This window comes from Pleurodeles waltl, chromosome 4_1 (genome assembly GCF_031143425.1).
Source record: "Pleurodeles waltl isolate 20211129_DDA chromosome 4_1, aPleWal1.hap1.20221129, whole genome shotgun sequence".
NCBI lineage: Eukaryota > Metazoa > Chordata > Amphibia > Caudata > Salamandridae > Pleurodeles > Pleurodeles waltl.
In genome coordinates this window covers 553765915-553838003 of record NC_090442.1, presented here as the reverse complement: position 1 = coordinate 553838003, position 72089 = coordinate 553765915, and positions in this window count along the sequence as shown.

Sequence of the window (72089 nt, the reverse complement as noted above, 5' to 3'; positions counted from 1 at the left end):
TCTTAGTAGCTTAATGTCATTCTTTACACCATAAGCAAGAGTGCGTCCCATCATTTACAACTATCTCATAGGTCAGACCTCTACCTGGTGCTGGGGATTGTGTTTTTGATTGCAACTTATATTTAGACCTGCACACACTCCACCCTTTGTAAATTCCAACAGTTTTCACTATACACCACACACAGTATAACTACAGCCTAATATGTCTTCAAACAAATTGATACATATACAAAACAATAACATTCACATGTGTCTGTGTACTGGGAAATGAAATGAAATCAAATTCAACACAAGAGCGGTGGCACTTCAATGCACTACAGAATCACACAAACACAATGGCTTTGACCAACGAAGACCTACCCTTGAACATGGAATAGTTACTTTTGTGCACAATAAACCACAAATATTCCCCTCCAAATGAGTTCATTAACAACTAGGCTATTAAGAAATCACAAACTAAGCTTAAACCTGGTGCCACACCTTTCGACTTCCAGAGATGCTATAACTGACTTTTGAGTTTACCAAACTCTTCTCCTAAAATACATGAAGTCACGACAAATGAATCACAACAATATTTCATCAAGCACCCCCAACAATGACCAATAATATTCCACACACTAAACATGATACCCAAAACACAATACCATAACAGAGTATGCACGCAATCACAAATAGCAAACACCATCTTAAAACATGCTGCTAGACTCACCACATCACCATGAACTTAGACCAGCAAATCCACCTTTCAGACTGTACTGACAGATTACCTTTCTACCTGACTCCAATACAGGACCGTTTCACCATAGGACAGTTCACCTGTCCATGGATCACCAACTCCTCATAAAATAGCATATCTTTTATAACATATCAGACAATGAAAGAGTACATTTTCATAGCAGGACATTTGGTAAAAAAACAGCAGTAAAACATTACTTGCACTGCAAACTAATCAAACTACTAGTTCGCAAAATACCTGCTTGCACATGATTTTCATTGCACACAAAAATGTGAAATGCAGCTTAATGCAGTGGACTGTTCAGCACTATGTACATAGCAGCAAAGGTCCATGAAAGCCACAGGTGTATTTCATAATGACACTGGCAGCTAAGATAATTTTCCTTCCTGATGCCTTTCGGAATTGCTACCTTGTAAACAGGTGATTGTGAGGCACATAGGGTGCTTAAATCTCTTTCAGTCATGTGCCATTAGTGTATAGCACTTCACTAACCATAATGCATTCTAATAGCTCCAAAGTCTTTGGAACAATGGTGTAGTCTTTTAATATTGCTCAATAGCGCAGTTTCACCACCGTTTTTTAATTTCATATTAAAAGGTGCATAATGTTTCAGAACATAAAGTGGCCACGTGCAGCAAATACCTCAGGAAGGAAAATTATCTTTGCTGCCAGTGTCATTGAGAAATAAACATGTGGCTTTCATGGAATGGGGGATCCAAAGTTGTATGGATTCATTTCATGGGATTCTCTGTTCCCGTGTGTTGGAGCCGCCATGCAGGGTTGGAGGCACTCTTTGATGGATATTACAGTGTGGATATATCTATATATAGAGAGAATGAGATACAGATATATATATTTAATCTTTTGGCAGTCACCACTAGGTACTTATAGTTAGGACCTAGTTTCTATTTAAAAAGTTTTTTTTTACTTGCCTATATCTTTGGTGCCACGTGACGAATCTTCACAAAACCTTCTAAAAAAATTTGCAAGTCTCGTCAGCTGCTGCCTGACAAGTTTCAGGATTATCCATCCAGGGGAGGTCAAGAAAAAGGAGGAAGTTCCAAAATGCCGTTTCTCCATTCATTTTTCCATGGAGATTTTGAACAGCGATAGCACAAAAACTACTGGACGGAATTACATAAAATTTGGCAGCATGGTAGTCTTGGTCCAAAAAGTGACCTTTTTTGTTTTGGTTACATCCATTCAGTAGTTTTAGAGAAATGTTTAAAAATCCAAATTTGTTTATATAGGGACGCAAAGCATTCGCAACCCCTCCCGATCTCGTGTAGATGTCTGATTGGCTGATAATGCTTCAAAAACAGAAGGCATTGAAGTGTTGTCAGCCATCTTGGGACTCCATTGAAGCTGAGTCCCAAAACAAAAGTAAGAAAAAGAAAAGGGGCTAGAGCTAAAAAGCTTTTTATTTTATTTTACGAGTGGAGTCGCAGTGGATCTGCGGTAAAATATATTTTAAAAAAACAAGCGCAGTCTTCCAGGTTTCGTAATTATAATGCACCTGGCTGGGCCAAGTTTCCAGGGGCTTTTGTGTAAAAAAGCAGGAGGGCCTCCTGGCCCTCTCCCGCTGCCCTGGATGCTGCCACCCACAGGGCAAAATGCAATTTATTTGGGGGGAACCGCAAGGGCCCCCCCACTGCCCTGGGAAACACCGCCTCTCTAGGCAAAATGCAATTTATTTGTGGGGACTGCATGCTCCCCGTTGCCCCAGGGACTACCACCCCCAGATATTTAAATTAAGAAAGAAGGCCCATTTTGGGGCCTCGGGTACCACCACCCCTAGAGCTATATCCTAGTTGGAGGGGGCTGCACGGCACCCCTCTTGGAGCCATAGGTGGCCCTGGAGACCTCCACCCCCAGGGCTAGCTCCTACTATTCCTGGTGACCGCACCTCCAGAACATAGCTGTTTACTGTGGCTTGGCTGCAGCTCTGCAGCTACAGCCAAGACACATCAAAAACTTCAGGTTTTGACAGTGGGACCTGTCAAACAGGTCCCACTGTCGAAATCGGAAACTTTCATCACTGACCCCTGCATGCATGTTAAAGCAGCTCCTAGCTTGCTGAAGCAATGGTACTGTGGGGAAGGCCCTAAGGTTTTCCCCACAGTGACAATTAGCCCATAAGGACTTTTTTTATTAAAACAAATATTTTGTTTTTAAATATGTATATATGAAGAGACAAATTGAGACTGCTTGGGATCCCTTGAGGGCTCCCTCGAGGTCTCAGAAAGCCCATAAAGGGCAAAATAAATAATAAATAAACATTAAAAAACCATACCTCAGTGTAAAGATTGAAGACCTTCACAGTAAACTTTGGGGTTCGCGTCATTTCCCTATAAAATATTACATTTTTTGTTATAATAATAAATACATTTTTTATTTTTGAAATCTAAAATAGATATCTATATCTAAGTATATGAGATACTAAAGTGTAGAAAACTGTGTATCTTTCCCTCTCACTTTCTCTTTCAGTCTCTCTTTCAATCATTTTTTCCCACTCACACACCCACTCAGACACTTACGCATCCACTCACATTCTGACTCACTCACGCACCCACTCACAGACCCACTCAGACACTCATACAACCACTCACAGACCTGTGCACACACTGTTGAACCCAATATAACACTGATGTATGCATTCTCACACAGACAGACAATCTGACAGCCACTCTCACCCTGAGACACACCCTCTCCTACCTATTCTCACACCCAGAGAAGCCACAGCCAATTTCCACTGAGCACGGCCCATGAACTGTGGACAGCATGTTTTTGGGTGGTTAGAGGATGTTGGCCGCAGGGTCTGGCTGCACGCCAGGTCTTGCAGACAACTTCCTTTGTGCACAGGTGAAGGCCGTGCACAGTGCAAGGTTGGATGATTATAGGGGGTTGGCCTCAGGGCCTGGCAGTGGTTGGATTAACATAAAGTAATTAAAACATAGAAATTCACTGAAAAAACACAAAGGTTAGAGGGATGTTATAGTTAGGCAATAGAATTTAAAAACAAAACATAGAAATTCACTTAGCAAGCCAAACGTCACAGCAAAGTTATAGTTAGACTTACAATTTAAATGCACGAAACCATAGAAATTAATCAGTTATAGTTAGAGTTACCTCAAGTAACTATAACTCGTGCCCTAAGGTAACTATAACTCATGCCCTCGCCATGCACTGCAAATTACCCCACAAATTACTGTACTCATGCAATCTTTCATACCGTCATTGATAATTTCAGTGTAATATTTGCAGTGACATTTTTGGCAAACAACAGTGCATGGCGAGGGCGCGAGTTAAAGTTACATTAGGGCACGAGTTGTAGTAACTTGCAAGAACTCTAACTACAACAGGTGAATTTCAATGGTTAAGTTTAAAATGAGAGCCTTACTATAACGTCCCTGTAACCTTTCTTTTTTTAAGTGAATTTCTATGTTTTTCAAAACTCTTTTTCCTAACTATAACGTTCCTGTATCATTTGTCTTTTTCAGGAAGGCCCTGTGGGCAATCCCCACCATGCATGATCTTCAGACGTGTGCAATGGTGGTCGCATTAATATAAAGTAATTAAAATTACTTAATGTTAAAAAAGCATAGAAAGTCACTGAAAAAACAAAGGTTGCAGGGGCATCATAGTTATGAAAGAGAATTAAAAACAATATAGAAATTTACTTAAAAAACAAAGGTTACAGGGGCGATAAAATTAGGTTCTGAATTTACCAACACAAAACCTTATATAATATATATATATATATATATATATATATATATATATATATATATATATATATATATATATATATATATATATATATATGAGAAAAAGAGGAGTGAAAAAAGTTGCATTTCCCATGTTAATTCCCATAGGACTTTTAGACACATCTGCAGCCTGAACGGCTGGAGGGAATTACACTAGATGTGGGAGAAATCTAGGTTTCAGATTGCAGATCACACTTTTGCTTATTTGGTGTGAATCTGTTAAGTAGTTTTTTAGATATTGAAGGGAAAATAAATGTGTACATCTCAGGCTGCGATGACTTTGAGAATATTTCATGAATAATGTGCAAACTTTGTGATTTTTTAATGAATACACATGCAAAAAGATATGTTTCAATTGGCTGACTGCAACCTGACTAGAAAGTTGTGGCTGAAATTTTATTTCATGGGACACGGTCCCCAGGGGAGAAAATCCAAATTGAAAGTGGCATAAGTGGTCAGGGTGAAGGTACCCTCACCCCAAAGGTGTGATATAGGTGTGTTATAGGGGCAAATTATGGGTTTAAAGTAATTTTGCATCACCATTCGTGATAGTCACCAACATTTCTGGAGATTAACAAAGAGGTATAAAACTACAATCGCTTTAGAATTTTGCTTCTTACTTTTTAGTATAATCTAACCCAGTGATACTCAAGATACGGCCCGGGGGCCGCATGTGGCCCTCCTGACCTTTACATGCGGCCCCCTGCTCAACAGCAGGACTGGGCTGCTGTTTACTCAGCTCTGCATAATGATTAAAAATATGTTAAATAAAAGGCAAGCCTTTATTTAAATGTTAATCAGAGGCAAAGAAAGTAAGTAACTGCGTTGTCCAGCACCTGTAGGAACACCTTCATTTTTAAAGACATGCTACACCAAAATTGTAAAAAATATAACAATGGGTCTTCAAAAATCAAAAACTGTTTATCATTAACATGCAGAGTCGTTTCAACATAGTATATCAGATGATATCAGTGCACGGAGAAGCATTTTCTTTTTAAGTGATGGTTTTCAAACATAAATCTAGAAACATTCATTCCCCACTCTTGAAAACAATGCCAACACTGAACTAAGAGGCATATTGGTTTTCATATTCACTCTTTGGGTGGCCTGGATTCCTATAACACATGAGCATTATTATAGTTTATTAAATCAAACACAGCAGAAGGTTTTGTAAAGCACACATCCTGAAGTCATGTATTTTTAGATTCCCTTATATGCACTAAGGAAGAAAAAGGAGGGAAAGTGAAATTAAACAATTGTCTAGAATCACACATTCTGGTAAAGGGGGGAAGCCAGGATTCATAGCAGCTTTTCTGGTTTCACATTATGCATTTCAGCCACTAGATGTAGATGCTTAGCTTCTCCTACACCACCATACTGCACACCCCTTCCTGCACCACACCCCCCCAACCTCTGCGCCGCCTACCACCCTGCTAGCATCAATGCGGCCCTCGGTCACATCACAAACCAAACTTTGTGGCCCCTGGGAAAATGTTTGCGAGTACCCATGATCTAAGCAATAGAGGCCCAATTCGATTGTCATATATAAACACAGATATCCCTCTTCTTCATACCGTATTATAAAGAAAATCTAAGCGAAATACCAATTCCTTACAGCCCTCAATGTTTCATTTTGTTATTAAATGCAGATACAAAAAACTTTTCCTTAGTTTCTCCAATTACTATTCAGTATTTTGAGCGAAAAAGAGGAAGAAAAGCGATTCCCACATATTCAGTCATTTCAACCACTTTTCTTATAGATGCCAGACTCGGATGTCAAAAAGCCAGTATTATAAAAGAGAATATTCAAAGATATGCATAGAGTTTGGCATCTATATTCAGACCCCATGGTATTTCTGTTGAAATCATGATGATCCATTTTGACTCTCCTCAGGGCTGTCTCCCGATCTCCACCTCTCAGCTTGGCCTTGACATGATGGACCACAGATTAGCTTAGACCACTGTTTTACGCTTTCTGTTGCTCCCATATGTGTCCTGCTATTACATAAGAGTAATCCCTGTTCGACACTGCTCATAAATGCTGCAGTATGTGCAATTTGAGTTTATTGACAGTAATCCCAATGCAATTTTTGCCACACTTGCATTCAAGAACGTAGACTACAAATGAAGTCTCACACAATATTCATTCTATAATTTTCCTCATTGATCCATTAAAACATACAAATTCTGCCATATTTTTGCCATATCTACAGGCCTTGCATTTTAGACATTTAAAGAAACCACTTTTCTTGTGCCAGTTACTGGTGCCCTAGTACTGGTATTGTGAAGGTAAACATCTTTGTACCAGGATATCACTCAATGAGGATGTTTTTCTATAGGTAACCTTCAGATGTTCTGCTACCCGGTCTTTTAAATCCTCACCTTTTCTAATAATGTTCCAATTTTTTCTCAGAGTTTTTTTTATTTCCTTATCAGAGCAATTGTAGTCCATAATATATCTTTTTATATCTATTGATCTCTTCTTCCCCCTCTTGGGTTCTTTCTCTGCATCTGTGTTAATAGCATCCTTCAACACCAAGATTAGATAGCCTTGTTTTATACATCTATGTAATAGTTCTTGCCTTGGCTTTTAAAATCATGTGGCTCTGAGGAGTTCCACTTAACCCTCAAACATTCTCCAAAAGGCACGCTCCACTTGAGGGCCTTAGGATGTGCTCTGTTTGCAAACAGAATACTATTGTAACTTGCAGGTTTTCGATACAGCTTTGTGCAGATATTTTCATTGTCTATGTAAACTTCTGTATCCAGATAGCTGAAAGTTTCCTTACTCAGTCCATAAGTGAACTGTAAGCCTAAAAGGTTGTGATGTACAGATTATAGCAATATCTCCAATTCATCTTGCTCTCCTCCCAGGTTAAGAACAAGTCATCAATAAAACAGATCCAAAAAGATTACCTTTTTGAGGATTTTGCTTTTCCCTTCCATCCATACATGTTCAGAATCATAATGCCCCATTTAGGTTTGCATATGATGGGGAAAAGGGCATATCCATAGTTGTTCCCTTCTTTTAAATAAAGAATTTTGCTCAAAGATAAAGATGTTGGTTGTGAGGCAAAACTTCATAATCTCCAGCAACATATGTGTGTGTTCCATTAGTTTCAATGATTGTGTAAAAAATATTCACATGGCTTCAATCTATCATCATGTTCTATGAAAGTATAAAGAGATACAACATCCACTATTGCCATGATGTATTCTCTTTTCCAAGGTATGCCATTTATCCTACTAAAAAATCCATAGAGTCTCTGATATAAGATGGAAGTGCCACACATATGGAAATAAAAAGATATCTACAAATCTTGAAGCATTCTCTAACAAGGCACCACAATAACGTACTGTTGGATGTCCTAGGGGATTGCTCATATTTTTTTGTATACCTGCCCCCAGAAGAGAGAGGAGGAACATGTGCAGCAGAGTCACACAGCCAACCACACATTCTGCAAGGTTCATTCTGTTCAATGTAGGGACAGAGTACTTAGACAGATTTCTCCACCACCAGGCATCCCTCGTAACAATAACATCACACTTTCAAAAAACAATGACACTGAAGTTATTCCTGAAGAGGATTGACCTCCTAATATAGAAGAGTGACATGCCCATGAAGTCCATGGCAGCTGCAGCAGAGCGAGGAGCAGAGCAAGGAGTGAGTTGAGCTGGGGCCGGAGGGCTCTAACCTCTGGTGGTAGGCCGAAGGTGGGAGCCAGAACAACGAGGGTGGCCAGAGCTAGGGAGCCCACGGAGACCGTAAATTTTAAGTTGGCCCTTTAATCCTCCCTGACCCCCCCGACATCTGGATCACCACCAGGAATGCCTGAACCACAAGTAACGCACATTTTCAGCAGTATGCCTCAGTGATAAATACCCGCCCACAGTGGCCTTCCAGACGTGTCTTTTCCCATTTCACAGCGCAGTGTGGCTGACAGCTGGAAACGGTGACAGCAATGGCGAGTGCCTGGCTACCACTGAGTGTGCATCCCAGACACACCAGAAGCAGCCCAGTTAGGACTAGGTGTAGCTTGTGGTTAGTCAAGTGAGATCTGCTTGCCCGGTCATGGTCTGTCATGCTACACAGCTCTCCTATGGTCCCTGATGCGCTTTGTAGTGCAGATAAGCACCCACAAGCATCAATAAGCATCAACAAACCTCCAGACAAGTTGAAAGTAAAAAGATATATACTCCAGGCAGCAAGTAGCATTAAGTACTAATACATTCAAAATGCATTGACTTTACAGGGTCAACTGAGGGCACTCTTGCAATTTCATTCAGACCCAAACTTGGCCTTACACCAAGGAATACGATCACAAAGCACCACATGGGCCATTTCTCAGATCAATTAAAGACCCCATAGATCTGCAAAGCACTACAAGGAGAAACTGCACTCTAACATACAAGAAACCAGAAGCCTCCTGGAATTGAACAAAGAGGGCACGGCTCACACCCTGGATACACACAAGGGAGATGTTTCACAGATTAATAAGGCAATGGGGGCCAAGGCTCAGCCTCCACTGAGCATGGGACTGTCAAACACTGACATTAGGGGGTACTTTGTGCAAGACTCCAAATTGAACTTAAAATCAGAAACATCAACCCTTTCACAGGAGCCTAAAGTGGGCCCCGGTGGTACTGACACAGGTCCAATAAATGACTCCATGGAAGAATGGGCAATCCCTAAAAAACCCAAAATGTCCGGGTTGTTAAGTTTGCCATGACATCGCAAGGCAGTTAATGACTCAATGGCCATTGTCACATCACCAAATTGGAATCCATCCGGTCCAATGGGAGAGCGCATAGTCGAGGACCTTCTCCACCTTTCCATCTCTAAAGAAGGTCCAGAGAAGTGAAGCTCAATCCCTCTTGGAGATAATACCGGAGATGGCCTCAATTAACCAGGTGACAGGCAGAGCGATACCACTAAGTCCTGAGATTCTGTTGTCCAAAGGCAAGCCCATGATGGACAATTAAATAAGGGACCTTGAAGAGGTCAGGGACATTTATTCTATTGAGGAGAGCCCAAGGGTATCTCTTAAGTTACTTCAATCATCAGACTTGACACCTTTGCATCCTTAAAATGAGACAGAGGGCACAAAAACCAGCAGCAACTCCAATGCCACAGGAGGGTAGGCATCCCAACATACGCATCCACATCAATTAAAGGAGCCAATGACCATAGGAGTTAGAACCAACAACAGTGCCACTAAATAAGATGGCGCACCAAGGGAAGATCTGTGCTACTTAATTGAAACTGTCCCAGTAGCAACAAGGACATCGTTAACAGCAACAGGAAGGCACTCCCTATCTACCTGGTGCTCTGAATTTTCAAGCACATGCCTCACTTATCCTCAGGACATTGAGCAAGAAGACAGCCAGGGTGGCCAGGAGCTAGATACAACACCGGAATTGTCAGCAATGGCTAATATCAATAACACGTGTGAAGAAGTGACCCAGGTGCACAGCTACACACAGACAACCCGGAAGTACAGATCTCCATCCTACAAATGATCACTACATCCATTGTAAAGATTGATGGCAAACTTGACACACTAATCACATTAATTATAGGAGCACAAGATTCAGCTAGATAAGAACCAAAGCAAGACGTATGTGCCTGTGGGCCAATAATAGAAAAAATATCATATTTTCCATCAGTAATGGCCTCGGTAATTGATGACTTCAAAAGGGCATGTATCTCTCCAGCTAATATCAATGCTTCAGACAGCCATCAAACACATGGGGCCTGAAATTGATCTAGCAGAAATAGATCCAGCAGAAACTCAACCAGTAAGAGTCCCAAGTCAGCCTGTAGGCAAATGCAGGCAGAATTCCTATTTCAAGGAATTGGAGAAGCAGACAGGACAAGTGCCTGTATATCCCTGGGGGCCACTTAAGGGGAGAAAATGTGCCACCCCAGCCCGCCAGCACTGTGAATCAGATCAGCTCCGTGCAGGGGTCCCACAAATAAAAAACAGTAATGGAAAGAATGAAACAATGTCATTAGAGGGAAGGTCACCTCCACCCCCCTGCCCAGGAAAAAACAAGAAAAGACTAAAGAAACTAAATCAAAATAAGAACAAAACAAGATCATCCCTACTTCAATGGTTAGGAGCAGGACTCACAGAGGCGCCAAAGGGTAAGGTGGAAAGTAAACCCCCACAGGAGGTAGATACAATGGATGTAAGGGGTTCAGCTACAAAGAAAACACAAAAATAACTCTCAGAAAAACATCTACTGTACCAGAAACAGTATATTTGGGGTAAAGATGGAGTCACGGGGGGGCGTGGCCTGACCACCGGGCAAGATGGCCGTCACTGCGTGAGGCTCTGCCTGGCCAGGGGCTGTTTCTCCATTTTACTTCTCCGTTGGACGGTGCTGGCGGGAGCGGACCTAACGCGCTCCCCGAGAGGAACCCCTGGGTCGTCGGCGGCGACCCAGGAGCGAGAGAGGCCGGAGCTGATGCAAAGGAGCACGGGTGGGCCTGTGGATGGTCTAGCCCGCGCGCGCAAGGTACCGGGTGGGTGGACGAGGAGGCCCATGGGCGCTTCCTGAGGCGCGCGGCCAGGGGCGGCGGTATAATTGGGGTCCGTTCGGCGACTTGGTTTTGCGGCGCCGCTGCCGCGGAGACACTGCTGGACCTCGCGGTCCATGTGTGATTCAGCCGTTGCGGCCCGGTGAGGAATTGGGCCCGGTCGAAAACGGGCTGACGAGGTGACGCCCCTCCTGGGGTGGCCTCGGAGGCTTGTCGTTGCTCTCCCTGGTTTCCGGGGGAGAGCTACCTGGAGCGCCTGAGTAGGTCCTCAGGCTGTTTGCTGGAGACACGTGGCAGTGCCCAGTCGAAGGCGGTGTCGGCTGAGGCGGTGTCGGCCCGCTGAGGGCGAAGTGCGAAGATTAACCTGCTTGGTGGTGTGGACTGCGAGAACCTGCACAGACTGGCTGGCACCCTGGGGCTCTGCTGTTTGCTGGACTCTGTTGCCGGCTCAGGGTCCTATAGTGAGATCTGCGCTGCCAGGAAAGAGACATTGGATTTGGGGTTTTCGATTGGCCCGTTCAGGTCACTTGGGCCTGATTAGAGCTGTTGGTGTGGAGTGGAACAATGGGCAAAGCTGAACAGCGCCAGGCAAAACTCACCTTTGAGGGTGGGAAAAAAAAGAATGCTGCTGTTGCCCCGCAGCCCTGCGATGAGGCGAATGGAGAGGATAGCCCTGGGGTGTCGGTGAAGTCCATGTTTTTGGAACTTAAGTCCAGCCTGGCTGGCATTGACGCCAAGCTGGACCATGTAACTGAGCAGCTCGATCGCATCATTGCCCGTGTGGACGATCACGATTCCAGGTTTGAGGCTCTGGAGTCACGCACATCCGAAATAGAAGATGCACGCCAGGGTGACAGAGACCAGTTTGCACGAATGGAGCGAATTCTTGAAGTTATACGTAATAAGAACGAGGACTTAGAGGCGAGATCCCGCAGTAATAACATTCATATCGTGGGGCTGCCGGAGGCGACCGATATGGGTCGAATGGAAGACTTTGTGGAGCGGATGTTATCAGACCTGTTCACTGGTGAGCTCTCTCAGATGTTGGTGGTTGAGAGAGCGCACAGGTCCTTGGTGCCCCGGCCCCCGCCGGGCACCCCTCCACGTCCAATTATTGCGCGCCTATTGAACTACCGCGACCGAGACACTGTACTCCGTTTAGCAAGGGAGAGATGTCCACTGTTATATAAGAACTCGGAAATACATTGTTTTCCAGATTATACCCTTGGTGTGCTTTTCTGCCAGTTAAACGACTGTTGAATCAAGCAGGAGTAAGTTTTGCCCAACTATATCCTGCCAAGTTGAGAGTGCGACATGAGGGCAAGACGCTCTACTTCACGGATCAGAAACAGGCGGCTAGATTTGCTAGACGTTTGCCTAAGGTGCGGGAGGCCGCGGAGCACCGGGGTTGAGGTGCTGACGACGCCGCCTTGAGTGACAATGACTAGCTGGCTTCGGTCGGCCTAGCACCCATTGCTGGAGCTGCTAGGGCGCGCTGGTTTGCTTCTTGCCTGGTCCCGTCTACTAAGTAATCCGCAGTTGGCCCATGGGCCCCTCTTCCCCGGTGATAGCTGGGCGGAGAGGTATCAGGCTGGTTACAGCCCCCGGGATGAGTCCTGACATTCTCGGTTTTTGTACTTGGGGAGGGGTTGGGGGCCTGTATGGGTGGTAGGGTCCGTTTGGGGGGCCTGAGTGGGTGGGGGGTGGTGGGGATTTCCCATGCTCGTGGGGAATTGTTTTTCTTTTTCTCTATGGATGTTCTGTTTGATCTTATGTTATGTCTCTGGCAGGTGGCGGTTTGCTTTCGTGTGCAATGCTGGATGACTACCGATAGGGCTGAGGGGTGAGGAAGTCTCTGTGGTTAGGTGTTTGACTTGGAATGTACGAGGGCTTAAAGATAGGCGGAAAGCTCGTCTGGTGGCTGCATATATCAAACGGCATGAAATTGATATTTGCATGCTTCAAGAGACACACTTGATGAGGGCCACAGTGTGAAGACTGAAGACTGGGTGGGTTGGTGAGATGCACTGCTCCACGTACTCCGGTTACTCTCGCGGAGTTGCAATCTTACTCCGCAAGGGTTTGCAGTGGCGCACGAGAGAGGTCTTGGTGGATCCAAATGGCAGATACGTACTGCTGAGTAGTATGTTGCTAGACAAAGCCTATCACCTTGTTGCTGTGTATGGGGCAAATGTCGATGATCCAGAATTCTTCCTGGAGCTGTGGCGTCTGGTTGAGTCACTGGGGCCGGGTGCAGTGCTCTGGGGGGGAGACTTTAACGTAGTACTGGATGCCAGGATGGATAGAGAGAGCTTGGCCAGGATGCAGCATGTCGCGGTGGCTAAATCCTTGGAGGCAGTGATGCGAGATGGCACGCTGGTGGATTTATGGCGGAAGCGACACAGAGAGGTGAGGGAGGGAACATGTCTGAATTATGTGCATGGTAGCTGGTCTCGAATTGATCGCTGGCTGGGAACCAGAGACGTGTCGGTCTGGACTAGAGCGGTTGATCATCTCCCTCGCACGCTATCAGATCACTCGCCGGTCTGTCTGGAATTGGAGATACCAACTGAATTGCGCCGGTCAGCTATGTGGCGGCTACCTCGGGGGCGCTTCGGGATGTGGCCTTTCGAGAGGAATTGCGCGAGGCGATTAGACTGTACTTTGCTGAGAATCAGGGGTCGGTGAGGTCCCCAGGCACTCTTTGGGAGGCATTTAAGGTTGTTGTCAGAGGAGTCTGCCTTTCGAAACAACACGGTATAGTTAAGGCTTTGAGGCGAGAGATGGCTGAAATTGAGGGTCGGCTTGCTGAATTAGAGAGGCGACTAGCTTCCCATTGGTCTAGTGATGTCCTTGCGGAGATTCGCCGTGAGGTATCGCTGTATGAAGAGGCCTCCCTTAGGGAAATTTGCTTTGTTGGGAGAGAGGCTCGTGCCCGCCAGTATGGGGAAGGCGATAGGGCCGGGCGTACGTTAGCGGCTTTGCTTTGCAGGCCTTGGGCCAGCAACTACGTTTCCGTGGTCATAGATGCTGAGGGCGGGAGGGTGTCGGGATCAGGTGGAGTTATGCAAATGTTTACAGAATTTTACACGAGGCTTTATGCGGCCCCAGCGGGCCTTAGCACGGCTGATGCACAGGTGTTTTTTGAGGACATCGCGCTAGTATGGGTTGATGAGGCGCATAGGAAATATTTGGACGAACCGTTCTCGGTAGAGGAGGTGGCTGCGGCCATTCGTGGTCTCCCTGGAGATAAGTCCCCTGGTGTGGACGGTCTGTCCCCAGCGTTCTATAAAGAATATGTGGATATTTTAGCTCCTCGCCTGTTGGAGGTATATGCGGAAGCCTTGGAGACTGGGTCGCTGCCGGCCTCGCTCCGGGAGGCTTTGATAGTGACGATCCTAAAACCTGGAAAGGACCTGACCCGATGCGATTCGTATTGTCCGCTCTCCATGATTAATATTGACAACAAAATCTTAGCTAAAATGATCGCGGCGCGATTGCAGCCCCTCCTCCCCAGATTGGTGCTACTGGATCGTTCGGGTTTCGTCCCGGGAAGGTCTACATGCTTTAACTTGTGCACCTTTTTCGCGGTTGCGGGTACACTGGTGGAGGATGATAATGCAGTGGCAGTCTTCCTGGATGCGGCTAAGGCATTTGATTCCTTGGCCTGGGATTATATGTTTGCTCTTTTGGGTCGGGTGGGACTCAGCGCGCGTTTTTTAAATTGGATCAAACTGTTGTATACATTGCCTACTGCTAGGCTGCGCCTTAACGGAAGTGTGTCGGCTCCATTTCCGGTTGCGCGAGGCACACGTCAGGGGTGCCCATTGTCTCCTCTCCTTTTCATGCGGCGATGGAGCCTTTGGCGGCTGGGCTTCGACAGAAATATAACGATAGAGGATTACAGTTACGGCAGCGTCCAATCCTGATATCTCTGTATGCTGATGACATTGCACTATATGTACGGAATCCAGACCAGAATCTGGACAGGTTATTAGATGAAATTGTGCGTTTTGGCACCTTTTCAGGTATTACTATCAATTGGTCTAAATCAATGGTTCTGCCTTTGACTCCTAAGGCGTCGCGGTTTGATTCTCGGTACCCCCTGGTATGGGCGGAGGGGCCGGTGTGGTACTTGGGTATTCAGCTGAGTTGTGATGCGGAGGCGTTGTGGCTGGCTAACTACAGTTCTGCCTTGGCATGTCTGGAGGGGAAAGTCGAGACCTGGCGAGCCCTCCCACTGTCGTTGATAGGGCCTATTGCTATTGCGAAGATGGTGGTCCTTCCGAAGTTCCTGTACCTGTTTGTGAATCTTCCCCTTCCGCTCTCGAGAGGCTATTTAAAACGCCTGCGCTCTGCACTGATTCGTCTGGTATGGGCGGGGCGACGTGCGCGCATTTCTTGGGAGAGGTTGACGTTACCGTTTGAATTTGGTGGGCTCGCTGCGCCAGACATGGAGTTATACTATCTCTGTGCTCAGGCGCATTTTGCATATTACTGGCTGAATCCTATCCGATATCTACCGCACTTGGCGCCTGAGAGTGACTCTGTGTGGCCAGATGGCCTGTTGCGGGCATTTGGTGGGCGTGTTCCGTCCCGAGTGAGGGGGATCGATACGGTGGCATGCACGTTGCGAGCGTGGGGTGTGTTGATGCAGCATTCTGGGGTCACTGTCCCTTATGCTCCCTCTCTGCCTGTCATGGCGATGGCTGATGGACAGATGTATCGCGATGTTGGGGTGCGTGGGTTCCTCCGAGAGGCTGGCCTGACTGAGTTGAGAGATTGGATGGCGGACGGCCGCTTGCTTGATGTCTCTGAGGTGCTGGCTTGTTGTGAGGGCACGGCGTTACAGCGCATGTATGTTATTCGAGTCCGCTCCTTCCTGCGGACCCGCTTGTGTGACTCGACTGAGGCCCCCCTGGAGTTCCGTGCACTGGAGGCCCTCTGTAGTGCGCAGTCGCCTAGCAGGCTGGTCACTAAATTTTATAACTGTATGCAAGAGCAGAGGAGTGGCTTTCGGGAATGGTCTAGGCTCGTATGGGAGGGAGATTTAGGGGAGCCCATCTCGGAGGCCCTGTGGCGTGACTGCTGTGCACATATGAGGGCGTTGTCACCGAATTATAGGTTCAGACTGTTGCACTTTAAATTTTTGCACAGACTATACTATACACCAGCGTGGTTGCATTCTTTGGGGCTACGTGAAGATGCGTGCTGTGTTCGTTGTCGGGCGCCGGAGGCGGGTTTTCTGCATTTGGCATGGGAGTGTGCGGATGTTTATGTTTTCTGGGTGGCAGTTTTTAAAGCAATTTCTGAAATGGTTGAACTAGAGATATCTGCTTCTCCTAGAAGTGCTCTGCTTGGGTGCGTGGAGGATATCCGGGTGACGCACAGGCGCTTCGTGGGTCTGCTTTTGCTGCTGGCTAAGCGTAGAGTTGCCATGTGCTGGGGTGGGACGAGAGTGCTGCGTTGTTCTGAATGGTTGAGTGATGCTGCTTTTTGACATGATCAGCTGATGGTTTTCTGGAGCTTGTTGCCTGAAGGGTCCAGACCCAAAGATATTTGGGCCCCGTTGAATAAATTTTTAGCAGCCCGAAACGAGTAATGTGATATAATAGAAGAAGTCCAGGTTGTAGTCTCCCTACCTCTGCCCGTTGGTCTATAAGTAGGGAAATGTGACTGGCTGCTGTTGTCTAGCTGTGTGCCTTCACCTGCCTTTTTTGTTTGTTCTCGTTGATGCCCCCCTTTTTTTTTATTCTATACGTCACTGTCAATCCACTGCTGCCAGAAGTATGCCTCGTGGTTTATTGGTACGGACTTTGCCACTCGATAATTGATGGGGAAATTTAAAAAGTGAGCTTTTGATTGTATTGTTTAATGTGAGCCTGTTTGTTCATTCCCCATATGAGATGTATATTGGTATAGTTGATGATGACTATTTCTGTACTTTTTGCTGTGACGATGCGGGGGGCTGTTTGTGTTATTGTATGTTTATTATGATAAAATCAATAAAAATATAAATACATTTTTTTTTTAAATGGAGTCACATTAAATCTACCAAAGCAAGCGTCGAAATATCATCTGCAGCAATTAAATCAAGCAATGCAGCTGTGGGAGGCAAGCCTGGTCTCCACCACAAAGCTTCCAGCAGGGTCCCAAACAATCCAGTCTATGCCAATCAGTGAAGGCCAGGGACCTTCAGGAAGCCCAAATGAGTTAGCCACTCACCATCCGACCCAACAAGATGTATTGTCAAATGGAAGAATGAAACAGTAGGTAATAAGAAGTGGGGGGAAGGTATACCCTCCATTGAGCGGGCCACCCCTCAGCTAGGGTGATAAGGTGGACAGGAACCCTCATATCCTAGATATAGAGAAAAAAACTAGAACTGGAGGAGAACAAACAATAATCCTCTGTCCAGAATATGTCTTGAAGGGATCATTAGGCACTATCAATAGGGGAATCTTTCTGAAACTAAGTACAAACATAACAGATCTGGCACAAATTTGCTCCTCAGATATCAACATGGTAGCCTTCCTTCCCCCAGGATAGGGTGAGACCAATGAGTGCACTGAATCACAAGTATTGTCAAGGCACTGTGGGAAAGAAAGAGCACTGGGGCCTAAAACTGAATGAGCTCGCAGCAAACAGGTACCCAGCATGCTTCCTGGAGACGGTTGCCAATTTAAACATAGTGGTAGGCCAGGAGTACAATCAAAAACCCAGGAACACGCAAGTCACCAGTTCAGTTCTTCTGTGCCCGCATAGGAAACCTGCAAGAGGGAATACATAGATAAGAGGCTAAAAATCACCACAAGGAGCTCAGATGCTGTATCGCCATTTATATCACAGAGGGGGGCCCTAATAGAGTGGGCATGGCTATCAATTGCATTACATTCCAATGTTTAACATCAGGCCTCAAAATAATAAAAGATCCCTAAGAGCGAATGGCCTGAAAATAAGCTCACGAAACACGAGGGCTAACCGATTGCACAATCAAAGATAAAATGATTGAACAATTGAGGAAATCTATATTATTGCCGTTCAAGAAACATGGGCAATAAATACCTCCCCCTAGCCTAATTTTACTGTATACGAATCTCCCACAATAGCGTCTCAAGTAGGAGGCCACACCTCCAGGGGGTTGTCAATTTATTTCTAAAACGGGCTGGCAGCAACAACCAAGGTACTAAAAGCAGGGAAAGGGGACTACAACATTGTGGAAATAACCCTCACCAGTAATAGGCACATGAGTTTAAGTAAAACCCTTATTGTAGGCAGTATGTAACCACACCCCTCTAGGCTGAGAAGAGATGCAACCCTGACACTGCTACTTCCAATCATCTGGGACCTTAGCACTTCTCACATTGATGAGATATGGTTAACCATGGGTGACGTCAACTGCAATTTAATGCAAGATGACTTGAATAGCAGCCTTGTTGATCTTACCAACACGTTCTGGGATATTTGACCACCAATGGCGCAATATCAAATAAGCGGCAAACAAGGAAGAGAGATGGCTGCACAATTATTCCAACTGGGCCTTCACTCTCTAAATGGCAGAGTAGCACTGGATATTCCAGTGGCCTACACCCATTCCTCTGTTTTTAGAATGGCTTTCCTTGAATATATCTGGGTGCCCATGGCCCACTTCCACCTAATAGACAGATTCGAAGTATGCATGACATTGGCAAGTGATCATGCCATGCTTAGTTGGGAAGTTTTAATTTCATGATTGTGCCACCCAAATGTGATCTCATCGGTAAACACGATGAGCTGGAACCAATCAAAAGGATTAAGTGGAACACAGACAACCAAGAGGAGAAAGGAAGAGGCATGGATAAGTTTCTGGAGAGGACCTGGAACGAGGAGGAGACTCACCCTCACTTAAATCTCTTGGGGCATATTGTACTCTCCCTAAAAGAAATAGATGCCCCACTCACCAGAAGCACAGGCTGTAAGGAACCACCCCAGCCCACCTAGACAAGATCCCGCCAAAGCCAAATACGGGCTTTGAAACAGCACCTAAATAAAGTTCTGAAAAATAAAAGCCACAGCAAAGGGGAGAATAAGTGGCTGCACTCCCTGAAAGGCCCAATACACTCAATGAAAGGCCAAAGAAAGAAGGAAATAGGTAGACTCACATCAAATCATAAAAGCAAAGGATCAAATACATTTTTTGGCGATGGATTAAAAAAAAACATTACCACAAAGCCTCAGCCGATTGGCAGCAACATCACCCCTTGTAATTGGGAATCACATGTATCAAGTCTATTCAGGGAACAGACAAAAGCCACCTCCACCTTAGATGACAGAGGAACGGACCTTGATAGGCATTTGTCTCCCAGACTGTCAAGGACAGCGGACAGGGATATAACAACAATTAGTGTGGCACAAGTCATGAAGACGTTCAAAGTAATTCACACAGGCGGAGCCCTCAGTAGAAGCTGCATCCCGACTGCAGTATATAAATGAGCCCCAAGAAGATGGGCCAAAGTCATGGCCCCCCTTTTCCAACAGTACCTGCTGAGGTCAGCCATTCCTGAGACATTGAGGGGCTCATTACAGGTACCCATACACAAAAAGGGGCCCAGGTCAGCCCCTGAAAATTACAGGTTAATCAGCTTCTTGGACACAGAAGAGAAAAGATTTGCTATTGTTCTAAACTCGCAGCTTCAAGCTTGGGCAGAAAGTATCAATATAATTCCATCAAGCCAAACGGGCTTTCAAAAGGGAAGCCATATTGAGGACAACCTTATCTGCCTGGCCCACCTGAGTGAATCAACTATGTCCATGAAGGCAAAGGCCCTATAAGTAGGCTTTATTGACTCCCAAACAGCCTTTGATAGCATTTCAAGATCAAGGTTTTGGCAAAAACTCAAGATTTGGCAATTCCAACCAATTTACTGAATGCCATCATTGCATTATATACAGACACATGGGTAAAAATAAAGGTCAGCACTATATGGTCCACCACAGAAAAAGTCATTACTGACAAAGGCCTAAACCAAGGATGCATATAGGCACCACTATTATTCAACCTGTATCTCGCGGACCTCTCTACCCATCTTGAGAGGGCAAGGGTATGCCCTCCAAAAATATCAGGCACCGGAATACAATCTCTACAGTATTCATACGATACAGTGCTTTTGAACCAGGCACCAATCAGACAACAGAGACTTGTAAATGCACTTGTGGCTGCACTTGTGGCTTATTGCCGGGAAAATAATTATCAGAAAAATAAAAGTTGTGGTAATTTCATCAAAATTGAAGAAGCATGGGGTTCATGGACGGGAGCCCTGCGGAAGTAGTGGAAGCCTCTAAGTACCTAGGGGTCTGGCTGGACCACAAGTGGTGTACTTTATCACATATTCAGGCCCAACAACATTTACAAACTCCTTGGAGTGGGCCTTTCCTAAGCTGAGGAAGTCATTGACGTATCCGGACTTAAAACCTCTGTTGAAAGTGATGGACTATAAATTATTGCCTATTTTAACACATGGTGTTAATATATACAGACAGAAGATGGCTAATTGGCAGGACAGGACTTAATCAATCTTTTAACACAGAGTATTTGGTCTACCAAATTGAACAGAACATGCCCATTTCACTGAAAACATATGGAAACCATATGGATATGATCAGAAACCCCAGCCCAGGGCCCAGCCCAGGATAGTTAGTGCAGATTGTTTGCAAGGCCAAAGGAACCTTTAACCCACATCCTGTGCATATGTGAGAAGAAGCTGTCTATTAGAGTATTTTGGTTTGACCAATATGGTGTGCTCTGCACATCCGTATCTGCAGGGCTACAGTGGAAGCATGTCTGGAAGGTAAGTGCTCACAACTGGCAGGAAGATTCATAAAGTTCCTGAGAGCAGTCTGGGAACTCCCATCAAATCCATTAGTCACCACGCCATGCATCTTAGATTAGCCCATTTGCTGGCATTGCAGATCCCAGAGGGGCCCTGAGCCTAGTTAGAGATCTGACTAGATTTTGGATTCTCCTGTTTTTATCTCCATGTTTTATTTTGATAATTATTTTAAAGACACTTGCACTTGAAGATCATAATTAGGAGATTCATCCAAGAAAATTATTATTTTACAATGTTGAAATATGAACAAACTCTACCAAGGTTTGACTATTGTGATAATTTTAAATAATTGTGCAATAAAGTATTATCTATCTATCTATCTATCTATCTATCTATCTATCTATCTATCTATCTATCTATCTATCTATCTATCTATCTATCTATCTATCTATCCATCAATCCATCAATCTATCTATCTATCTATCTATCTATCTATCTATCTATCTATCTATATATTTGTATGTCTATCTGTCTATCTATCTATCAATCTATCTATATACTTTGGTTGAAGTTTTTGGATTATCCTTCTTCAAAAATACCAACTCCTCATCCTCCATTAAACCTCTTTCATGCCACGTTTTCAATGCCTAGAATTTTCTTTCTAGGATCCTCGTTAATTTCTCATAAATTTCTGGATCCATTAATTGCCTCATGATTTCTTGACGATATTTGCTCCAATCCATCACAACTATGTTGCCCCCTTTATCGGAGGGCTTAATGACAATATTGCTGTCTTTCTGAAAATCCTTCAATGCCCACCAATCTTCTTTTGTCATGATACTTGACTGAAAATGATGATTCTGTATCACCTTTTTAATAATATCCCTTAGTTCTTCCACCAGTAATTCCTGAAACAAATGCACCTTGTTTCCTGTACAATAAATAAAAACCCATAACAAATACCTTAACAAAATTAAAAAAACTATACATTTCTAGGAATAATATAATAATATTCCCACTCCACTCTACACAACAGTAGGGAAAACATTGGACTCAGGAGGGTAAAATTTACTACTTCCACTCCATTCATTGCAACACTAGGGAAAGCATTGGACTCAAAAAGAATAAAATGTACTATTCCCACTCCAGTCGGTGAAACAGTAAGGACAGTGTTAGACTCTAGAATGGTAAGATTTACTATTCTCACTCCAGCCAGTGCAACAGTGGGGAAGGTGTTGGACTCAGGAGGGGTAACATTTACTATTCCCACTTCCAGTGTGTACAACATTAGGGAAAGCATTGGACTCAGGATGGATAATATTTACTATTCCCACTCCAGTCGGTGCAATCTTTTGGAAAATGTTGGACTCAGGAGTAGTAAAATGTACTATTCCCACTTCAGTCTGTACAACAGTATTGAGAGTGTTGGACATTAGGAGGGGTAAAATGTGCAATTCCAACTCCTGTCAATGTAACAGTAGGGAAAGCATTGGACTCAGGAGGAGGAAGATGTATTATTCCCACTCCAGTCAGCACAACAGTAGGAAAAGAGTTGGACTCATGAACGGTAAAAATATTGATTCTCACTAAAGTCTGTGCAAAAGTAGGGAAAGTACTTCACTTCAAACACATATCTTATTTTAATACCAGTATTCATTTCATAAAATTATATATATTTAGAGCAAAGCAATAAAAAAATAAAAATAATTATATTTTGTATGCAATTAATATAAGAACAAATTATTTAATAATTATGTAATAAAATTCACAGACTATAGTCACATATTAAAAATATATCTAAATGAAATAATTATAATATTTACACAATTTACATATTAGACTAACAATTAATTAATTATAAATTGATAATGTACAATTATTTAATTTATTTAAATGACTTTAAATAACAACCTGCACCCAATTATTAATAATTAAGTAGTATTTAATTAATTTCCCACCCTATACCCTCTACAAAACAACTAACCCACACCTTAAATATAACTTACAAAATATTATTTACATAATTTACATACTTAATATTCAAATAAATAATTGATATTAATTTCAAAAAATATTAATTATCATACTTAATTAACTTCCCACCCTATACACCTACAAACCTATAAATTACTATTTCACAACTGAATTAAAAAAATGTGCATAGCTTACAATTCCAAACTATATTTAAAAACATTAACAACAATTACACAAACAATATAAAACACTGAAAATTTAAATATTATTTAAACACATAGACAAACTTTAAAAACTATATTTCATACCTTAAAGCATTGATATTTCTGTCAAATATATTTTTGCATGCAATATTTCTGTGTCACGGCATTAAATACTTGATATTTCTGTACCTCATTTGTACAGCCCACCATTTGAAAAACAAAGGTTCTGATTATAGTAAAAATGTCAATATTATGGAATAAAGTTCAGCAGATGTGAGGGTTTAAACTGCAGTTTGTTTTTATAACTGAAAATACTCATCAGGGTTATGCATTTGTGTTTCACTTCAAACTAAAATGTGTATGGAAAAACTAGAAAAGTGACTTCTATGTCAACTAGCGCCCTCTACTCGGGGGCATCTTAAGAGGAACCCAGTACGTCAGGTACAGTAGGGGTCTGGGTTTATTTTGCAGGTCTCTTTAATAATAATAGCCCTGTGAACCAATTTCTATAATGTGCTTTTTCTTTCACTTATTAATAGTGAAAGCTTTCTAACAGCAAAACAGAGATGCATGTTCGCATGCTGCACTGGGGTCTTTAGTTGAAAATACAGATTAAGAAATTGAAAAGAAAGATTAAATAGGCCCTTTACTTTACCCTCTGCCGACAATAGTGATCCTACCTTATCCACACTGTCCATGAGTAGCTCATCCATACCGGTTTTATTCTTCATGTCATGAGACTTGTAGTTATGCAGTTCTTATTGGAAACATAAAACAACAGGTAATACATCACAAATAATAAATACAGGACTGAATTAGCTACTCTAAGAAGACATGGGAGCCATGCTCAAAAAGTTAATAATGGCGGGTAGGTTATGAAGGAGTTTGACGATTGTCAACTGGTATGTGTGGTCTGTTGAGATGCTTTGTCCCAGGTGCATGATAGCTCAAGGAACAGTGCAACAACCAGCAAGCAGTGCAAACCCAAGTGGTTCTGTCTTGAAGTCACTAAAGAATAGAATATAATCCAGTGGCATGGACATTCGGGAACAGAAAAAAAAAGATAATTTGTGTGAGGCATTCCAACAATGAGACAAGAGTGGGAAAAGCTGATTCAAGGAAGATCTATGTAAACCATTGCATTTGGGGGTGTTCCATACACTTCTTTTGCCTTCTAGTAGGCACTGTTGTACTGAGTCTGCTGCACATTTGAGATTGGATCTATTTGTGTAGGCTTGTCTTAGAAAAATAAAATATTACATTAAAAAAAGTAGATGCCTAACGAGATGAGCTCGCTATTTTAAATGCTTCACACTAATTCTCTTCTGCTTCAGATCCAAAAAGTAAGCAGTCTGAAAACAATTGGCCTTGGCCCACATACATTTGCTTGAGTTCTGCTAATCATGAGAATAATCTATTGTGTAATGATTATATGTAAAAAAAAAAAGTCAAAACATGATGCTTCAATAGGGAAAAGGATCAATTTAGAAGCAGCACGCGATATTACACTTGACTGTATGGTATTGGGAATAAAGTTAGCAAATTCAAAGGAGTTACATCTTGTGTAATAGTGTTGGCAAGGCAGACTGCAGGCATGTCTGTTCATTTCAGTGTATGTCATAGCTTATCTTATACTCAGTTTGTACAGGAGGTCTGCTGGCAAGAGTCTGGAGTGTGGTTCCTTTTGTAGATCCTAGTGTAGGCACAAGTGTTCGATCGTTAGCACCAACCAGTCAGTGCAGAGCTAACTTCTTGGTTTCTGCGCACATCCTGACTACACTGCACGTATGTCACCGACATTTACTGAGTCACAACTCCTTCATAAAAGAGAACTTGGAAGGGTTTTGATGCCATTAACTGGAACGGCATTCATACAGTCACCCTTTCATTAAAGTAATTCAAATTAAGGCTTTATGTGACTTCACCGTAGAAAAATGACAAATATGCTACTTTTAAATAACAGTCTAGGCTTACATTTATAAGGTTATGTGAACACAGAGGCTTAATGAGATGTTAACCGATTCCTATCATAAATAATCATGATTGTCATACGTTATTGGATTAACCACATAGTGTTCTCTAAATTAATACAGCACACAAGTTTTCATAGTCCCTTACCCTTCTTCACCCTACAGAGAATTCAAGAAACAAATTCTATTCATGCACCGAAAACATTTCTTTACACTGAAAAGTGGTGTGGGATGTTTATTGCATAGAAGAGATGTTATACAAATATTTTTAAAATGTAAATGTTAGTATCAAATCAATATCAGAGGTGTGTATTTGGTGAACCCAATTAGAGAGTATATACCTATGAGCAAATTACACTCCTCTGAAAATTGTATGAAATTAGGAATATTTGAACGCCAACGTGGGTAAACAGAAAGCGAAATGCTCATGATAATGACATTTTATGTGTGCAAAGCATTTTTGCAGTTCTAAAAACAAACATTTCAAACATGCCTAGGGAGAAATTCTCTCAATGAATAACTCGCATTAGCTCTGCAGGACTACAGCTACCTTACAAGGTAACGTTTCCTTTTTACCAGCCATTCTTTTTCTTGTATGTGCTTCATCTGCACCAGGTACTTCCATACATGTTCTAACTGATCTGCTCGTGACGCTGTACGTCACCTGCTGCCGTAGTTTTTATTATGCCTTTACTAATCTGACATTAATATTAAACAAGATCCGGTTCATATAATTTCTATACTTCCCTGTGGTCCACCTTTAAAAATAGCAGCACACAGCACTTTTAACACAGATACGTTACACATAGTTAGCCGTTCTAATCTCGTTCGCTGCTCTAAACATATCTCTCATAATCCATGCAAATGTGAGTTCCTATAATATCATAACGAGGCAAACCTTGACTCACTTAATGCTTTAGATCAGAAACACATGTTCATGGAATAACAAAGTAATGATTTTATTCGCGAGAAGATTTTCCAACAGGCTGCTGAGTGACTACCGAGTTACTGCTGGACTCAGCACTTCTAGATTTGTAAGCATTCATGTAAAATAAGCAACGCAACAAGGTAAAGCACTGGCACAGTGTATTAGAATTAATTCGTAACATAACAACATATATGTAAGAAGCCCATAACATCTGATCATACTGATATCTAAAAGCATGGAAATGCCTAAACAATTTGAGCAGATAAAGAGGGTGTAATTCCTTTCGCATTTTTCAAACATCTGTCACAGTATGCATCACTTGCAAAGTGCCCTTCTACGGTACTATAGTCTGTGGCAAAAGCTTGGTATAATGCATTGTTTAACATTTTAACTTACTTTCCCTATAAACAGAAAGAAAAAGTATCTCAAGTGACAAAAAGGGATACTTAACCAATTGATAACTTTGAACAACAAAGGGCATGAATGACAAGGAGCAACATTTACCTGACACCCTTGAGCATTTCATTGAGACAAGTTGATATGAGTTTGTATAAATACTAATATTAAGCAGAATTAGCTTTGGGAAAAAATAAAGACATTGTACTGAGGTGAAAATTGTCACTGTCAGGAGAAATGAAGTTATAGCAGAGAACAAGTGACATACAATTTTCTCGAGAGTGTTTTTAATAAAAATAGCTTTTCTTTGAATATTTTGAAGTCAAACATGAGAGGCAATCTGTGCGTTTGTCAGAGTTTGAGAGTGTGAAAAATTGCTGCCTTAAATGATTTAAGCTGAAAAGCAACTTCTTCCTGCTGAGATAATTTCACATTGACTTACCGTGCAAGCCCTTCAGGCATTCCCAGCTCAGAGCAGAAGTTTCCAAGGTAAAAGCATAGCGCGAGAACATGAGAGAAGCTGGGACAAGGATCAGCGGCAACTCCAGGCGTTCAGGCAGATCTGACTTTGATTAATTAGAGCGCCACTTTCCTATTTCTACATGCACTGTCTGATGGAGAGGCAGGCTGGACCGGGGTACACAAACTTGGCGCTGACTCTGTGAGATATCAGCAGGTTTTGACATCCTCTGCAGCGCTTGGGAGAGATCTGCTTAGGAAGACTAAATTGCGGGAGCACGCCTTTTAATTTATTCAACCCTGTATTATAGCGAAAATTGTCACAAGAAAAACATTTTGATTGTCATTTTTATATATAGCAGTTATTACGTTTGTTCTATAGTTCAAGCTCTTAATCTTAATTTGATAGGTGTTTATGATTCAGATATTTAACACTAACGTAAACCCATTACTTAAATATTATTTTAATATGGCTTTAATAGGAAAGGAGCCTATTGCTATGAACAAGACTTTTATTTCAAGCAAATCTTTTGCGATCATGCGTAAGTATATTCACACGCATGTGGATGGATACAGAGAACCCATTTCTTAATTTTGTATCCACTGAATTGAAACATGGTCGAAATGTGAAGTTTGAGTTTCCCAATATAGAAATCCCATTCACATGGTGAAACTACCATATTCAAATATCCAGTAGCAAAGACAGCTTTTTGAGAGTTTCTCAGAATGATCAACTGTAAAAGATATTGAGCACCAACTAACAGCGCCTGCGTTGGTATTCAACAACAATCTTCTTTGTAGAGGTTGGTGCTCGAATACCAATTACTTGCTGACAGACTTCATTGCTCCAGGTCTTGGTCTTCCTTGTCCTAATCTTTACTTCCCAATAGACAGACATCCTTAATAAATCAGGTAGAGAAAGGCTGTTTTCTTATTCATTCTAGAGTAATACGATTTTCTTCTCTTTATATTTCTCTATAGCCCTACCGGTTCCCATGAGGAGAGCACCTGACAATACTAAATGAACCCAATTCAGAGTCCCAAAAGAGGGCCGGGAGGAGAGAACAAGTAAGGTAGGGCAGGTAGAGGAATGCAACAAGGAAGAGTCGGCTCAAAGTAATGAAAAATACTAGTAGCTAGATTTAACATTACAACCACAAATCTCTTTCTCATCTCGATGTTTACCTATTGGAGGATATACCAATGCCAGTTAGGCCTAAGCCACTCAGACATGACATGATAAAAAAAGCATGCAAAAGAAGATTGAATCAAAACACAAGTTGCAAAGAAAGAGCACATAACATCACACTGGTGGTGCCTATGGGGATAATCATTTTTGGCACCCCACCCCATTACCTCCTTCTCCAGGAATTCCACCTCTACCACCCTCCAACAGTGTACCTTAGATCTCCATGGCCTCTCTCATACATGTATTTTTTATAGTGCTACTCATAGTTCACTCAGTTCTTTGATCTGCATTGTATGTGTTCTTTGCAGCAGGCACATTATCCTCCACGTTACTTTAGGATGAACCCAAACTGCCACTAGACAACATTTTCGTCTCTCATGAGTAGGAACATTATTCACCAGAGTTATCCTGACATTTTTATTGTTTCCTGAAAACTGCTAGACACACAAGGAAGTCCCCATGTCTTTAAATCAAAAGTTAATCTTAGAAACAGCGACCCCACCAAAGTCAGCACCAGTTGCGGCTGCATCGGCCACCTCGCCCTAAAACTGGTCCTGAACAAAGCAGTGCTAGCCAGCACCTCATAAATCAAGACAATAATGAGACAGAAATGTGTGCGTATATACCCAATAGCAGCCATACAAGCCTCTGAAAGAGAAGTCAACTTGCTCTATCCCAGGAAGTCACCATGAATTGATTAGATCAAGCCTGAATCCCTAATTGATCTACTCCCCCAAAAAGCATATGTCTTAGAGATTGCAAGGCACTCCTAGTGATTCTGAGCAGCAGTAGTAGGTTTGTTACCATGACTAGATTTCCAAATGAAACAAACAGGGACTCCAAACTGTGAAATTACTTAGGGTCTAATTTAGTTCTTGGCGGAGGGGAATATCCATTACAAACGTGACAGATATCCCACCCACCTTATTATGACCCCATGATATCCTATGGAGATTGTAATATGGTGGAAGGGATATCCATCACATTTGTGATGGAGTATTCCCTCGGTCAGGATCTAAATCTGGCCCTTGGTTCTTTGCAAATAAATGAGCAAGGTCCCATGGAGACCCTAGAAAAGGATAAACCATTTGAAGCCCAAGATCAGTTAGAGGGAACATAATTTACTTGCAGACACTGATTTGTAAATGCAGGAAAGAAGCAGAGGTAAGGAGAATATCCTGGCTGAAATTTATTTACACCAGCATAATTTGTGTAATTTCGGGAACTTTATATTACACTTGTGATGTGAAATTCCTAAAATATGGTATTATGTCACATTGCACAATTTCAACCATTTGTGGTAAAAACGTACTGCATGCATGCCATTTATGGTAAAAAGTTACTGCAACAGTATGGAAAAAACAGAATGTAAGTGGCTTTTGTTTGCATTTTTGTTCTTCACACTATTGTTCAGTGGCAAATGCATTCATGTGTCAAAAATACATTTGCACCTAAAATATTGCAAATTATGGATTTGCATGTTGTGTAATTATGCATAATCTTGCTGAAAGTTTGCATACTTATGACAAAGCAAATTAGAATTTTGCTCACCCCAGTAAGAAATTGAGCAAAAATGATTGCAACCAAAAGACCACCTTAGCATAAAGACAAGATAGTCAGATAAAATACTGACATTCAAAAGGAGGGCCCTGTAAACCCCTCAAGATGGTAGGGAGATTCAAAGATCAGTGAATGGATCTCAGGACTGCACCCCAAGAATCCCTAAAGTTGCAAATGGCCACCAAAAGAGCACATAAGGTAGAGAAGGCAGATCCCTTTAGGAAAACCCATTTGTCAGGAACTCTAGAATCTGAAATGGATAACATGACATTGGATGAAAGCCCTACTTTGAAATGTATGCATCAATCAAAATTGGAGATGTCTTGTCCACCCTATTTAGAGTACATACCTGGCTATACATGCTAAAGACAGTGGATGAGACATCTGCCAGTTTTTGGCACATCTGTCCTAAGTAACCCACTTAGGCCCTCATTCTGACCCTGGCGGTCGGCGGAGAGACGGCGGTCGGACCGCGAACAGACCGGCGGTATTAAAAATGGCATTCTGACCGCGGCGGTCCCCGCCGCGACCGACCGCTACTTCTCCACTCCGACCGCCGCGGCGGTCATGACCGCGGGGCTGGAGTTTGCGCACTCCGGCCCCGCGGTCGTCCCAAGACCGCCAAGGGTATTATGACCCTGCCTACCGCCGCGGTTTCTTGCGGGCGGGAACCGCCGTGCGAACCATGGCGGTAAGCACTATCGGGGCCAGGGAATTCCTTCCCTGGCACTGATAGGGGTCTCCCCCACCCCCCACTACCCACCCGAGTCCTCCCCCCACACCCTCCACCCCCCTGCCACCCCCCAGAGGTGGTACGAACCCCCTCCCCACCCCCACCCCGACATGTACATACATGTACCCCGACATGCACACACCCCCAACATGCACATATACACACCCCCTACACACACATACACAACGGGGACACATACCCGCACACATACATGCCGACATGCGCACCTGCCGAACAGCACACATTACCCATAGACACAGCAGCACCCCTCTACACACTCACACGCACACCCCCATGCACGCCCACATCACACAACACCCCCCCACCCCCTCCCCTCACGGACGATCAACTTACCTTGTGCGTTGGTCCTCCGGGAGGCGACGGGAGCCATAGGGACGTGACCGCCAACAGAAGACCGCCAACAGAAGACCGCCACACAGAAATGTGGGTCGTAATTCTGTGGGCGGTGTTCTGCTGGCGTGGCGGTGGAGGTTGACCAGTCTCCACTTTCCCGCCGACCGCCAGTGTGGCTGCTGGCGGTTTTCCGGCGGAACGCTCCCAGCGGTCAGAATGCGCACAGCGGCACACCGCCGCGGTCGGCGGTCTTCACCGCGGCGGTAACTCAGCGGTCTTGCGAAAAGACCGCCAAGGTCAGAATGAGGGCCTTAGTCTCTAACAAAACATTACATACTAAAACAGATGCAAACATTACATTGAGTGACAGAATGTTTTGTAAAGTGGAGTCGCATAGAGTAGTGTAGTGTGTTGTAGAGTGGAGTGTTGTAGAGTGTGAGAGAGTTCCGTAGTATGGCGTAGTGTAGAGTGGAGCCGTGTAGAGTGGAGTAGTAGAATAGAGTGCAGTAGAGTGGAGTAGTGTGTGACTAAGTAGAGTGGAGTAAAGTGGAATAGAGTGGCATAGAGTGGAGTAGACTATTGCAGAGTGGACTGCTATAGAGTTGAGTAGAGCCTGGTAGAGTACAGAGGCACAAAGGCCCTCATTACAACTCTGGCCATCAGTGATAAAGCGGCGGTAATACCGCCAACAAGCCGGCGGTAAAAGAAAATTGAATCACGCCAACACAGACAGCCACTTTAACATTGCGACCGCCATGGCGGTAGCAACAAACACCGCGGCGCTAACCGCCAACAGACAGGCGAAAGACAATGTACCGCCCACACTATTACAAGGCACCAATCCACCAGATTTTCTGGGGCGGTACCAACGCCATCAAAAGCACAGCTGAAACAGTCTTTGGAACAGAAACCACTCACCTCACGACACCCAACGTGGAAGCAGGACGCCATGGAGCCCGAGTTACAGGTCCTGCCCATGTTGGTCTACCTCTTCATCTACCAGGAACATCAAAGACGGTGGCGATGACCACGGTGAGTACTGCACCTAGTACACAGGGGAGGGGGAGGGGGAGGAAAAAGAGAGTGACACACACACGCAACACGCCACCCCCACACCACCACCCTCACCCACAACACCATACACACAAAACACATGCAGCAACATTACATGTACACCCCGTACTTGTGTGAGTGCCTGTGGGATGTGTGGTGCTTATGTTTGCCTGAGCCACTTTTGTGTGTTGATGAGTGTGAATGCTGGTCTGATGATGTGCTTGGGATAGGCTGAGGTAGAGTGATTGGTTTGGGGTAGTGGAAGTTGGAGGGGGAGGCTGGACTCAGGGACAATGGCTGCCATCAGTGCTGAGGCCAGAGCCTGAAATGCTCTCTGTTGGGCCGCCATGCCAGAGTGAATGCCCTACATTTGTTTGTTGCAAATGCCTCTCAACACCCTGGATGGCATTCAAAATGGTTGACTGCCCAACAGTGAGGGATCTCAGGAGGTCAATAGCCTCCTCACTGAAGGCAGCAGGGCTGACTGGGACAGGGCTTGAGGTGCCTGGGGCGAAGGAGATGCCCACCCTCCTGGGTGAGCGGGCACGTGAAACACGCTGAGGGGCTTCTGGGAGGGTGATGCTGGTAGGGGGGTGGAGGCTGTACCTGTTGTTGTGGTGGGCACAGAGGTGAAGGAGTTTCTCCAACTCCTCTGTGGTGAAGGGAGGGGCCCTTTCCCCAGACACATGAGCCATTGTCTCTTCCAGGTTGAGGTCACAGCAACACTTGCAATGCAGGCCCTCTCCTGTCGAAGATCAGGTATCAAGTGAGTGAACAGACAGAAAATGGTGGTCACGTCCGCGGCGGTGCGTACCCTCACCGCCGGCGTACACCCATTCGGTCCAATGTTAACCAATGCAGGATTATGCCGCGGTCTTCAACCGCCTACCGCAATGGTTTACAATGCCAGCGCAGTTACCTCATATCCCCTTGTCCCACATTACAGGTCAGGGAGCCGCCATTTCAGGGGGCCACATGGAATTAATTTTAAATGCGTCACATATATCTAGGTCTTGCATGCACATTACGACAGGGACATAGCGGATTGAAAAATGTGTGCAATAAAGCTGTGTTTTCGTACCTCAGTGTTGGCTGACCCTCTGCTCGCTGTTCTCGTCCATAGGGCACGTCCACTGGGCAGGTGAGGAGATGGCAGCATCCTTCGGTGTACAGACCACTGGTGGACCTGTCGACAATGGAAGAGCGACATGTAATTGTCACCTACAGACTGGAGCGTGCCACAATCATGGAACTGTGTGCCTAGTTGGATCCAGAGCTGATGTCAGCTATCCGCCATCCCACAGGAATCCCCCTCTAGTGCAGGTGCTGTCAGTACTCCATTTCCTGGCAAGTGGGTCTTTTCAAACAACAGTGTCCATTGCATCCGGGATGTCCCAGCCTATGTTCTCCAATTTGTTGTCCAGAGTGTTGTCTGCCCTTCTGAAACACATGTGCAGCTACATCGTGTTCCCTCAGGTGGAGGATTTGCCTACAGTGAAAGGTCACTTCTATGCCCTGGGACATATCCCCAACATAATTGGTGCCATTGATGGTACACATGTGGCCTTGCTCCCCCCCGCAGGAGTGAACAGGTGTACAGAAACCGGAAGAGTTACCATTCAATGAATGTGCAGATGGTGTGTTTGGCAGACCAGTACATCTCCCATGTGAATGCCAAGTTTCCTGGCTCAGTGCATGACGCTTACATTCTGAGGAATAGCAGCATCCCTTATGTGATGGGGCAACTCCAGAGGCACCGTGTGTGGCTATTAGGTGAGGACCTGGACCCTATACAGTGTGAATAGTTCTCTGGGTCTGGGGTTGTCCCCAAGGGTTAGTGTGTGTCTAACATTTGTCCCTCGACATTTGGAGGTGACTCTGGCTACCCCAACCTGTCATGGCTACTGACCCCAGTGAGGAATCCCAGGACAAGGGCAGAGGAACTCTACAATGAGGCCCATGGGCAAACTAGGAAGGTTATAGACAGGACCTTCAGCCTCCTGAAGGCCAGGTTCAGGTGCCTCCATATGACAGGTGGTTCCCTATTCTACTCACCAATGAAGGTGTGCCAGATAATCGTGGCCTGCGGTATGCTTCACTACTTGTGTTTGCGAAAACAGGTGCCTTTTCTGCAGGAGGATGGTCCAGATGGAGGTGTTGTGGCAGCTGTGGAGCCTGTGGACAGTGAAGACGAGGAAGCAGAAGAAGAGGGCATCGACAACAGAAACACGGTGATTCATCAATACTTCCAGTGAGACACAGGTAAGAAGACATCACTGCCTGCTACATCTGATACACTTGTTCTACCTCTCATCTGTCTGTCACTTTCACCCAGTGTATGAACCCTGAGTTGTCACTTTCCCTTTCGATTTCCCAGATGTGGGTCCCACTGTGTGACATCTGCTTTGTTTCCTCATGGACTAGAGCTATGTGACATAGGTATGTTGACAATAAAATGGATATTGAATTTTTCCTCAGTTATTGCAAATACACATTTTCGAAAGCACAGACAGACTCCTGATTGTTTTGTGATTTAAGGATGTTTATTTAAGTGCTAAATAGTGGAGGGGGTTGTAAAATGGTCAGGGGTGATGGTGGGGTAATGTCCATGGCAGAATCCAGTCTATTAGTCTCACAGGTGCATTGTCCAAAGGGGCATAGGAAGTGGAACTGGGGCAGTTGATGGATGGGCAGGGTGACAAAGTGGGACAAAAGGATGACAATCAGGGTGGTCTCATTTCTTGGTGGGGGTCTTGGCATTGTTCTCTGTCTTTGTCCTGGATCTCAGGGACCGCTTGCAGGGTGGTTCTCCATCTGCAGGGGGTGGGGTGCTGGTGTAGTGGTCCTGTGGCAGTGCCTCTTGTCCACTAGGGCCGGCGGACGTGGTGGGCAGTTCATCGTCTAGGCTAGTGTCAGGGGCCCTTTCTTGTGCCACAGTGTCCCTCCTGTTGTTGACGAGTTCCTTCAGCACCCCTACAATGGTGCCCAGGGTGGAATTATTGGCTTTGAGTTCCTACCTGAACCCCAAATACTGTTCCTCCTGCAGCCGCTAGGTCTCCTGAAACTTGGCCAGTACCGTTGCTATCGTCTCCTGGGAATGGTAGTAGGCTCCAATGATGTTGGAGAGGGCTTTGTCTGCTGTGTTGGAGGGTCCGTTGGGGATGATTGTCTTGGAAATGTGGGCCTCACATAGACATATGGCCAGAGTTGACAGTTACCAACTCACCCATGGTACTTTGTGATAGGGGAGCATGTGTGTTGTGTGGCATCTTTAACCCCTATAGTAAATGATGTTCCTGTCTTGTTCAACTTGTAGGGCACTTGTATGGTGTACTGTAGTTCCTGCATTACCTGTTGCCTCCCTTGACACATGTGTTCAGCCTCTGCCTGCTCCACTATCATCCATGCTGCATATTTCTCCGCCTTCTGTCACTTACACAAACTTTGGCAGGACAGTGGCTTGAGAGTTAAACATGCAATGCAACTGTAATTGGTAATTCTTGCATTAAAGCATGCGGACAATAGCTGTGCCCAATAGTATTTATTTGTGACTGACAAGTGCAAGGGGATTGGTGAAGTCATGGTGGGTGAACTCATCAGAGTAGGCTGGCCAGCTGAGTGTAGTCCGCGTCCAGTATTGGGGGCCATGGGAGAACAGAGAGATGACAGAGGACAGTCAACGGGTGTCTTTGGCACACAAGGGATAATGTTCAGGAGAGGGTCACTTCCTGGCGGTGGTGTTGGTCTTGGCATCAGAACCTTCAAGATGTCTGAGTGCTGGTGTTCTGCAGGTCCTCAGGCAGGGCCTCCATTCCACTAGCTGACGCTGTAGTGGAGTGCTCTGTTGGGATCTGGGTAGTGGAAGGGGTTTGCTGGATGGTGGAGGACACATGCAGGATGCTGGTCAATTCCTTGAGCACCCCTGCAATGGTGGCCATGGTGTCATTGAGGGCTTGCCACTTCTGCATGGCCTCCTGATGATGCTTCCCCTGCAGCCTCTGGTCCTCCTGCAATGTGGTGAGTATCTGGCTCATCGTGTCCTGGGTTTGGTGGTATGCACCCAGGACTTGGGAAAGGGCCACCAGGGCAGTCTGTTGTGGTTGCCCTATCCTTTGGAGCACTGGTCCCCTCCCACTACCCCTAGCCCCGCTGTGCCTTTCCCCCTGGCACAGTGTTCCCATTACCACTAGCACCAGGACCTTTATTGTCATGAGTGTGAGCCCGTGACTCCGTCCCCTGTTCTATGGGACACACTTCTGATTGGCCCATCCCGGGGGCACTGGTTTGGGGAGGAAAGGGTGCTTGAGGTGTGGCTGCCACATGGGAAAGAGAGTCCGGTGAGTCCAGGGTGGGGCTGATAGGTATGGGCTGACCAGTCATCCCTGATGAGCCAGGGAAGTCATCACTGTCCGGACATCCACTGGACCTTTATCCTGGGAAGGACTGTCTGACAATGGCATCTGCTGGTGGGTGGCATTGGGTCCTATGGATGGAAAGAGAGTGAGTGCAATTTTGTAAATGTCTTTGTTGGCCACATTGGGTGATGCATGGTGTAGCCTGACTTGCTTACCAGTGATGGCAATGACAGTTGCAGTGATGCAGACATTGTATGGGGAAAGAGGATTGTACCATTGTTTCCACATGCCATTGAGGGTTGAGGATTGTGGATGACATTGTTGTCATTGCCATGTGCTGGAACGCAGTCAAAGGATGCCAATTGGAGAGGCATGTGGTTTGGGTATCCATGCAGGTGTTCCACTGTGAAATGGGACTGTGTTCCTCTGATTTGTAGGGAGCGTTGCATTGTGGGAGTTGTGGTGCTTAGCATTGTGCTTGGTATCCGTGCATTGGGGGGTGACTGTGTGAGGATGGTGGAAGTAGGGTTGTAAGGCATGCAGGGGAGGGGCGTGGGGTGACTGGGTGTTGCAGAAGTATGCAGAAGTGTGGGACGGGGTGGATTGAGGCATTATGGGTGGTCGGAATGCATACTGGGCAGGTGTGGTTGATGCCTGGGAGGTGTTGTTGACTTACCAGAATCGATCCCTCTGTTGATTCTAGTCAGGTCTTCAGGGTGCATGATGTCCAAAACCTTCTCCTCCCAGGATGTTAGCTCAAGTGTTGGAAGTGAGGACCTACCGCCTGTCTTGTTCAGGGCGATCTGGTGCCTGGACACCATGGAATGCACTCTTCCCTATAGTTCATTCCACCCCTTCCTGATGTCCTCCCTTGTGCATGGATGTGTGCCCACTGAGTTGATCGTGTCTACGATCCTCTGCTATTAATCCGTTTTCCTTGCCATCAATGTTTTTTGGACCTGGGCTCCAAAAAGGTGTGGCTCTAACCTGACAATTTCATGTACCATGACCCTCAACTCATTGTCAGTGAAACGTGGATGCTTTTGACGTGCCATTTTGGTGGGGTGAGGGTGTTTGGTTGTGGGTGCAGGTGAGTTGGGTATTGGTATGTGAGTGTGATGTGTACCTTGTGAAAAATGTGCAGTTCTGTAGTGTGCTGAGTGTGTGGTGTGAATATGCCTGTGGTATATAGAATCTGTGTACATGTGTCATTGCTATGTGTAGTTTTTGTAGGATTCGCAAAGAATTGTGGGTGTGTGGGGGGCTGTTTTATAGTGCTGTGGGCAGGTGTGTGTGGTCTGTCTATGTGTCTCAGGTGTGGGGTATTCAAACTGTCCAATGTGGTGTTCCCTACTATTGGTGGAACCTTTTGGAACCACAGCGGTGCGCACCACCAATCGTGTGCCACGGTCCATGGACAAGGAACTGACACAGACAGAATGGCGTCGGTGTGGCGTGGTTTGTGGTCAGACAGTCATTCTTTTACTGTTGGTCAGCCTAGTGTTGTTGCATTCATGACTATCATTGGGCAGTTTTCACTTTGTTGCTTGTAATACAGCAGTCACTGTACCACTAGCACTAACGATATGGTGGCAGTATTCTGTCTTGCCCGGAAACCGCCAAAGTCGAAATGAGGGCCTTAGTGTTTCTTCTCACTATAAAAGCTGTTACAAATGTATCTTCAAGTCTCCTCTGCGAAACAAAACAGTCTTGCATCAGGACAACCATGGAAACTGGGCCTGCCTGTGGGATTTGAAGTCCACTCCAAGGTTACAGCAGTTCCAAATTCAGTTTTGGTAAAAATGTGTCATGGTTCTGAGCGTTGTGGACTGCTTGGAATTGAAAGCACTATAACCTTGGGGTTATTTTCATTCTTTTGTGTTATTGAGAAAGGGAGATTTGAACTTAAAGCAGGCAGCTGGCAAATCTCACAGGCAGGAACTATCCACATTGGTGATCCCTGACTGTTTCATTTTGCTAACACTTTTCTGACACTTCTGACAGTCTCACTGGAACTATTCGCGAGAATCCGACTGTTGAGCACCTGCAGATTTGGTTCAGCATTTTCCCACCAATAGAAAAGCAAAGTACATGTGAGTCTGGATGCCGCCAAGTCAATATGGAAACAGTGGTACAGGATTACTTGCTCCGAAGGTATAGGCAAATAACAGTACAAGGCAATGTTTACCACCAGAAACAATTAGGATTAGTCATCAAATGTAACTGTGCCACTGAACAGGAAATACATATTTTTCAAATTGGAAAAATTACAAAAGAAGGAAATTAGGAAATAGTGGGAAGCCATCCCACTAAGAAAATACTTGAAGTTCGTACATATCCCACAAGGCCTAAGAATCTGCATCATTCAAACTTCCAACAATATCAATTCCAAACTCCTGAAAGAATGAGCAGAGAACTAACTCCCAATGGTCCAAAGGCATGCTAACAATTCAGATCAAATATGCTTGGCAAGAATATAGAGAAGTGATTAAAAAAAATATATATATTGATGTCAAGAACCTGCAACCCAGCCATCATGTGGTTCTACATTATGACCTTGTACGTGCTTTCTGCCATCATTAAAACTAGTTTGGAACCTGTGTTGAACTTTAGTATTCAAAACCTCTTGGAAATGATATCCACTCCAGATTCCATTCCAGGGTTTACTTACCAACTATTAATGCATTATGGAACTTGTCTGAGTTACCAGATGATGAGCACTGGAGAGGAGACTTTGCATGAACCTTATTATACTTTAAAATCTAGCTTATCACTTCCAGTATGCCTATGTGCTCCTTAGCATGAGTCCTTGTATCCTTGTCATATTACAAAATAAGATCCGATTCATGTTCCATTCTGGATTTTCGTTCTGGCCACTGGTTGGTTCATGAAACCTCTGTGCACTCCTTTAGACAGAGAGCTGAAAGAGGGGCATTCTGTTGCAGCCTGCTGATACTTAATCCAAACACCCTGTGCGGCTGTGGGCTGGGGGAAGGGAATTCAGCCTGGCTTTTGATTTCAGAGCTTGTGCATCAGATGCTGCTGCTGGGTGTTCCTACTTTCTTATCCAGCTGCCTGCAACCTGAACCCTTAAGAGGAGTTCCTGATTACTGTTTCTGACTTTTGCAGTGTGTTGTTTTCCTGTGGTTACCCAGAGTGTTGAGATGGGGCCACTCACCTGAAAAGCAGGATGTCTGCAGGGGCAATGGTATGCCCCCGACCTCCTGGAACACCTCTCGGCACTTCCTGGTGGACACAGAAACCCCAGCAGGTGTCCCAAAAGGAAAGAGTGGAGTGGAAGAGAAAGAGACAAAACACTGCCACGTCTTGCCGGTCCAGCCAGGCACATTGGCCCATATTTATACTTTTTGACGCTAAACTGCGCTAACGCAGTTTAGCGTCAAAAAATTTAGCGCCGTCTAACGCCATTCTGAAGCGCCATGCGGGCGCCGTATTTATGGAATGGCGTTAGCCGGCGCAAGCAGACCGGCGCTGCCTGGTTTGCGTGGAAAAAAACCACGTAGACCAGGCAGCGCCGGCGTTGGGAAAAAATGACGTTAGGGCGTCTTAAAATGGGGCAAGTCAGGTTGAGGCAAAAAAATCGCCTCAACCCGATTTGCGCCATTTTTTTACGACGCCCAGACGCCATTTCATGACTCCTGTCTTAGTAAAGACAGGAGTCATGCCCCCTTGCCCAATGGCCATGCCCAGGGGACTTGTGTCCCCTGGGCATGGTCATTGGGCATAGTGGCATGTAGGGGGGCACAAATAAGGCCCCCCTATGCCACCCAAAAAAAAGTAGAAAAATATAAAAAATTATACTTACCTGAACTTACCTGAATGTCCCTGGGGTGGGTCCCTCCATCCTTGGGTGTCCTCCTGGGGTGGGCAGGGGTGGCAGGGGGGGTCCCTGGGGGCAGGGGAGGGCACCTGTGGGCTCATTTTGAGCCCACAGGCCCCTTAACGCCTACCCTGACCCGGGAACGCCTTCCTTGCATCTCATTAACGCAAGGAAGGCGTTCACGCCAAAAAATGACGCTATTTGCCCATACTTTGGCGCTAGACGCGTCTAACGCCAAAGTATAAATATGGTGTTAGTTTTGCGCCGAATTTGCGTCGAAAAAAACGACGCTAATTCGGCGCAAACGGAGTATAAATACGGGCCATTGTATCTTCGGGGGGCAGGTCATTGTTGACAGAGTGATAGTGGAGTTAGTGCACTCAACTTCCTTGAAACTGAATATCTCTTTCTGATATGGACACGGGAGCGGTAGAAGAACACCGGGCTGCTCCAGCGCTTTTCTTGGATAATAATAACTGTTGGCTCAATTACTAACACTGCATTACCAAAAACCCAAACTGAGTACCATAACATTGAGTACTGCAACACTAGGGCTGGCTTCACAGAGATTCACTGTTGCACACTACAATTAGAACTGTGGTTGCACTTATCATGCACAAGAAAGACAAACAGGGGCATTAATTATGTCATGTATCACTTCTCTGCATGCATAGGGTTAAACTAAAAGGAACAAAAACAAACCAAGAAATACAAATGTCAACTCTGGGTTTAAACAGTTAGGGTGGCACAGTTTGATTTGGTTTCACTGTGTGTGTGAACAATCCTTTAAAAGCAAATTCCTCAAACCTGAAACACAGGCATGAATGACACAATTTAAATCCAAGAGTTATGCTGTTAGAGAAAGAAAAGTCACATACATGCTCTTTTAAAATTGCACTGTCACTTTTTGTAGTGGTGAGCTCAAGTACATTTCCTGAGGCACATTTAGGCAAGTAACTACAATAATAATGTAGAATGTTCAGAAATGCATTTCTCTCTTCAAGATAAGCACTCTGCCAAAATACGAGGTCTGAAATACACTAGCTGTTCTAGGAAAGTGCAGCGCTCAAAGAACAAACTCCTTGGAGAATACTAGTCACTTAGCTGCAGTCTTTACTGGAGGGCTGGAGGAATGCCTGGTGTCAGCTGGTACAGGAACAAATAAAAGAATTGCCTCAAAAGTCCTGAATACGAGGATGACAGCAGGGGCTGGACTGCCAAATCAGATGCTGAGATCAGGAAGCAAAACAAAGCCAGGCAGGGAGACATGCTTCACTCTGCTATTTATAGCCATTTGGAAAAGCAGTTGAGTTTCCACATGTGGATGAGTCACCACACCCAATTAGAAGCACACGTCTACACCACACCCAATTAGAAGCACATGTCTACACCTGCTCTCATTAGCAAACAAGCATTGGTAAAACAAGCATTGATGAAACCAATTGTGTAACACAGCACATTATGTTTACCTAGAAACATGAAGGTTTACCCAAGAACAGACATATGATTGAACCCTAATCCCTGGGGATGCTGACAGACAACGCAGGAGCAACCTTGGGGATTCCAGACACAGAACAGCTTTGTGTTTAAGTATTTTTCTAGTTTCTCAGTGTTTTCTATCTTTCTAGCCTGACATCCTGATTTCTTTGTTTTCCCTGTCTTCCCTGTTGAGCTTCTGACCTCGTATTCACTGAGCTGTCCTTGAAGCGTGTGTTCCTTTTCTTTCTCTATGTAGCTCTGTTCACAATGCCTTGTCCTATTTTTCTCCCTGTCTGATTCCTATCTTGTCGGTCCTCTATTCTAGATATTCTTCCACTCTGTTTTTTATTTTCCATTTCTATTTTGGTCCACCGGCTATTCCAGTCCCTATCCATTAACAGTGTGACCTCTACTTTTGATGTTGAGCCCAGATTTCTTGGAGCCTTCCCTGTCTCAGCGTTGTTGTCAGTGTTTGTCCACTTTGTACTGAGTACAGCAACCTTTATACAGCAAGCCCCACTATGACTTTGCTGTATGTCTGTTGTTAAGAGAAATATGCTGGTGTCAGTCCAAAGGGCTTTCTCTAGGCTACCTCTTGTTCCTATACCAGTTTACCCCTTACATTGATCATTCTTTATTCTTGTCTGTCTTCTGACTTCTGTCCTCTGTTGTTTAGTAGCCTCAGTTATACATTGAGTATCCTGGTATTACGTTGCCTTGCCTCCTTGCTAAGTATTACCTCTAGATTCACTCTGCCCTGCCTGTGTTCCCTGACAATTGATGGAACAATTGACATTTTTTTGTAAATCAAAGAGCCACAGCAGCTTAGCAAAGTGGGAGAACTTTGAAGAAAAGAAATATAAAGAGCAAACCAAGGCACAAAATCAGAGCAAGTTTTTGGGAAATAACAATGATTGTCAAACAGGGAGGGCATTATCTTTTTGCAAAAAGTATAACAAGAGCAAGAAAGAGATAAATATGACAAGAGCAAGAAAGAGAAAAAAACTCAGAAGAACTTACAAAAACGAATAAAATAACTGAAGTATTAAACTCAGATTTGGGATCTGAAGTTTATTCTTCTGAGAATCAGTAACCGCCAAAGAATTGGCTAAAGGGTGGACAGATCTTTTTCAGAGCAGTACAAGATCTTCTGACAAAATTTGGAACAAGAAGGAAACACCAAGGGAACTTAACAAGGCAAAATCCAAGCCAAAGTAAATATTGTAGGAAAAACAGGAAAAAGAGACTTGAAGCCCCAGGGGAAGAAAGAAAAACATTGTTAAAAACAATGAGACTTCAAATCTATTGATTTCGGACATTAAACTAACGGATACACTTAAACTTTACAATGTAGTGTTGGCAATATGAGTAATCAGGGATAGCCATTGGAGTCATTAGAAAATATAGAGTTAGTAGAACATTTTAGTATTTTGTACAGATTTGATAACTGCAACCAGTTTCAAACCAAAATCAAGAATTGTCCCATAAACAGCCAAGAACAAAATTTATATTTTTGTGGCTTGGTTTCATGGAATTTAAGATTGAAACATAAAAATAATTCTTGAAATGTGATGCCTCAATGCAAGAATGCCCTATCTGATTTCCAAAATGATGAAAGTATCACAGTTAAACCCTTTCCAGTTAAACCCTTTGATAAAGGGAGAAGTGTGGCATTTTTTATCAAGACAGCAATATTTAGATGAGGCATTAAGACACTTGAATGAAACTAGATGTTATTAGAAAATCACCAAAGAAGATTATTTAGACTTAGAAGTAGAAATGTCAGACCAGTTGAAGGATTCGTATAACTATTGCTTCCTATCATGGGACAAATATTTTGAAAAATGCTACACCAGTTACCTCAACTTTTTACTTGTTGCCTAAACTACCACCAGGAAGACCATACTATCATCCATTGGAAGGCTTTTTGAAAATGACTCAGTATATAGAGATCACTTCCTATTGGTCAATGCGAATGTCCTTTCTGCCTATCCAGGGGGAAACAAAGGATTTCCTATTGAAAATACAAGACATCCAGGGATAGTGACCATGATTATATTTTGGTGACAATGGATATAACAGCATTGTATACAAGTATTCAACACCAACAAGGCGTAAAAGCTTGTAGACATTCCTTAGGAGTGAGGGGCATTTATTTTCTACAATATTCACAGTTGTTACTTAGGATGATTGAAACATGTCTTATGGAAAATATCTTTGGGCCTGATGTGGATTTTGGTGATGAATATCCCATTCATCGAAATATAAATCCCATTATTTCCTAAGGGATTTATATTTTGACAGACGGAATATCTGTCTCTGTTGTAACAGAGTAACCTAACCACCTAAACCTAAATCAGGCCCCTAGTCCATAATAACCAATATTAGCTAAAGATACAGGTAATAGCCATGGGCTCCTGCTTCACCCCCAGGTATGCACGTTTTACGTAGGATGATGGGAGAGGCAGGTGGTGTGGATGGATACCATTGATCCATATACCAAGCAGATAGTAACATGACTAAGATATATCGACAATCTCTTTAAAATATGGAAGGGCCAAGTATCAAAATTGAGATATTTCATAATTAGTTTGAACCAGAATGGCTTGAATTTAAGATTCAAAATGCATCAGAGCCAAACATCTTTGGCTTGCCTGGATTTAGAAAGGCATGTGGATGGTAATAGGACTGAAACCTACCTTTTTAGGAAGGAAAATGTGAATAACTCGATTTTACATGCTTCGAATTGTCACGTTCAATCATTAAAGTCATCTATCCCACTTAGCAAATTCATGAGAGCCATGAAGAATTGCAGTACTGAATAACTAATCCTTAAAACACAAAAGGGCATGATTGAAGGATTTTAGAGAAGGAGGTATTCATATGGGATATTGACAAAAAAAGAATAAAACATTGCTAACAGAAATCTTAGTAGAAACAAGGTCTGACATCACTGACTTAAAGTCAACTATAACTTTCATAACACTCATATGAGGTGATTCAAAAATACTGGAACATTTTAAGGAATTAACCCACTTTGATTGATGGAACTGACAACATACCACAGATCATGTACCAGAAATATCCTTCTTTGAAGGACAGACTGGTAAACAACAATATGCATACTTTTATCGCCCAATATAGGGTTTACTTCTTGTAAACATTGCAAGACTTGTAAGCATTCTGAGGTGGTAACTGAGTTACTTGACCCCAACTCCAGTTGGAAAGTTCATATCAAACAACACATTGTTTGCCATACAAACTATACAATCTATGGCATCAGATACCCTTATACCAAGCTATGTAAAGGCAGCACAATATTTCCAATTAAAAAACACATTTTAGAGCATATTTGAGCAATAATCCAAAAAGATCAGATATGTAGCACTGCAAAGCATTTCAGTGAGTTTGAAATGCAAATTAGTGAAAACATGATGTTCTTTGGTATCGATCATATACCAAAATGCAAATAAGAAGTTAACATAATGCTAAAACTCAGGAACATTGAGTCCCTGTACATCACTAATGTGAATACTTATGTTTCTTTTGGTGTGAATTGTGATGAAGAACTGTCAATACATTATTGAGAGAAAGGGCCCCTTGTATAGGTCCAGATCCTAAATGTCTTTGACTTTTAATAGTATTATTAATATGCACATACATCTTTTTTTGTTGTTTCTGAAACACCTTTTTATTAATTTTCCTTTTTTTCTCTAGGCAAAAGAAATTAACAAGCCTCAATATGAATTTGGCGGTCCGTCGACTGCCATGGCGGCGGTCCAACGGCTGTTGGGATAGCGGTTGAACCATTGTATTACAAGTCATGCTGGCCTACGAAGCAAAGGCTGCCTCAGTTCCACCAGCACCGCCAGGCAGCATAGACCACCATGGTCACTTGGCAGCATAAACAGGCCGGTGTAGACAATGTTTCCGCCAAACACATTGCAAGGTTGCATACCACCAATGTGACCGTGGAGATCCAACCACCAATAAAGGAAGATACTCACCTGCAGCAGCTTTACACATCAGATGCTGCCATGGAACCCATCATGCACGTCCTGCCATTGTTGTTGATCATCGATGGAGCACAAAATCAGCGCCCTCATGGGACCAATCGACTGTAACTACACACAATTTCCAATAACAACAGATCATAGAGCTATCATCTACATCATATGAGGGTCACGCTTTGGACATCAAGTACACTTCTCATCATGTACACAGTCCAGATCATTCATAAAGATGGACCCATTCACAGTCACAATACGTCCCCTTTAGGCAGGTCACTCACACTGAACATCCTCACTACACAAAAACACAAATCCACACATCTCAGGTATGGGGTAGTGAAGGCTACACAACATTGTCTCACACATCACCACCAACACAAAACATCACACATACAAATACAACTCACACACTCACATTCCACACAGGCCATGGACTGTCATCATATACAACACACATATGTATTGATGTGGCATGGAACACAAACAACACACCCAGTAAACATCTCTATACAGGACACACACATCACCCACATCACAGCTCAATTGAAGGACAATGGCATATGCACAATAGACTGGGAGACAAATAGACAAAGAGCACTATGCTAACAGGACCTGAACAATAGTGATGGGGGCATCAAGAGCACTCTCAGAAGGAGGCTGAACAGGGATACATAGCACTTTCCTCACACCCCTCACACAACATGCACACAGGAAATGACCCTACATGTGTCACAGGGAGAAACTATGCTATACCCAAATTATATGCACAACTGCACAATGTGGAATCAAGCACAAACAACTCCACTTGCAGGACACATAGCTCTACATGAAGTAGCTGCAAGGTACAAATAGCTAAATGCACAGTCAAATGCAAACAAAGCTAGCACAACTGAACACACTCCATGTCTGCACAAACATAACTCACACTGACACATATTTGATGAATCCATAAGGCATATCAGGGGGCCAAGTCAAACACAATACATGCTCACATTGAACAACACCAGATAAAATACTTTCCAAACCAAACAGTACACAATATCATGACATCACCATTGCATTTATACCCACATATCCATAGAGTCAACATGTAATCTTCTCTTGAGGGTCAACAGCCCTGCCCACAAAATAAGATACTGCAAACAACGGCAAATGGACCAGCAAGCAGACTGAAACACACGCAACAGGAGGCACACAACACAAGTCATTCAGGAAAAACATTAAGGAAGAAACAGAATTGCAGGACAAATATATACCCAAAAAAACAACTGTTTGGGTTTATTAACTTAAAAATTGGTAATGTCCAAATGCCAATGGCCAGTCCATATATAGTTCAATAATTACATGGTGTTGTGTCTAAACGTGACTCCAAACTTCCATGAAACATCCACAGGAAGGAGGGTGGGGGGGTCAGGGGTTTGGGGTTGGGAGGGCTGGTCTTCTTTTTGGGAGCAGTAGGCTACTTCTTGAAGGGGGAGGTATGGGTGCTTGCAGGGGGGACAGCAGAGGCCTGGGAGGTGAAAGGGAGGGACACTGAGATAGGTGGATGCCTCTTGGGTTTGGGACAGGGGGTGAGGAAACAGGGGAAAAGTCCAGATCAATAAAAAACAACTTTCCTAGAGACAAGGAGACAGTCATCATAAGAGGGCCAGGATTTGGAGATAGAGGGAGATAGAGGGAGTGGTTGTCTCCTGTGTTGATGTGGATGTCATGGGTGTGGTTGCTTATGGGTGGTATGCTTGTATGTGGTGTGTGTCTGTTAGAAGGGTGAGTGAGTGTGTTTGTGTGTCATGAGGGACTGGGAGGTAGAGGTGCAAGGGGTTGGAGTGGTGGATGTGTCTGTGGCTGTTGAGTTGGTGACTGTGGGCATACTGGATATGGTGGATGTCTGTGTGTGTGTAGTTGTGATGTCTGTGGGTGTGGTTCTTGTGGTGGGTGTCTACCGGGTAGTATCTATGGGTATGACGGGGTGTGGTGGGTGTGTCACTGATGGTTGGTGTGGTGCCTGTGGGTATACTGGATGTGGTATGTGGGATGCTGGGGGTGTATAGGAAAGTTGTGACTGTTGTAACTGTGGTGTCTGTTGTTTGCTTGCATGTGTTTGTGGTGCTTGTGTTTCTGTGCGCTGCTCTTGGGTGTTGATGTGGATGCGTGTGGATCAGTCTGTGTGTTTTGGGTAGGTAGGAAAATGGGGAATTTGGATTGGGAAGAGGAAGGTGGGGGTGATGGGGTGCCTGTGTGGAGGCCAGAGCCTGAAAAGATCTATGTAGGCAACACATTGCACCATGAATGCCTTCCATGAATGTATTAATCTGTTGCAGCTGACTTGCCAATCCCTGAATGGCATTCACAATGGCTGTCTGACCTATAGAGATACTTCTCAGGAGGTCAATAGTCTCCTCAATGAGGATAGCATGGGTAACAGGGACTGGGGCAGAGGTGCCCACAGTGAAGGAGACACCCAGCCTCTTAGGTGAGTGGGCATGGCCAATTTGGTGAGGAGCAACAGGGAGGTCGATGATAGGTGGTGATAGAACAGAGGGTGGAAGAGAAGAATGGTGGAGGGGGATGTCCCGATGGGTCTTCCACCACTAGGGAGTGTACACTGTAGGACGAATCCGATGATGATGTTGGGGTCTCCCTCGTGGCACAACCCTCACCCTCTGGGCTACTGGGTCCCTCTGTGTCTGGGGTGTTTTGACCCGAGGTCCCATGGCCAGATGCTTACATACTCAGCTGTGTACCGTCTCCTTCACTTGCCAGTGCTGATGCTGCAAATACAAAGAGAAATGGGGTCACCACATGTCCATGATCACACTTGAACAAAAGCCATATGCATGCATGCCAACTGAACTGTCAACAGTTGCCCACATGAAAACCAGGATCTCACACAACTACAATTGCATGTCTGAAGGTTTTCAATCACAATGTCCATTCAACAATTAGGAAACACCACTACCCTCAAAGCTTTGGCCCATGGAGCAGACCACACTCAACCTTTGGAATATAACATGCATTTCCACATATCTGGCAAAAGGTAATACACACATCTCTTTGTCACATACATGATAACCAAACAATAAGAACTGATGATACAAAATCATGCATGTTGATGACAACAGTACCATATCCTGGAGAAAAACTTATCAACAATGTACACTTCAAGTGAAATGTGTGCCAGTAGAGTCATTGAGGAAGTATTAATGTTGCTCAGATAGGCTACACATTTGGCTTGGAAATGAACACTGTAGCCATCATGTACAATATGTCAGAAAGAGATGTCCCCAAAATACACAACAAAATAAATCAGCAAGCCAGATGGTAATCGCCACCTATGTCTGGCACCCCTTACTATGACATACTATGAGTACCTCAGCAGAAGCAATTAGGCCCTCATTATGACATTGGCAATAAAAACCAAATACCACGAGGTGACTGCCGCCAACAAACCATCGCGGAGACGAACATCTGTCTGCCAGATTATGTCACACACACACAAAACCAACAGAAAACAGCCACAACCACAAATCCGCTAGACCCACTGAATGTGATAAACTGTCGGTACTACCACCCATACCGTTATGCCACCAAAACAACACCCTCCAAATAATGACCCAACAATCACCACGGCGGACATTTAATGGTGGTATACCATAGGCGGTGCACACCGCCATGGCGCATTCCGCCACAACGGATATGGCCACTCAAAAACAAAACAAAACAACAGTGGCCAGAACCATAAACTCACACCTGACACAAATACACACACCCCACACACCCACCAACAGCACTATAAAACACATCCCCACATCACCCACAATCCTTTGCAAACACAAGAAGAATGCTACACTTTGCCACACCAATCCCAGAGAGAACTGCACACACATGTCACAAATAACCATTCATCCGTCACACCCCACACACCCCACACCCCACCACTTAGCCATGGCACTCTGCACAACACACTCCACACAACACGCATGTCCTCACTAAGGCACCCCCGGTTCACTGATGAGGAGTCGGGGATCATGGGGGAGGAAATTGTCAGGGTATAGCCACAGCTGTTTGGAGCACAGGTAGAGCAGATATCCATTGCCAGGAAAATGGAGCTATGGTAGAGATTTGTGGACAGGGTAATAGCTGTGGGACAGCATCCCCGGCAAGGGACGGCATAAGGAAGAGGTTGAACGACCTACGGGGGAAGGTGCTTTCAATTGCAGCAAGGCACCAGCTCACCATCATGAGGACTGGCGGTGGACCCCCAGAGTTGACAGCATGGGAGCAGCAAGTCTTGGAAATCCTGCATCCTAAGGGACTCACTGGAGTAGCTGGAGGACTGGACATTGGTGAGTCAACATTTACTATCTATCAACCCCTATGCCTGCATGCCACCACGACCCCTCGCCCTGACTCACATCACCCCACTCCATCCCACACAGTGCACCAACCCAATTACAAACCCTAAATGCCAAGCCCTGCATGCCATGCCCACTGCATGCAAATCCCTTCCGGTTCTGCATGCTCACCCACAACCAATGCATGCTCAGCATGGAGAACTAACAGTCCCATAATTCATCACCATACACAACCAAAGTTGGGAGGAGAGCAACAATAACATAGGGAAAGCTAGGGATGCAGAATATGTCACTAACATGTACCATAATATATACCTTTTATTCCCCAAGCTAATGTCAGCGGCGAGGAGGTGCCACGGCTACCTATTCCCCCACCAGAAGATGCCCACAGTGATGACAGTAACTCAGGAGCTCTGGATCTGGATGAACTCCCTGGTCCATCTGGGACCACTGGTCAGTCAGCTACCCCATCCCACAGCCAGTCCACCACAGCCCCGCCTGAATCTAATGTCACAGCAGCAAGCCAACACCCCGCACCTCTGTCCCCAGTACACGTCAATCAGAAGTGTGCCCACCTGTACAGGGACCCGAGTCCATACCACACAGGCAAGACAATGAGGGTCCTGGTGTCAGTGGGAGTGGGCACACCATTCAGAGAACACAGGCACAAGGGGCCAGGGACAATCAGATGACAGATGTGTGCCAGGGAGAGGACAGGCCCCAGGAACCGACTGCCCACGAGGCACTTACAAATGTCCTGGGGTTATACCAGCAATCCCAGGACAGGATGGGCCAGGTGATCACAATCATGCAGGAGAACCTGCGTTTTTTAGGGGGTACACCACCAGAAGGTCATGCAGCTGTTTCAGGGCATACATGCCAACATGGCCTCCATTTTAGGGGTGCTGGGTGACATGGCCAACACCATGCGGGAGGACAGAGCAGACCAGCAGGACACTTCCACTAGCCAATCAACCCAGCAGCCCTCCACATTGACTGTAGCTAGTGGATGCACATGCCACCAGCACCCCTCCCCCTGCAGAAGGTGAACCTGCCTGCAAACGTTCCCTGTGACCCAGACAGACACCAGAGACAGTTGCCAAGACCACCACCAGGAAATTAGCCCCTCCTGAATGTCTGAGTCACATGTCCTGGCCTCCCAGGAATCAACACAGGGTTTGCGCGGTAGGAATGTCAGTAATGCAATAAGCCTACACAGGACAAATATGATCTGTGTGAAGGTGACAGCAGGGCTGTGGGGTTAAGGGGCCTGTCATGAGTCAGAAACACACACTGACAAAGTGCACAAGTGTAATAGATCAGTAACTCACCCCTGTGTTTGTTCTTAATCTGATCAAAGGAATGAGGCATTCCGGGCAGGATATTATACCAGAGCCTGATATTGCCCACATGATAGGATCTGCTGGGGTACAGGGAGTGGGCACAGTGCCATAGTTGCATAGCCACATTGACTCCACCCCAGCCTAGATTAGGACCCATACTGGGAGATACATGTGACAGGTCCTGGCCTCTGCAGGCTCAGCAGACAGAAGCTACATGACACTACATTCCTATTACTTCCATGCTTGATCTCATTGTAACTTATGTGCAAACCCTCTTATGCCAACGGCCATGTTAAAAAAGATCTTGAAAAATAATGGGTTGCAGGCCTCCAGGCAAAGTTACATTGCTTGTATCAGAAATATTAGAGGAGCAGACGGTCTCCTGATGTCACATGAGGGCACCAGCTGCTATCCATACCTTAAGGCGCCATTGGGTGCCCGCACGTTCAGAAGCATGCTGCAGACGCAGCTCTTAACTTTTTCCGCATGAGAGTGTAGATGCCAAGGAACGTCCCCACATGACCCTCAGAAACAATGTACATTGTTTAATTATCACACAGAATCAGTTGTCCATCTCGTATGTTGCTGCCTGGGACTTGCCTCACAGAGACACTCCTACTAAAGCCTTTATTTCTGAAACATGGATTGAGATCATGTAAAGAGGATCTGAAGCACATGTTGACAGTGGTAGTCCCTGAGGAACTTGCCTGCTTTGGTAATTTGTGCTGATCATGTAGAGGACTGGTAATGAGGGTATGCACTGGGATTACGTGTTTTAATAATTTTCTTTTTAAGCATTGCTTGTCAGCACTGTAACTTAACAGCTTTTAACAGTAGTGCATTTTTTTCATTTCATTCTACAGATAGGATGATTTATTGTGAGGGAATGCACGTTGGCTGCATATTCTATACATATACCTCTTTTGGTTTTATCTTTGTGTATCCTTTGCAACAATTTTAAGTAATCATGCAATAACAGCTAATTGGCATGTAGTGTGTGTGGCAACCTGAAGGGTAGAGAGAGTAATTATATGTCTTTCAAACAACAGAGTAGCAAGGGCAGATGTGTGAAGAAATCTCTGTGGCAACATACACATAGCTCACATTACTCACAACTGACACATACAATATGCATACTCAGCTCGTGCTGTCATGCACGAACATTTTATCTCACATATACAACAATCATGAGGAAAGAGATGTCAGTGGATGTCTGTAATGTCACCACACCTACTTATGTGCATCCAATACAAAGAGGGTCTAGAAAACACAAAAAAACACACACACCACAATGTGAATGAACTCAACATATGACACTGGCCACCAATACCTGCACATTGACCCTCACCTTGATGCCACACAAACTGCACCTACAGGCACATGAGTAGTTAGTCTGGCACAAATGGGTACACTTTAGCCTGTGAGGAAGGAAAGGATGGTGAAGTACAGAGAATACTGTGCACATGAGGTACTTACCAGCTCCATACCGCAGTAGGACCTTATCTACTAGCCTCTCCAGCTCCTCTGAAGAGAATGCAGAGGCCTTATCACCTGCTGGACGTGGTATAATTGCTTCCAGAGAAGGTACACAGTAGCTCAGTAGTGGAGGTCTTGCTGACAGCAGTGTCAGGGATGAAGTAAGTGAATTTGCAGAACGAGGCGGTCACACCTGCCAAGTACACGGTCATTACCGCTGGCGGACACAGCCATTGGCCTGTGACCAACACTACCACCAATGTTAGCCTATGGTGACTGGTGACTTCCACAGATGGTCAAGGGCAGTTCCTAATGTCCAGTGGAGGAGGTCAGGCAGCCACTATTTTAGAGGCCTGAAATGCAGTATTATGTTTCACAAACCGTGTCACACCTCCTAAAATATTTATTTTGAGCTCAAAAACATGCTTATCCTGTCTTGTTATGTAGGTCCTAGTACTCAAAACCATAGTAGTATATTGCAGGGTACAGATGGCCTTTTACAGTGGGGCACAGTCCACCCTTGTCAAAGGTCACTTTTGCAGTTGGGATATCCAGTAAAATTTTGAGGGGCATTTGTAATGCACATATTTGAGTTTGGTCCAGATACATGACATGGACACATGTGTGGAAAACCATAGGTGGGGTCACATATGACCCTTGTTTCATTAGCAGATGCGATGTGTACTGTTTGCCATGTCTATCCCTTTTAAAATGACTTGTCACATGTTATTATTGATATGCATCCTGTACGTAGCTGGGGACACAATTGCCAATATCATATACAGATACCCAGGGAGACGGAGAATACATCAACTACCTGTCTACCGTCAATTGGCAGACCTTCAGACCATGGAAGAATGACACATCATACTCCTATATCGTCTGAACTGCCAAGCAATAGTAGACTTATGATGTCAGTTGGAGGCAGATCTGATGCCAGCTATTAGTAAACCAACCAGCATACCATTGTACAAGTCATGTCAGTATTGCACTTCCTAGCCACAGGGTCCTTTCAATATACAGTGGCCCCTGTCAGCTGGCATGTCCCAACCTATGTTAAGTCTGGATTTGAAAGATGTCCTATCAGCAATGTTGAAACACTTGGATAGCTACATCACATTTTCCCCACAATGAGGATTTAGCCCATGTGAAGGCTGACTTTTATGGTTTGCACGCCTTCCACAAGTGGTGAAGGCTATTGATGGCACACATGTTGGCCTGGTCCCACTGCATGCCAATGAATAAGTACACCGCAACAGAAAGAACTTCCATTCCATCAATGTGCAAGTTGTATATTTGGTGAACCTATACATTTCACAGGTCTGTGCCCATTATTCTTGTTCAGTCAATCATTCATTCATAATGCAGAACATGAGAGGGCCTGGCTGGATGGTAAGTCACGTCTGTCCTGTTTCTGTGTGTGCAATGTCTGGTGCCACAATTCTAATGAGAGGGACTCATTGTTGCACATATGTCCCATTCCTTAACCACCAGGGTGACAGGTACCTGTGTGCCGGGGACGAGAACAGCTCATCCTGCACCCGGCCCACACACCCCAGTCGGGGATGGAAGGGGAATCACTTCCCCTTCCACCCCGACCCCCTGGTCTCTCCCCCAGTGACATTTGATGACATCAGCATGCGATCGCATGCTGACCTCCTCTGAGGTCACCTCCCATGCTGAGCATTTCTCTTCCGCTCAGGAGGAGGGGGCAGGCTGAGGCATGAAAGGAAAGGAAAGGCCTTTCCTTTCATGTCTCTGCAAGCATTTCTGCTGCCCGATTGGGCAGCAGAAATGCCCACTAGACACTAGTGATTTTTTTAATTTTTTTACCAACACATAAGGGGAATGGCCCCTTCGGCAAGGGCCGCTCCCCAAGGAGCCAAATTATTTTTAGGCCATTTCTAACCCCACTTGGGGCAGATCAGTCTAATATAATTAGGCCAATCTGCCCCCAGGTGGGGCAGAATACACTGAACTCTAGGGAATTGTTTTTTGATTTTTGATACCTAAACATAAGGGGAGCGGCCCCTAGGGCAAGGGCCGCTCCCAAGGGGACCAAATTGTTTTTAGGCCGTTTCTGCCCCCCCCTAGGGGCAGATCGGCCAAATATATTTAGGCCAATCTGCCCAGGGGGCGGCAGAAAACTCCTAGACATCAGGGATAAAAAAATTAAAAAATTATATGTGGGGAGCGACCCCTTAGGCAAGGGTCGCTCCCCGGGGGGACAAATCATTTTTAGGCCATTTCTGCCCCCCCGGGGGCAGATCGGCTTATTATAATTAGGCTGATCTGCCTCCAGGGGGGGTCAGAAACCTCTAGACACCAGGGATATATATTCTGTTTTATTTACTTTATGTTTTTATGTAAGGCAAGGGTCGCTCCCCTGGGAGGCAAATTGTATTTAGGCCATTTCTGCCCCTTTGGGGGAAGATTGCCCTATTTCTTTTACGCCGATCTGCCCCCAAAGGGTCAGAAACCACTTAGGCACCAGGGATTAGTGTGTGTGTATGTGTGTGTTTTGTTTGGGGGCAGCCCCTTAGGCAAGGGTCGCTTCCCATTGGGGCACATTTCTGTTGGCCAATCTGCTCCCCTTGTGGGCAGATTGGCCTATTTTTGAAAGGCATATCTGCCCCCAAGGGGGGCAGAAAGCCCGCAAGATACCAGGGCAGATTTTATTGTCAAAATAAGAATGTGGCCAAATAAATGGGGCCAAAGTTGTTCATCCCACCAGAGGGCAGATTGGACAATTACCCCTGATTCACACCACAGGGGCAGAAAGTCTTCTAGATGCTAGGGAATTTTAGAAAAACAAAAAATAGTTTGGTGGTGGCTACCAACCAGTATGGGCGTGGTTATGCCACCACCCCAACTGAAAGGGGTAACAGTCTTTCAGCTCTCCCTCCATTCACTAAAACATCTGTGGCAAGAAAGAGGACATTTGATAATATTGGGTTTTGGTTTCACATTTTGGCCATGAGAGCTTGGCTAACTCTCAAAATCTTCCCAGTTGGAATGGTGAGGGCTGCACTTTTTTGGACTTTGGGATGCTGCCATGTAGAATAATCCACAAGACCTAGACACATCTGAATACTAAACAGCTGGTTGATTCCAGGGTGGTGTGCTTCACATGCACCCTGCACCAATTTCTTACCCATAATGCCCTGCAAACCTCCAACTTTGCTGTAAATCACACATTTTTCCAACATTTTTGTGATGGAACCTTCCAGAATCTGCAGGAATGCACAAAATTCCTACCACCCAGTTTTATGTCATCTATACCGATAAAAATTCTGCTACACTTGTCAGCCTAAAATTTTTTTTTTCAAACTGCCCTTTTTGTACACGCTTTGGTTTCCCCTCAATTTCAACATGTTTTTTTGTCTCTTCCCTGTCACAGGAACTTCGCCCACCTACACAAGTGAGGTATGATTTTTACCAGGAGACAGAGGGGAACGTTGAGGGGTAGGATGTGTGTCCCGGTGTGGTCATCCCAGCCAGAAATGAGGGAAAAATTTGATTTTTTAGCTAAATTTGAGGTTTGCTGAGGATTCTGGGTTACAGAACCTGGTGAGAGCCCCAGAAGTCACCCCATCTTGAATTCCCCTAGGAGTCTAGTTTTAAAAAATTGTGCAGGTTTGATAGGTTTCTCTAGGTGCCGGCTGAGCTAGAGGCCAAAATCCACAGCTAGGCACTTTGCAAAAAACAGCTCTGTTTTCTTTGGAAAAATGTTGTATGTCTAGGTTGTGTTTTGGGGGCATCTTCTGTCGCGGGCACTAGGCCTACCCACACAAGTGAGGTACCATTTTTATCAGGGGAGTTGGGGGAACGCTGGGTGGAAGGACATTTGTGGCTCCTCTCAGATTCCAGAACTTTCTGTCACTGAAATGTGAGGAAAACTGTTTTTTTGGCCAAATTTTGAGGTTTGCAAAGGATTCTGGGTAACAGAACCTGGTGAGAGCCCCACAGGTCATCCCATCTTGGATTCCCCTAGGTGTCTAGTTTACAAAAATGTGCAGGTTTGGTAGGTTTCCCTAGGTGCCGGTTGAGCTAGAGGCCAAAATCCACAGCTAGGTACTTAGCAAAAAACAGGTTTGTTTTCTTTGGGAAAATGAGATGTGTCCACGTTGTGTTTTGGGGCATTTCTTTTCACGGGCGCTAGGCCTATACACACAAGTGAGGTACCATTTTTATCAGGAGACTTGGGGGAATGCTGGATGGAAGGAGATTTGTTTCTCCTCTCAGATTCCAGAACTTTCTGTCACCGAATTATGAGGAAAAAATGTTTTTTGGGCCAAATTGTGAGAGTTGCAAAGGATTCTGGGTAACAGAACCTGGTGAGAGCACCACAAGTCACCCCATCTTGGATGTCCCTAGGTGTCTAGTTTAAAAAAATGCACAGGTTTGGTAGCTTTTCCTAGGTGCCGGCTGAGATAGATGCCAAAATCCACAGCTAGGTACTTTGCAAAAAACATCTCTGTTTTCTTTTGGAAAATGTGATATGTACACGTTGTGTTTTGGGGCATTTCCTTTCATGGGCGCTAGTCCTACCCACACAAGTGGAAGGAAATTTGTGGCTCCTCTCAGATTCCACCAAAATGTGAGAAGAAAGTGTTTTTTTGGGCAAATTTTCAGGTTTGCAAAGGATTCTGGGTAACAGAACCTGGTGAGAGCCCCACAAGTCACCCCATCTTGGATTCCCCTATGTGTCTAGTTTTAAAAAATGTTCAGGTTTGGTAGGTTTCCCTAGGTGCCAGCTGAGCTAGACACCAAAATCTACAGCTAGGCACTTTGCAAAAAACAATGTAAAAATGTGATGTGTCCATGTTGCATTTGCTGTCGCAAGCATTAGGTCTATCCACGCAAGTGAGGTGCCATTTTTATCGGGAGACCTGGGATAACACAGAATAGCAAAACAAGAGTTATTGCCCCTTGTCTTTCTCTACAATTTTTCCTTCCAAATGTAAGACAATGTGTAAAAAAGACGTCTATTTGAGAAATGCCCTGTAATTCACATGCTAGTATGGGCACCTCAGAGTTCAGAGATGTGCAAGTAAATACAGCGTCTCAACACCTTATCTTGTGCCAATTTTAGAAATACAAAGGTTTTCCTGATACCTAATTTTCACTCTTTATATTTCACCAAATTAATTGCTGGATACCCGGTATAGAATGAAAACCCATTGCAAGGTGCAGCTCATTCATTGGCTCTGGGTACCTAGGGTTCTTGATGAACATACAAGTGCTATATATACCCACAACCAGAAGAGTCCAGCAGAAATAATGGTATATTGCTTTCAAAAATCTGTCATCGCCGGAAAAAGTTAGAGAAAAATGTGGAAAAAAATGTCTGTTTTTTACGTCAATTCAATATTTGTTTTATTTCAGCTGTTTATTTCTGTAGCAAACCCTTGTAGGATCTACACAAACTACCCCTTGCTCAATTTAGAATTTTGTCTACTTTTCAGAAATGTTTAGCTTTCTGGGATCCAGCATTGGTTTCACACCCCTTACTGTCACTAACTGGAAGGTGGCTGAAAGCACAACAAATAGTAAAAATGGGATATGTCCCAGTAAAATGCCAAAATTGTGTTGAAAAATGGGATATTATTCAAGTCTGCCGGTTCCTGAAATCTGGGAAAAGGGTGATTTTAGCACCGCAAACCCTTTGTTGATGTCATTTTCAGGGAAAAAAACATATGCCTTCTTCTTCAGCCCTTTGTTCCATTTGTTTTTGAAAAAAACAAAATATTTGTATTTTGGCTAATTTCTTAGTCTCCTTCAGGGGAACCCACAAAGTCTAGGTACCTCTAGAATTCCTAGGATGTTGGAAAAAAAGGACACAAATTTGGCGTGGGTAGCTTATGTGGACAAAAAGCTATGAGGGCCTAAACGCGAACTGCCTGAAACAGCCAAAAAAAGGCTTTGCACCCGAGGGGGAAAAGTCCTGGCAGCGAATGGGTTAACAGGAGACTCTGCACATCCAAACCATCCTTGGTTGTTGATGCTAATAAGAAATCCAACTATGCCTGGGGAATTGCGTTTCAAAAGGGCGCAATGATGAACAAGGTGGTTAGTAGAGTGGGCTTTTGGGCTCCTAAAGGCCAGATTTAGGTATCTGGACCACACTGGTGGAGACCTCTACTAAACATTGTGTAAGATCACTGTGACATACTGCGCGCTTCACAACATTGCCCTGTGGCTGAATATCCCATACATCCCAGAGGAAGGGGAGCCTGCAATGCCACCGGGTGAGCCTTCTGAAGTGCCAAGTGAGGATGACATTGGTGAAGAAGAAGGAGCTGACTTAAGGGAAGATTTAATCAATAGCTACTTTTCTTGAGTGTAAGTATGACATGTGATACAATGAGTGTGACTGTACGAAGAACTGTAGTTGTCAGAATGTGTAGAGTTTTGGCAAAAACTGGGGAGCTAATACTCTGCAATATTCAGCCAAATCAGCTTGAAGGTTTAGCCTTTGATGTATCCCCACTTTGATATAGCTGCAATGTTTTTGTCATTCTCATTGCAATGTAATTTCCTTTGAAGATGCTTGCCATATGAATTGTGTAATAGGAATTATTGTAGGCCTATACTCCTTGTTTTTTCTTTGTCCAGGTACCTCCACCATGACAACCTTATGTGGTTATTTCAGAGTTGTGCATTGGTAGGCATCTGATGCGGTTCTGACATAGAAAGTGGACATGGATTGTTCCTGGGAATATAGATCACAGGTTTGGGGTGTATGAGACTTTTGCCAAGGAAGCTTGAACAGTATTTTGGTGGAAGGTCAGAAGTGCACATTGCAATTGTTTATTGTACTGTGTTGGGTCAATTCCTTGATATGTGTGATCATGTGTCCATGAAATGTGTTGTCATCAGGTGTAAGCAGGGCATTCATCCTTCCCATAGGCTAAATACTCTTCTTGCATGACCTATGTGTAGCTGTAGATGTGTTTCATCATTGCAGGCCACAGTGCCTGTGTCGCATCACTGACACATGCTTGTGTTATACCACCAGATGCAAGGTCATTGGATTATTATGGACCGGTGATCAGGGACTGTTATACTACATTCTGTCTGTACCTTGGTTTATGCAATGTTGGATTATATTGGTTTGGTGTGTGATTAGGGTCAAGCTGGTAATACTATTCACTTTTCTGTTTGCCTATTCTACAGGACAATGTCTGACAAAGCCCTTCCTTCTGTGGTCTGGCGAGACTGTATCTTGGTATATCTACCTTGACACAATATGAGTGAGCCATTTGTGGCTTAGACAGTCCAGACATGTGAACAGCTTAAGTACTGTACAGTTAAATAAAATGTTTGTTGTGACCAGAAACTTGTAGCAATGTGTTTGTGTTTTTTAGTGATACTTATCATGACACTGTACCTGTTCTATCCCTCCTTGCATTAGTATCCTGTGTCTTCCTCATTTGCTTCACATGGTCTTACATCTCTACATAGCAAAATATGTAATAAACACAAGCAGAAAATGACTTTGTGATAGGTAGATTTATTGAAAATGTGTGCTTTAAAATTGAATTGGGGCAGGTTTGGAAAGAACAGTGAAGGGTTCAGTCATAGTGGATGAAATCATTGGATTAGATGCCACACAGTTCTCAGCCCAAAGTCCAGTGTACCCCTCCCATAGGAAATGGAAGGTAGTTGAAGAACAGTCAAAAGAGTGAATATATTGCACACAAAGGAGGTTCTTTATGAAGAGGTCATTTGCTGGCAGTGATGGGTCTTTTGCCAGCTTCACCTCATGGAGTCTTGCTGGATGTCCCCGCTTGCATGGGGAGGCCACAGTGAGACTCACAGTTGGGGTCTGACTAGGTTGTCAAGATGGGCCTGAACCGTCCTCCACATCCAGGCATCCAGGAGTACCTTCTTCACAGAGGGTTTTAGCCATGGGGGTAGTGGCAGTCTCTTCTGTGGGGTCTGTGTGGGCAGTGGCAACTCAACCTGTTGATGTGAAGGATACAATGTTACTGGTTGTATTGTGACATCTACCTTTAAACATTCACAGTGAGGTTTTGCAAAGCCCTTCTACATAGTTGATTTGCAGGTTATGATATTGTGATAGATACCCATGCTGTTGCTTGTATAGAATTGACATTTGTGAAGCATGCCAGTTCCATTAAAGTCAAGCACCTACTGAGTTATGTAGGTCATTATCAATAAGGAGGATGGGCTGAAAATTACAAATTGGCACCAGTGCAGGAAAAACAGTGGCTGGGCTGGATGTGGCTTTGACCATTTTGAGGCCTAATTGGTTACTATGCAGGCACACCCAGGAGTTTGGTTTATATGTAATTGGAGCCATCATGTGATCAGTGTCTGCTGCCAATATTATTCTGGTGAAGCATCTTGAGACCTTTGAGATACTTATTGTTGTACATTGGGTGAGCTGTCCTTCCTGTCATCAATTGTTTCATCTTGGCTTATCAGTTCAAGATAGAACTAGATGGCCAGACACATCTCTGAGTTGAGCATGACCTGCTCAAGTGAGTAAACTCTCAAGTGAGTAAACTTCAATTGAGAGTTAACATGCAAGGGTTTTGGACACGTGACTACGGTTCTGCTGTGTGCATTCATTTGAACAGTGCCTCCTGGGATTTGCAGTCAGGTCACTCCTACTACTTTACCACACTTGACAATTGGTAACCTCCCAGGTGAGTTAACTACATTTGAGAGTTCACTAACAGATGCATTGTGACTAGTGGACATTGGGCTGGTGATTGGAGTAAGCAAAACAGAGCCCATTGGGCTTTGCAGTCTTGTCACTCCCTCTACTTCCCAACACTTGATATCTGGTAACCTCCCAGGCGAGTAAATTTAATTTGAGAGTTCACTAACAGATGCATTGTGCAAGTGGACACTGGGCTGGTGATTGGAGTTACAGGGACAGGCCTTTCTGGGATTTGCAGTCATGTAAGCCCCTGTAGTACACAAACGTTATCCTCCCAGGTGAGTGCATTTCCATTGCAAGTTAACAAACAAGGGTGTTTGGACAATTAAACACTGGGCTTGTATTTGGAGTTGGAGAGACAGAGCCTCCTGGCCTTGGCTGTCATGTCAATCCCTCTACCTCATACACCTGAGAAATATAATCTCCACAAGTGAATACACTTTATGTGAGAATTTCAAAACATGTTTTTTGAAGACAAGAACCCTGGGTTGGTGGTTGGAGTGACATTAAGAGGGCCTCCTGGGAGTTGAATTCATGTAACACCCTGTACTACACACACTATACAAATGTTTTGGTCCCAGGTGAGTACACGTCAATAGAGAGTTGAGACACAGGGGTCTTTGGAGAAGAGAACACCATGCTGATGGCTCGAGTTATAGAATTGGTGAAGAGGACACAGGGCCGGCTGAGTGGAGTGATAGTAACAGTGCCTCCTGGCCTTGGCAGTCATGTCCCTGTACTACACACACACTATTCATATGTTATTCTCCCAGGTGAGTATACGAAGATTGGGAGTTAACAAACAAGGGGATTTGGAGAAGGTGACACTTTGGTGGTGGTTTCAGTGTCAGTAACAGTTCCATGCACAGAGTTATAGTCATATCAGTCTCTGTACTTCATACACGTGGCAAATGTTAGATACACTTCAATTGGGAGGTGACAAACTTGGGTATTTGGTGAAGGAAACACTGGTCTGGTGTTTGGAATTGTAGAACAGTGCCTGCTGAAAGTTGTAGTCCTGTCCCTCCCTGTAATATACAATCTATACACAGATGTTGCTCTCCCAGGTGAGTCTGCTTCAATTTTATGATGCCAGACAGGGGTTTTTGGACATGTGGGCATTGGGCTGGTGAGTGGAGTGACAGTGAAGGTAGCAAAAGGTGAGCACTGAGCATGCATGACATTGCAATTTGGTGACATTTTTTGTGTTGTGACTTACCAGACTTTACTACCCCAGGTATTCCTCTCAAAGCCCTCAGGAAAGAAAATGGCCAAGACCTTATCCTTCCAGTGAGAGAGTTGTAAGGGAGGAATGGGATGGCCACTGGCAATCTTTTTGGCGAGCAGCTAGTACCTGGAGACCAGGGAACAGATCTTACCCCTGAAGTAATTTCACCTCTTCCTAATACCCACCTTTGTGTGCAGGGTGGTGCCTACAGCATTCACTCTGTTGACTATCCTGTCCCACATTTCTATTTTCCTACTGATCGAAGTGTGCTGGGCTGGTGCTCCAAACAATTGTGGCCCTACTCAAATATTTTCATTCACCATAATTCCAAATTCTTCATCTGTAAACAGGGATTTTTGGAATGTGCCATGGTGGAATTTGCAAGAGTGACAGTGACTTTCTAAAGGGGGAAGTGCAAAAGGATGTGACTGGACAAAAGTGTGTACTGGGTGTGAAAAGAGATGGTAAAAAAAAAGTGGTGCTTAATATTTGTTCTGTGTACAAAGGTCGCTCATGCTTCTGTGTGTTGCAATGCAAATGCAAATGTGGTGTGGGAAGGGGTGTATTTTATAGTGTCTTTTGCAGGTGTACCCAGTGTGGCAATGTGTGTCAGCTGGTCAGCTGTGTTCTTTTCAAATCCATTCAATGTGCAGTTCTGTATTACTTTGGTGACCACAGTGATTTGGACAGCCATTGACTAACCACCATGGTTGCCCGCCACGGCAACTTTGGGCTTGTACTACGGTCAGTGGTTAGTTGCTGTGTTATTGGGGCTGGAGGTCAGACCACCTATTTCCAGGCCTCCGCACCGCTGCTAGTCTGCCTTTTCTGGTTGGCGGACAGAGGTTCTGCCTGTGTAACTTTTTAAGAGGGTGGTCCGTAGGACCGCCAACATGCCGGCCTTTTCAGAACCATCAACATGGCAGTTTGGCAGTCCGGCCGCCAAACTCGTAATAAGGCCCTAAATGTTATTTGATTAGTGGCAGTTATTTTAAAGAACCGTTGAATGTGGGGATACTGGTAATTGAATTATACATTAACTATAGGAAGTAGTTTCTAGAACATTTAAAGTATGACAATGAAGAGCTTCAGACACCTGAGACCCTGTGCACAAATAATGGTGAACAGACAAGAATATTGATTTGGATACATTAATGAGTATTGGGGTCGTGTAATGCCACTAGAGCCATAATTTGTGTCTATATCTCGTTACTTTACATCATTAATTGTTTTCTATCTTTGGTTTATGAAATTAGAAAAAACAAAAGACAAACATCTGCATCTCAGAAGAATATGTGTATTGTTAAATGGCTGCTAAAGCTGGAAATATTCTGTGTGATCATTTTGACAAGTTGGTAGGAAATATCAGATACAGGGTTCATAGGCGACCACAATTATATTTTTGTTATTAAGGCTGAAACAAATGTATTACATGAGACTACATAATTGTATTGGAAATGAGAATGATCTGTTATTTTGTCATCACTTTATGTCATTTTGCATCTTCGGTTGAATCTTATTACCCTCTTGAGGAATTATAGCAGGTGATATATGACAAATGAATGAATGAATTTATCTATCTATCTATCTATCTATCTATCTATCTATCTATCTATCTATCTATCTATCTATCTATCTATCTATCTATTGATACAATATATCAAGGAAAAATGAGTTCCACAAGATTTATGGCCATGCAATATCCAAAGATCACAAATGAAAATATAAAATAGTACAGAAATAACAGACGGTCCTTATCTGACATGGTGGACTATTTATTATTTTTTATTTGTGATCTTGGATTTTGTGCTTATTTGAGAGCAATGTGGTTTTAGAGATTAAGGCATGGTTGGGAGGATAGGTTGTTCGGGTTGATGGAGCACTGATATGATCAGCCCACTTGGGCTCCATACTTTTTTCCAGTACTTTAATGTTTGTGATTTTCCTATCACTTGTGATTCTGGGTAGGAGAAGGGTGCTCTCCGTCCCAATATGTGGCATTGCATTAGTAAATGTCTGGATATAAACTGGTATTGACTCTTTTGTTCTCAGGGCTAATTTGACTTCCTCAGCAGTTCTCACATAATTCTAAATAGTTCAATGATTGTTACACCTTGCATCCTTGGGATGGTTTCCCCAGCCTTTTTAAATTCCATCCTCCTGTTTTTCTGACTTCATTTTTGCTTGCTTTACAATTCTGTGCACTTTACCACTGCTAACCAGTGCTAAACTATAACAAGACCAGTGCTAAACATAACTCTAACTATAACTTTAACTCGTGCCCCCGCTATGCCCAGTTTTTTTATTGAATAATTTGACTGCTTATGTTTCATTTATATTTTTAATAATAACTTGATAGAAGTTGTGATGAGGGCAATAATATCTGGGATAGTTAGCAGTACATGACAAGAGCGTGAGTTATAGTTACTTTAGCGCACAAGTTATAGTTACTTGAAAGATCTCTAACTATAACTGCTGAATTTCTGTGGTTTTGTATGAGTAAATTCAGAACCTAACTATAACACCCTGTAACTGTTCATTCTATGACTTTTAAAGTTTTTTTAAAATTCTATTTCCTAACTGTAACGTCCCTGTAACCTTTCATTTTCTTCAGTGCATTTCTACGTACTTTTATTTACTCTATGTTAATCAAACCATCCCCATGCAAAGCCTTTTGCCTTGTGTAGCGACAGTTGACCACAGAGCCTGCAGCCAACACCTACAACCACCCAATACTGCAATGTACATGGCCTTTGGCCATGCAACAACCCAACCCTTCCTGGCACCCCTCAGGCTGATCTTGGGCCCAGGGGCCCCTTGCCCTTGGGCCCAGCCTAAATATTTAATTATTTTGGAGAGGGGGCAGCGTGGCCCCCCCTTCCCAATCTCAGTCATGAGGACCAATCCTCCAGGGCCTGGCCTAATTATTTATTCTATTTTGGGGGAGAGTGCAGCACAGCCCCCTACCCAGGCTGATTTCTGCCCCATGGACCCGATCCCCCGAGGCCCGGCCTATACATTTATTTTTTTGGGGCGAGAGGAGGTCACACGAGCCACCCAGGCATATCTCAGCCCTGTGGACCCCATACTCTTGGGCCCAGCCTAAATATATATATATTTTTTTGCAGGGAGATTGACCATGTGCCACCCTAGTTTGATCTTGGACCATGGGAGCCCATTCCCCGGGGTGTTGCCTAAATATTTTTTTGGGGGGAACCCCTCCCCAGGACGGATCTCGTCGCCGGGGATCCATCTCCCGGGCCCCCATCATATGACTTGGGTGCCTTCTAGGACACCCAATCTCAAAGTTAAAGACCAAAGGGGAAGCCTGAAAGCCTCCCCACCCCTGAAAGAGACAGAATTTGCTATCACAGAGAGGGAACTTTACCGCAGCTCCCTCGCTGTGAAAGCAATGTTTCTTCTGTCTGCCTCCCTGCATCTCCATGGGCAGACAAACAAAGGAAACTCCGCTCTGATAAAGGGAAGAGCTGTTTGACAACTCTCTCTTTTCAGACCTGAGTGTTTGCTGTGGCTTGGTGGCATCTGTTTCACTACACACATATTTGAGCACAGCGAAACAGATGAAAACTCTGTTTTCTGCAATTCAGATCAAACAGCTATGTCCCGAGGGTGGGCACCTGGGAACAAAACAGGAGCAGACCCTGCGGGCTGGTGGTCCCCAGGACATCTATGGTCCCTAAAGCAGAGCCCTTCGTCCAATGATTCAATTAGCACCTGGGAGGTGGTGGTCCCCGGAACAGGGGGTCCAAAACAGACACCCTATTATATTGAAATTTAGACCCAGGGAGGTGGCAGACCCCAGGGCTGTGCAGGGGGCTGGGCTGCCCCCCATTTAAATACTTGTTAGCTCCAGGGAGATGGTGATTCTCGGGCTGCAGGGATGCCATGAGGGCCCCCTCTGCATTCAGTATAGGTATAGGTTCAGGGAGCTGGCGGTCGCAGGGGCTGGGAGGCTCCATGCCCCCCCTGCATCTATTGATTGTTCAGCCCAGGCTCCCCTCCTTCATTTTTACATGTCCCTGGGACCTGGCCCATCACCGAGCTATAATAAAACTGTTGGCGCTAGAATCAAGTTACTGTTATTTATGGGATTTTCATGGGATTGGACATAAGATATTCAAATCTACATTTCTCCTTACCTGTCAGGAGTGTGAACAAAGTACTGTGGCAGGAAGAGAGAGCGAGATGCAAGTGCTGTGTATTGGCCTGAAGGAGCAGATCACTGTCAACTAAAGCGAACAGGGAATCAGATTTTTACTGCAGGAATCAGGAGCCAGGAGTCTAGCCTTGAAATTGGTAGTCTCCTGCCAGAATCAGGAAAGTTGGCATGTATGCTCCTGCTCCAGGTAAGAAAGGCTGCCATCACCCCCGGACCAAGATCAGCTCGGAGAGGGGGTCCACATTGCCCCCTCCTATATTCAATTAAAGATCGACCCCAGGAGAAGTTCCCCGGTGCCAAAATTGGTCCGGGGAGGGGGAGGCGTGGTTGGGTGGTTATAGGCGTTGGCCGCAGGCCCTGCGGCCTACCCCCTACCGCCCATGGCCAAAGGCTGTGCGCAGCTGTTTTTGGATTAACGTACAGTATTGGAAATGACATAAATTCACTGAAAAAAAAGTTATAGAGACGTTATAGTTAGGTTTGAGTAAATTTAGAATCTACCTAAAACTTCCCTGCAACCTTTGGATTTCTCAGTGAATTTCTATGTTTTTTTTTTTTCTTCTATTTCCTAACTATAACATCGCTATAACCTTTGTTTTTTCTCAGTGAATACATATATATATATATATATATATGTATATATATATATATATATGTGTATGTGTGTGTGTGAAAAAGTACCTTAGATGAAGAAGTGACAAAGACTCGATGCATGGGTTCCGATTCATGCAGTCGGTAGATGTGTCTTTGTTGAGCCTCACAGTAGGGTGCTGTGTTGTTGTCAAACCCCATTTTATGCAGGTGCTGCATCATCATTGAGCCTTGCAGAGATTGCTTTGCATCAGTGCTAAGTCCCCGTCGAGCATCACAGATGGGACACAGAGTCTAATGGGCACTGTGTCAGCATCGTTGGGCACTACGTTGGTTCAACGTCTCAATGCATTGATTTTTGAGGAAACACAGCTGCAGAGGCCACTTTCAAGGCCCCAGACTGGATTGATACCTCTTGACAGGACAGGGCTCACATTTGGCATAATCCAGCAGCTACAGATGGGTTGGAGGAAGACTTTGATGGCCCTAAGTCTTCAGAACAGGAGGGAAGCCAGAAAGCCCATGGAGTGATATTGGCCTTTAAGGGTATTTTTGATTTTGTGTGATCATTTTTGTTACGGCAGGCCTTTTGAATTATTCTTCATCTTTTATAGATACATTAGCCCATTTCTTCTTTGTATCAATAACATTGAAATTGTTGACTTTCAGATATTTGAAAAGCAACGATTTAAAATAATTGGAGGCTTTCAGAAAAAAGGGTTCCTTTGCATGACATTCGTTACTTGCCAGAACATTTTTAAATGGGAGTACACATTTGTGTTGTTTGTATGCATTATACATTGCTGACTGTCAGCTACTGTACCAGCATGTTTTCCTAAATGTGTGCTCTATCTATCCATCTAACTCTCCATCTATGTAACAGCTTACATGTAGAGGCACCCTTCTGTCTGTCCTCCAGTTTGTGTATCTTTAGTTGAGTCAATGTAATGTTTGTCCTTTAGCTATGCCTCACAGATGGACAGCTGTTGTAAAATTGATGATTTATAAAATCAACTATAGATAAGTAATGTTTGTTTGTGCAAACCTACAGCTATATGTGGGTACCAGGTATATCTACATTGTAGACCTGGCTTAAAGACAGCGGGCAGATTGCAGGGTCACAGTCAAGGAGCCTGGGATTCAATTAGTATTGCAACCTTCACCTACTAACTTTCCTTCCTTTCAATTATTGTTGGGTGCTGTACATCGAGGTCAATAGTTTGCCATCCTTATAATATCTATAGTACACTTGTGAAAATCCACAACACATACAGGCACACTAATTCACAAAGACAGTCTTTATGCTGTAGCTAGGTGGGCAATACAGTGCAAATATCACATGCACAGTAAAATATCACACAGTGGATACAACACTAGCATGTCCTTGTTTTTTACGAAAGTGTGTGTGCCTACACATATTTACTCTAGCATGACAGCAAAATCAAATAACAGAGTTCTCTAGCAATTCAGCCTTTGGTACATGGTCACCCCCCAATTCTTTTGCCTTTTCTCTCAGCCCTATTTCTGCTCACTTTAGGCACTCTATGCACTTTACTGCTGCTAAACAGTAGTAAAGTGCATGTGCCTTTCCTCCAAAACACACTGTACTTTGGCACCCCTTATTTGACCTATTTAACATCCCCATCAGCCCAATGTAAATGGTGCTTATAGCATACCTATGGTAGGAAAGTTACAGGTCATATATGGGCTGCATTGTTTAATTACAAAGCCCATATATGATAAAAAAAAAAAGGTCTGCAAGGAGCACAACGTTGCTCTAGCTAGGCTGCACTTTTAATCTAATGCAGTGCAGTAACACATGACAGTTAGAAATGTATTTACAATGTTGGAAAATCCTATTTTCACATATTCCAAAAACACCCCCAAAGGTTGCCCTGTAAGCCCACATGGAAGGGTGCTAATATCTAAACAATTGGACACACTGTATATCATGGTTAGTGTGCCTACAAAATCAAATAAAATCCAAAAGCATTTACATTGTGTAGGGCTTGTGGAATTTTCCTTACCTGAGTTTAACTGACATAAAATATTAATTCCCTACTTCCGCTTAGGAACAGGCTAGAAATACTGTGACTGAACTGAATCCTGATGGCAAAAAAGTCAGTATCAAATGTTGCTCGATGTATCAGGATAATGCAGATTTATCATTTTTGCAATCACCTTAGCAGAAAGAGGAAGCAGAGTTATGAGTCTGAAATGAGGTAAAATAAACTAATTGGCTGAAAGGTTTTGGAGAAGATGCCTGACTATTGCTCACTTCCAGGAAGCAGGAACGTCCACTGCTGTAAGTGATTAATCGAAGAGATCAGTCAACACTGGATTGATTTACATTAAATGCATGTTTTAGATCATGAGGACAACAGGGATCTGTAGGAGATCCTGACTTTATTCCTAGCAGTGGTTTATTACATATTCTGTTAAATGATCCCATCCCATAAGAGAAGGATCTGCTAAGACTCTAATATCTTAAGTATTCCTTAAAACTGACCTAGCTGGAGGCGAGTTCTGAAAATTAGAATGTATGGGTTTAATCTTTTTTTAAAGAAAGCGGTTAGCAGGTTGCGAGGAATTTGGGAAAAAGGGACCTTCAAATTACACATCTTTGGGTATTTCAAATGCTTAACTATGGAAGAAAACTATTGACCTGGAGTTTTAGCATTTATGAATAGGACACAGCTTTGCAATCTTTAAGGAGTTGTTAATATGTGTGTGATTATTCTCAATGTAACTTTATTCTCAAGTAAACCTTTCATTTTAGGGGCAAAATGCTCCCTCCAGTTACTTTCCCCTTGTTTGCAAATTGTTTTCTTGGTGCATAATTGCACTGTGAACCAAAGTTCAAAAGGTTTACTTCGAGCTGGTGTTGCCTTACTGCCTAGAGCAAATACATTAAGTGCTGACATTATCCATTGATTGAATTGGTTTCTGGTTCATTTACATTACTGGCCTCAGTAATGCAACACTGATCAAGGGACTGAGTAAAATGTTGCTTTCACCTTATGCAAAGGGTCTAAAAATTTCAGGTCTGAGACCAGTAGTCAGAAGATCATGGAATCCTTCTTTTTTTATGATTGTGTCAGTCCAGTTTGTGGAGCCTGATGTCAAAGACACTAAAGTCAAAAAGTTAGGATTCCAGGTGGATCCAGCATCAACACTATTTGAACACCAGCCAGGCAAATGGGCACTGCCTTGCAACTTCCATGTTGGATTAGCTCAGTTTGCTGTAGCGTTCATTTATCATCTCATGTTTTACCTTTGTCATTTTCATTCTGTTTGGTTCCGTTGGTTCTTCTTACCCTTTGTATGATCACCCGACTTTGATGCACAGACTTCAATTTGTATTTTGTTGCACATCTGAGTGCCCTTTGCCCTGTTCCCTTTCCTTTGCACATTTTTCATTGCTCACTGACCCACTGTCCTACTACTTCCCTCCAGGTAGCTGTAGGTTTAAAATGGCCTACCCTATAGAACATCTTTGCAAAATTCCATATGCTAATTGCTACAACATATATACATTTTGTTACATGTCTTCTTGTATAAAGAGACTGTTCTTCATCAGAAAGTATTGTTTTGTTTGAATAGTTTTCTCCACTGAGAAGTGGGGCAGATTGTAATCAAAACCTGCCTGACATCACCTGGAAATCCCGACACTAGGGCAACCGTGAACAGTGTTTTTTTATTTGTGCTTTATTTTTTCTTCACTTTTTCTTCTCTAAATATTCATGTCTTCCCTTCTCTTTCACCTATGTTGAGGATCTTTTTTGCTTTTAAATTACTAAATTTTTTCTATTCTGCAAATGGATTTTAGGAATGTTATTGTGCTATGTTTATTACTTTAAAATTGTTGGCACTACATTAAGAACATAGGGCCACATGTATGTAGCTTTAAATTTGCGACCCGCAAATTGCGAGTCAGAGCTACTCGCACTTTGCGAGTTGCAAATCCGAATGTAGGATGGTGTCCTTGACACCATTTGCGATTTGCAAGGGGGTTGCAAATGCCCACCTCTTGAATATTCATTAGGTGGGTCACAATTTGTGACCCCCTTGAGAATGGTGATCCTCACAGGAAAGGTGGCCTGCTGCAGGCAGAAGACCATCATGTCTGTGACTGCTTTTCAATAAAGCAGTTTTTTTTGTTTTTGTAATGCAGCCCGTTTTCCTTAAAGGAACACGAGATGCATTACAAAAACAAAAAATGAAACATTTTCAATGTCATTCACAAAGGGGAATGGGTCCCATGTGGACCCCTTCCCTTTTGCGAATGGGTTAGCACCCATTTGAAATGGGTCCAAATTGCGATTGGTTTGCAACAGCGTTCACAGTCACAAACCAACCCTGCATTGCACTAAGACTTGAAATTAGGAAGGGAACACCCCTTCCTAATTGCTACTCGCTAACCCATTTTGCGATTCGGTAACCAGGTTACTGAATCGCAAAACAAGGCTTGTGCACTGCGATGTGCTTTTTGCACGTCGCAAACTGCTTGCTACATCTGGCTCATACTTCTCTGGGTAGTGCATGATGCTATTTGCACAGCTACATGGATTGAGCAGAGATTCTCTCACTGCTTTGTTGTGACCTATTTAAAGTGGGTTGAATGAGTTGGTGGGGGAAACCTCCACCCAAATTAATAACGCCTTTTCTGACAACTAGTATAATACCATTTTGAAATTTCAAGTCATACAGACCCAGGAAGCTTTAGCAACACACATAGACTTGTCCACTTAAGCACATATATGAAATATTTATGATAATGGCAGCCAGTAAGGAAATATACCTTTCAATGAACAGTTAGGTAGTTCACTGGAACAGCAAATAAAGCAGTGTAGTTACAGTA